This window comes from Euphorbia lathyris, chromosome 7, assembly GCF_963576675.1.
Source record: "Euphorbia lathyris chromosome 7, ddEupLath1.1, whole genome shotgun sequence".
Taxonomy (NCBI): Eukaryota; Viridiplantae; Streptophyta; class Magnoliopsida; order Malpighiales; family Euphorbiaceae; genus Euphorbia; species Euphorbia lathyris.
Genome location: NC_088916.1, coordinates 5036903 through 5108991, shown reverse-complemented (window position 1 = coordinate 5108991; position 72089 = coordinate 5036903). Strand labels below are relative to the sequence as shown.

General features: G+C 36.7%; 2 protein-coding genes across 2 annotated transcripts; one reads left to right on the top strand and one right to left on the bottom strand.

Moving 5' to 3' along the window:
• Window positions 1-38947: 38947 nt before the first annotated feature.
• LOC136201261 (protein PMR5) lies at window positions 38948-46085 on the top strand. Its single transcript, XM_065991885.1, has 5 exons — window positions 38948-39428; window positions 39524-39698; window positions 42944-43122; window positions 43595-43753; window positions 45423-46085. Exons 1-5 carry the CDS (start codon window positions 39064-39066, stop codon window positions 45766-45768), a joined length of 1224 nt encoding a protein of 407 aa, XP_065847957.1. The 5' UTR covers window positions 38948-39063; the 3' UTR covers window positions 45769-46085.
• Window positions 46086-51170: 5085 nt separating this feature from the next.
• LOC136234967 (asparagine synthetase [glutamine-hydrolyzing] 1-like) lies at window positions 51171-60857 on the bottom strand. Its single transcript, XM_066024472.1, has 12 exons — window positions 60559-60857; window positions 59074-59212; window positions 57834-57929; window positions 57590-57731; window positions 55899-56089; window positions 54865-55026; window positions 54229-54309; window positions 53925-54146; window positions 53096-53230; window positions 52857-53024; window positions 52662-52769; window positions 51171-51695 (listed from the first exon to the last, which is right to left on the bottom strand). Exons 1-12 carry the CDS (start codon window positions 60639-60641, stop codon window positions 51444-51446), a joined length of 1779 nt encoding a protein of 592 aa, XP_065880544.1. The 5' UTR covers window positions 60642-60857; the 3' UTR covers window positions 51171-51443.
• Between the last annotated feature and the right edge of the window lie 11232 nt (window positions 60858-72089).

The following is a 72089-nucleotide window of genomic DNA, read 5'->3' as shown; positions in this document are numbered from 1 at the left end:
TTTTATTTAATACAACAGAACCTTATTTTTTCAGTAATTATGTTATAGAAATAGAAATAATGTTAAAAAAGAAACATATTTTATGGAAATAAGAAAGATAATTTTGTTAATAACAAATAACTACAAACAGCAGTTCATGAAAAACTCAAAAAATGAGTTTTACATTATGCCATTTTCCTTTTCATATGACACAAGATACATGACAAATATTTGTTTTCGTGTCATCTGAATTTTTTTCGTGACAGTATTTTTACATTATGTCATCTGAAGGCGTAATTAAAAATGCGCTCGATTCACATGCGGCCTTCCGATGACACAATCCTGTCATTCAAAGAAAACGCGTGTTTTCATTAAATTTCACTTGCTCATCAGATGACACCTGTAATAAATGACTGTCATTATATGCGGAAAACAAAAAAAAAGCTGCAAATGAAATTTCACTTACGCGGTCATATACCAAATTTAGGCGCTCGATCGTTTGACTAAAATTTCAACTCATATATAAACCCCTTTCTCTCATCCCCAAACCCCATTTTAGGTTACGCAATCTTCATCACTCTCTATCTCCATGGTTGCTTTCTACATACAATCACTGGGAGTGAGCTCGAAACACGGTGCTGGTAAGGCATATTTTCTTCATTCATGGATGTATTAGAGTTTCATTATTCCTTACTCTATCTTTTCCTTGTCTGATTTACTTTTGTCTATGTCTATTTCAGCAGATGGAATAAGGATCTATTGATTTTCAGACCTATCGTTGAAAGGGTTAGATCTCTCGCTTAGATACACTGCGGAAAAGCTTGGGTCTTTATCTTTTTTAACCTAGGGCAATACAGTGTATAATGCTAAAGATGTTATGAACTCATCTGATTCCTTTTTATTTGAACATAATATTTGCAGGGATAGTAAGAATGCTTAAGTACATGGGAAGGCCGACTGAAGAGATTGTCAATCAGTTCATGCCTTTAGCATATGAGAAGATTTCTTTAACTTATTGAGTATATATTATTGTTATGTTGGTTTGAACTGATTGGTTGCATGTATGATGTTGTTGTGGGTGGTGCTACTGAGATAGGTTTACAATATATCTTCCACTTGGCTTGTTATCGGATTGAGTATGAGTATGTGTATGTGTATGAAGCATGTTGTCTTGTTTATGCTTGATGTTCTATTTAGGAAGCTAAAACTGATTGAGTATGTGTATGTGTATGAAGCATGTTTATGTTTGATGTTTTGTTTAGGAAACTAGAACTCATTGAGTATATATATTGTTATGTGGGTTTGAACTGAACGATTACATGTATGATGTTGTGGGTGATGTTGAAATAGGTTTACTATATATCTTCCACTTGGCTTGTTATCTGATTGAAACCATTCAGAATGGTGATGAGTTTTCGATGCTATTAGCATAAGTTATGAACTTGTAGTTAGAGCATTGCAAACTTCATCACCGAGCTCACTTTTCAACGAATACAATCCAAGTGGCAAGTATATTGTAAAGGGTTATGTATATGCATTGCTATTAACTGATTGATTGAATACCTTAACCATGCATGAAGTGATTGGTATGAATGTGAGTTATATTGCTATGAAATGATTGGTATGAACTGATTAGTTAGATAGAACTGTTTAGGAAGCTAGAACTCATTGAGTTTGTGTATGAATGATCATTGAGCATGTGGCTGATTAGGCATACTCTTAAGCTTTGAATGTTCATTGTGATTGGCAATACTCTTATACCTATGAGTTATACTGCTAGAACTGATTGAGTACGTGTATGTGTATGAAGCATGTTTATGTTTGATGTTATGTTTAGGAAGCTAGACTGATTGAGTATGTGTATGAATGTTGATTAGGCATGTAGCTGATTAGGCATAGTCTAAAGCTAAAAATGTTATAAACTCACCTGATTGCTTTTAATTTGAACATGAGTTATGCTGCTGAGATAGGTTTACAATATATCTTCCACTTGGCTTGTTATCTGATTGAAACCATTCAGAATGGTGATGGGTTTTCAATGCTATCAGCATAAGTTATGAACTTGTGGTTAGAGCATCGCAAACTTCATCACTGTGCTCACTTTTCAACGAGTACAATCCAAGTGGCAAGTATATTGCAAAGGGTTATGTATGTGCATTGTTATGAATGTTCATTGGGCATGTAGCTGATTAGGCATAGTCTAAAGCTATGAATGTTTATTGTGATATAGGAATACTCTTATACCTACGAGCTATACTGCTAGAACTGATTGAGTATGTGTTTGTGTATGTGTATGAAGCATGTTTATGTTTTATGTTCCGTTTAGGAAGCTAGAACTGATTGAGTTTGTGTATGAATGTTTATTGGGCATGTAGCTGATTAGTTACATGTATGATGTTGTTGTAGGTGATGCTGAGATAAGTTTACAATATATTTTCCACTTGGCTTGTTATCTGATTGAAACCATTCAGAATGGTGATGTGTTTTAGAAGCTATCAGCATAAGTTATGAACTTATGGTTAGAGTATTGCAAACTTCATCACCGTGCTCACTTTTTAACGAGTACAATCCAAGTGGCAAGTATATTGCAAAGGATTATGTATGTGCATTGCTATGAATGTTCATTGGGCATGTAGCTGGTTAGGCATAGTCTAAAGCTATGAATGTTCATTGTGATATAGGAATACTCTTATACCTATAAGCTATATTGCTAGAACTGATTGAGTATGTGTATGTGTATGTGTATGAAGCATGTTTATGTTTTATGTTCTGTTTAGGAAGCTAGAACTGATTGAGTTTGTGTATGAATGTTCATTGGGCATGTAGCTGATTAGTTAGATGTATGATGTTGTTGTGGGTGATGCTGAGATAGGTTACAATATATCTTCCACTTGGCTTGTTATCTGATTGAAACCATTCAGAATGGTGATGGTTTTTCGAAGCTATCTACATAAGTTATAAACTTGTGGTTAGAGCATCGCAACTTCATCACCGTGCTCACTTTTCAATGAGTATAATCCAAGTGGCAAGTATATTGTAAAGGGTTATGTATGTACATTGCTATGAATGTTCATTGGTTGAATACCTTAACCATGCACGAAAGCTAGAACTGATTATGTGCATGTATGAAAATGTTCATTGAGATTTTTCATACTCTTATGATGTTCCTTTTCACTTGGCTTGTTAATGTAAAAAAAAGCATTTAGCATGGTGATAGGTTCATGATGCATTCAGCATAAAGAGAGTCCCTTGTGGTGACAGCATCATAAACCTCATTACCAAGTTCATTGTTCAACGAGTACAATCCAAGTGGGAGGAACATTGTAAAAGGGCCAATTTAGGCTACTTGCATGTTCTGATATGCCTTGCAAATGATAAGATGTCTTTTGATATGACTTGAATATGCATATACATACGAACTGAATAACAAGCTCTACGTTATATTACAAAAAGGGGGTTTAAGTGTTGCCTTTCGATTCTCCTTCAAATTCCAAATTTCCTTTACTATCTCTTAGTCAATATAGTTTAGAAAATTTGGAATTTAAAGGAGAACCACATTTGGAGCCCCTCATATCCACATTGCATACTCCTCAGTCCATCTCTAGGCCAGCCCCTTATAATCTTTCCTATTGCTGAGGTATTGCTCAGCAACTACTTCTTATCCAAGAAATGGCGCCTCAATGTGGGGATGTAGTAGTAGATCATATATGTGCCACAGCAGCTACAAAATGCATAGAATAATTAGATCACAAATATGATTAAGTGTTTATCAAATGAAATAGATAAATGGTGGCATATCTATTCCGTGGGAAAGGGAGGGTGAGTAAGAAGATGGGGAAGATAAATCATCCCCTGAGGATCCACATTAAGATGATAGATCTTATTCTAGAAGCGAAATTGAGAATAAGATGAGACATTGATTAGTGTATGTGTATACAATGTCATGTAGGTTCATATATCTTAACGAGATAAGTTAATATTACTGTTGGAGGTCTGTTTGGGAACTCCGGAGGGTAGCTGATTCTAATTTCAAATACACCCCTTTTATATGGGGTGTATTGGGGGCCTTTTATTCCGACCGTCCATTTGAAGAAGTTATCATCCAGAGGACCTGTTATCATCCAAGATAAGAAGAATCATTACAAATAGACAAAAGAAACCATGAAGAGTTAAAAAAACAAAATATGGATTGACATACCATCGATGGCCAGAAGCCACCTTGGGTTCTCCATGTAAAATTTCTCCATGTCAGTAATTACCTGTTCCTGAACAAGCGCAAGGGGAATCCATTGTACAATGTAAGTTTTCTGGGTTGAATGTATGGACACTGAACGATTGTGATGCTTATTATTTATAGTGGTATGATAGTGGTGGCTAAGTGAAAGGTCGTGAAAGGGGAAAATTCTTTAGTGCGTTTAGGGTTTTGTGTAATGATGCTAGTGTATTAATGACCTGCTTTGGGTTTTGCAGATATCAATACTTTGGGATTATAGGCCTAATAATGACTCCAAGATATGGAGATACATCAAGATCGATTTGTTTCAGAATTTGGATATGTAATGGTTATTTTTTTAGTTTTAATTCAGAAATATATGTGTACAAATGTAAACAGATTATGAGCATTGGTTTCCAATAAAATTAAAATCATTGATATACAAAATTTCATGTTCATATTTGAGTATGTTTCATTATTCAGATAAAAACCAGAAATTCATACGAAGAAGAAGGGAAAAAGTGACATTTTAATTTTAAAAAATATCATCTAAGCAACAATAAAAAGACATTAAAATAAATGAATCTGTCATCTGAAAATAAATCATTTGACATGATTGATTAAGACCTATGTCATCTAAAACAAGCTATAACGGCAAAAAATATTATACGAACTGTCATCGCAAATTCAATATGCCAATTTTCCACACGTCAACTTGACGGTTTTAATTATTAGTATGTCATGTGATGACATTAAAGGTGACGGTAGTAATAAATAAGCTGCATCGTAACAGGAGTAAGATTACAGTACACAAATAGGTTAATGTCATATGTCGTTCCGTCACATGACAGAACCTAACCGTCGTCTGAAGGTGCAACAGACGACAGCGAGCCCCGTGACAGTTTTATATCTCGTGGGACGATGGTTTTTAACCGTCGTCTGAGAGGCTATTTGGCGTAGTGTTACATGAAAAGCTCCAAAACGCAAAAGTTTCCAGAGAAAATGCTAAACATTGCAGTTATATATACCTAACCAAATGCTATATTTTATGCGGTTTGAAGTGAAACACTAAATGTTTCTTCGAAAAGTTAAAACAAACACCCATTTAGATAGTTACATGACGTTAGAAAATGCATGAACATTGTTTTATCTTAAGTTTCAAAATGATAAGTATCTTATTTTCTGGATTTTTTTTGAACTTTTTATCCCAGTCATGGACTATAACTATTACACGACATATTAGCATTTATCGGACCGTACTGGATAATGAGATCTATAATTGGATCATCATGTTTAGTTAAATAACTCGAACGGATACGATAATAAATAAATAATATATATTTGATTTAAAATTATAAACCAGTTACAAATCATTAAGGGTCCGTTTGGCTACTTGCTGGTTGTTGTTCCTGTTTGCTGGTTGCTGTTCCTGTTTGCTATTGCCTTTGGAAAATGCTGCTTTTCATAAAAACAGAGATTCTCTGCTTTTGTAAAAAGTTGTTTTTCAGTGGTAAAAGGCAAACATGAGGAGTCTAACCAAACACCTAAAACGTTGCATTTCAAAATGAAAAGGCAAATAGGAGGTGAAAAGTAGGTAGACAAACACTCTCTTATAATATCTAATAAATTCTATGATTCATCATACCATGTTTTAATATGATTACAACAATTTTTACATCAAACTATTAATATTTCAAAGTTAACTTTTTTATCATTTAAGTATAAAAAAAGTTAGTAAATTATGAAAGTAACGAGAGTTGCGATCCAAAAAATTTCAAAAAATAATGCTTTTTATTTTATTTTAGAGTAAAATCCAAAAAGAAACATCTCTGCTATCACGTTTTGTTAAATAAATACCTGTGAAATTGTTATGTCCAAACGAGTAGTAAGGTTTTCGTTTCGCTGAAAACGACGATTCTTTAGTTTGACACTATAACAATGATCATTAACGATCTCAAAATGGAAAATTCTAAGAATTAAAGTTGTTAAGTACCACATTTACTATGGAACCAAATTTTTTATTTTTCAAAATCATCATTTACAGAGATTTCTCTCTCCTCACCAAACAATACTTAAATAACCTCAAAATTAAAAGTTGAAAAATTAAAGTTTTTAAAAATATCATCAAATCTTTGATCTTTTCAATTTTGAAATCGTCAATGCTCATTTTAATTTTGAGGTCTTTGTTTTTAACAAAGCGAAATACCTCAATCATCTCTTGGTTTCAATCCTTGTTTGGATAAAAAAAAATCTACAAATACCTGTTTGACAAAAACACAAAGCACATAATAATTTTTTAGACTTTACCCTTTATTTTTATATTTTTTAATTAATTTAAAATAAAAAAAAATCAGGGTCATCCAAGCTCCGGTTGAACCGCCGAGTCTCTTATTCTTTTTTTTTTTGGTGAAAAGGAGGGCATAGCCCGAAACAAAAAGAAACTAAACTAAAGCAACAATTCTTTTGGTAAATCGACCCTGCCGATCCGGTAAGAATATCCTGGAGGTCTACAAGAGACACATCACACTCGTGATAACGAGTTTCTTATTCTCTGAGAGTACAACATTGTATATTAGATAAAAACAAGTCAAACCATAGCTAAATATTACACACCACAGGGGTTAAAGAGCTTAAAGCAAACAAAATTAGAAATGCACTGTAATTATGAGAGTATGTACTTGTGAGAGTTTTGAAGTTTTGAGAGCATGGAAGCTAGGTATGTTCATGGGCCGGGTTTAACGGGCTTAATCTAAAAATATTAAGTTCAATTTTAGTCCAGTCCGCTATTAATTCAAGCGGACTTGAACTGGGCTGGATCCGGATTTAAAAAAAATCAAATCCTAAGTCTAAGCTCATATAAGCCTACCTTAATATATATATATATATATATATATATATATATATATATATATATATATATATATATATAAAATAAAAAATAAATTTTAAAATAAAAATAAATATATAAATTTATTAACTATACGGATCGGACTGGACGGACCCGTGCATATAAATCTCAAGTCAATCTAAAAAATAGGTAGGCATTACCAGGCTTAGGCCGGGCTGGATCTAAAAATAATTTTTCATACCCAAGCCCGACCCACGGGTCACGGGCCTGGGCCTTTACTGTATACAATACCTGTCAACAGATTTAGTAGAAGCTAGAAAAAAAAAAAGAGAGAGTTTAATATTTTTGTTATATTGCTGTTATAAAAGAGAAAAAAAAAATTATATTTTTCCTTTTTGAAAAAGGTCATAACTCGTAATTTATTTTTAGGTTAATTACATATAACTACTTTGTACTTTGATCGATTTGTAGACCGATACTTGTGGTATTTTTTTACAAATGTAACTCTGTAGTTTGCAAAATTTTACAAACGCAATTCTGTGGTTTACAAAATTTTACATTTGAGTTCACTTTGTCAGAATTTGCTCGAATAACGACTTCGAAATGAAAATTTTCAAGAGTTAAATGATATTTTAAGCAATTTTAATTTTTCAACTTTTTAGGTTTGAGATAATTTAGGTGTTGTTTTTTATGAGAGAGAAAGATCATCTTTAGAGATTTTGAAAAATTAAAAATATGGTTCCATAGTAAATATGATACTAAACAACTTTAATTCTTGAAAATTTTCATTTTGAAGTCGTAATCGACCAAATCTAGTAAAGTAAAAAAATATGTAAAATTTTGCAACCACATGATTGTGTTTGCAAAAAAAAATATCATAGGTACCGGTCTGCAAATCGGTCAAATCACAGGGTAGTTATTTGTAATTAACCCTTTATTTTTATAGTGAAATTTTTTCTATCGGTGACTTAAAGAGTAAAAAGATTGAAAATATGATGTGGCTTCAATATTGGTACTAGTCAACTTTCACCACTAACCGAAATGATACGTAGCTACTATCTACCTGACCAAAACAAAATGTGGCTTCCACCTAGCTGAGCGAAACAATAAGTGCCTGGAACCTAATTGACACGTGCCGTTTTGGTCAGCTGGTCTCCACACATATCATCTATGTGGTAGTCACGTATCATTTTGATGCGGTGAACATTGATTATTGTTAATGTGGAAGCCACATCAGTTTTCTAATGTTTTTTTTGCTTTTAAAGTTATTGAAATGACTTTATTGAGAGACAATTTAAAATTTAATAATTTTATTAAAACAATTTGAAGTTAAGTAATTATTTTGAAACAATTTTACAAGTTCAATCACCAACAATACATTTAACCACGATTTGAATTCTCACAGCAAAAATACAAGTATGAAAATCAAAATGAAATGTATATAACCTAAACCAAATAATGGGAACTGCTAAAAGTCTAGGCATGGGTATCTCAAAAAAAAAAAAAAAAATCTAGGCATGGGAGTATGAGAAGGGTGTACAAGGAGTTCTCCCGCATATGGCTCCAAATTTAAGAGGGTTCAATTTTTTTTATTATATAAATCTAAATAAATTGTTATGATTAATTATTATGTGAAAAATTAAGTGAATGTTAATGTATCCAGAAAATTAACGCTCTAAGAGTCTTAAGGGGTCCAATTTTTATTATTATTATTATTATTATTATTATTATTATATTATTATTATTATTATACAATATCTAATTTAATTATTTTTATTATATTTAGTATGTTAAAAATCAAGTTAAAAGTATTTTGGTGTTTCATTTTGTAGAAACATTATTATTATATGAAAGTATTAATTTTTTTAATAAATAAGGTCGAATTTTTTTTTTGGCGTAATACATTACCAGTTCCCTGAACTTGTCCAAAATAGTAGATTGGTGTTCTAAATTTTGCAAGTGTCTCACCAGCTCTCTAAACTTGCTTATTTCGTATCACCAGCTCCCTAAATTTGTCCATAAAAGTAGATTAGCTCATTGAACTTTGCAAGTGTCTCACCAACTCCCTAAACTTGCTTATTTTGTAACAACTAAATACAAAAACTTATTATACCTAAATTCTAAAAATATGTCTTCATCTATTCGAGATGTAATTTTTTCGCTTCTCCTACCTCTCAACCTATTATAAGAGTTAGTGTTGCAGGTTTGAGAGATTGAATGAATGAGGATCGAGAGTTAGTATTATGGTTTTTGTATTTAGTTATTACAGAATAAACAAGTTTGGAGAGTTGGGGAGACACTTGCAAAGTTCATGGAGCTAATATACTTTTATGGACAAGTTTAGAGAGCTGATAATACGAAATAAGCAAGTTTAGGGAGCTGGTGAGACATTTGCAAAGTTCAGGGAGCCAATCTATTATTTTGGACAAGTTCAGAGAGCTGTTGATGTATTAGGTCTTTCTTTTTTTTTTTTGGTAGGGAAAAGAAAGTAAAAACAAAACAGAACAACGAGTTAGTCCGGGATTAGCCTAGGAGAGCTCAGTCCCACATTATCTTCAGAAAGTAAAAACATTAGGAAATCAGGGGGAGAAGAGAAAATAGAGACGCCCAAAACCCTCTCATGGCCTTCTGCAGCAAGCCGATCTGCCACCCCGATTTTGCTATCTGTAAATAAGGCAAAAATTGTTATATTATAAAAAAAATCACGCGGTTTCACATTTTTTTTCATATCGATATTTGTGTTTGGTAAAATTTTTACTTTTTTCAAATTGGCCGATAACGAACTAAAAAATCATCATTTTTGAAGTTTTTTCTCTCTAAATATTAACTTTTTTCTCTCATAAAAAAATAAACCATAAATAATCTCAAATCTAAAATATTGAAAAATTAAAGTTGTTTATTTTTTTTTGTTTTGAGATCGTTATCGATTAAATTTAGAAAATGAAATTTTTACGGACCATAGATACTCGTCTAAAAAATATAAAACCTATAAAAAAGAAAAGCCGCAATGTAAAAACCATAAGAAAAGAGAAGGAATATGCTAAAATAAAATAGAGGAGAAAGATGTTCTATAAGAAAAGTAAAGAACATGCTACTTTGGAAGATATTTGTTCATTTGATAGAAAGGCAATTTCTCCTTTTGCAATTCTACTTTTCTCTTTTAATTTTCTTTTTTCTTTGGCCTAATACACAAATAACCCCTCTGAAGTTGTCCAAATATTGTAACTGCTCCCCTCAACTTTCAATTGTAACAACTTACCCCTCAAACTTGTCCAATTATAAAATATAACCCCTTAAACTTGTCCAATTGTAAAACATAACCGCCAATTGGGATTTTTTTTACCTCGTACTTGAAGCAACCGTAAAAATGTTTCCCGGAATTCGTATCACGCTATGAAATCTTCAATGGAGCTATTTCTCCACATAAACACATTTTCACCAACATAATATCCCAAAACTTTGAATCAAGAAATCACTAAACAACAAGTAGCAATAACAAAAAGAAGAAGAAGAAGTTAAAGAATAAGTTGAAGAATTGAGGATTTGGTTACTTAAATATAAATACTGATTTTTTTGGGTCTAAAGATCTGATTATCACATTCCACGAGCGTTTGCAGCTTTTGTATTTCACGTGTTTCTTCAATTGCAGTCTGTGTCAGCAATTTGGGGTTCTGTTTTACAATTGAATAAGTTTGAGGGGTTATGTTTTACAATTGGACAAGTTTGAGGGGTAAGTTGTTACAATTGAAAGTTGGAGGGGGCAGTTGCAACATTTCAACAAGTTCAGGGGGTTATTTGTGTATTAGGCCTTTTTCTTTTTGGATATTACAAAATTTTAAGGGTAAATTACACTCATGGCCACTGAACTTTACACATTTTAACATTATGGCCATTGAACTTCAATTCTTAACAATATGACCACTAAACTATACACTTTTTAACACTGGTGGTCACTCAACTTTAACCAAGTCCTCAAAATGACCGTTAACGACCTCAAAATGAAAATATTCAAGAATTAAAGTTGTTCAGAACGACATTTACCATGAAACCACATTTTTTATTTTCCAAAATCACATTTTTTTGAGCTTTCTATCTCTAAAAATTCACTTTCTCTCTCCTAACCAAACAACACCGAAATGACCTCAAAACGAAAATTTTCATGAATTAAAATTCCTTAGAATATTATTAACTCTTCGAATTTTTTATTTTTAGACCGTCAGTGGTCGTTTTGAGGCGTTGAGTGGCCACCGGTGTTAAAAAGTGTAAAGTTCAGTGGCCATACTATTAAGAATTGAATTTCAGTGGCCATAATATTAATGGGGGAAGTTCAGTGGCCATGGGTGTAATTTACCCAAAATTTTAACTCACACTTTTAATATGTCAAATTGCCAACAAGAGAACATATCACCTCACCCACCTTCTTAATTTGTTTAATATTAAATAATATTTAACAAAATTACTTAAAAAAACACTAAATTTAGACAGTGTGGATGCTTATTTGCTGGTTGAGCTTGAATGTGAGATACAAGATAGCTATAATTAAAATTACATGCTATTTCGATACCACCTTATCTTGAGTTAGGGTCGCTGATCTAATTAGGTTTGGGTCTTGAATTTGACTATAACGGATTGACGCGCGTCTAAGACTAAACTGGTTCGGGAGATGTTTTCGCTCCCCTGATAAGCCCATTGAAGGGCGAAAACTAGTAAGTATCGGAGGCGGAAAAGGTTGATCCTAGGGAGTGGCTGAAGCGCTCTTGCCGTGGTGGCGTTTGAATCCGAGGATATAATCCACTTTAAAAGAGATTGAGACGAGCATAAGTATATAGAAATCTGCAGTGAAAAATTCGTTGAAGTATTATAAATGTTGGAATTGTTTAATAAATATTAAAAATAAACACTTAATTTAAAAATATTAATTAATAATATTCAAATTGAAATATTTTGACTTATAGAAATAAATTATTTTATTATTGAACGGAAATTTTTAAGTAGTACTCTATTCATTCCTTTTTATAGGAAGGGAATTATTTTCCTTAATAATAAGCGTTTAAAGTTTCAAATCTATTTTAAATTATTTTTCCATTAATAATCTTCTCCTTCGAAAAGAATTTAGAGGTGTATTTCAAAAATAATACACCTAATCAATAAATTAATAATAAATATTTTCTTTACACCAATCATCTTTCATGTAGTGATATGTAAAACGATTTATATTAGTAGAGTCTATTACTATTAGGGGACGTTTGATTCACAAAGGGTAAGGGAAAAAAAATCAAGAAAAGGAAACTAAAGGAAAGGAAAGATAACCATTAATTCCCCGATGTGTTTAGATATGTTTAGGAAAGGGAATAAGGGTAAAAGGAATCCAATTTCTTAGAGGGCATGAGGTAATGACTTAACTTAAAGTGGGGTAATGACTTAACCTAAAATGGATAAAGGGAATGAGTTTTTTTTGTAAACAAATAAGAATAAAGGGAATGAAACCCTCTCATTCTCACATTCTCATTCCTAAAGACTTCAAACCAAAACCCCCCTTAGAGTTACGTAGAAATTCTCCTTTTCTTCATTCTTTCATTAATGTCTAACCGTCTTTTATCCATTTATTAATATATTAATTTTAAGCAATAAAATAGGTTATGAAACGACCCTTATCCATTCACAAGGTTCTCGTCTACATATCATTACTATAGTTTTTTTTTTTGTTTTCTTTTATTTTTTCAACTATAACATTTCAATTTCAAGCTCAAAGTATTAGGACAATTTCATAATTTCTACTTTTTTTTCTCTTGAGATTCTCATTAAATTTTGAAAAAAAAAATGTTTTAAAAATACTAATATCAAACTTGTCGAATTAATTTTTTTGGTAGATAAGGAAGGCTCAACGTCCCGAAAGGAAAAGAAAAGAAAAAAGTAAAAGTAGCTATGAAAGAACAATTCTACTAAACATCAATTCTCTACCATCATATGAGAGAATCTCTTTAAGGTCTACAGGAGACATCAAACTCATGATGACCTAAAAGACGAGAACCTACGAAATTCGCCAACTAGTCAGTAGCACAATTTCCTTCTCTATAAGTAATCTGGGAATGCGGAATAGTGATCTGGATCTTCGTCGGGAAGGTCTGGATTCTTCTGGGATCGGCTCTGTGCGGAGAACGATTCCTGCGGACACTCCGAAGATTAAGACAATTAGTGGTTCAAGAGAGTATGGTAATCAAATGTGAGTGAGGTAGGAAATTAGTTACCCGATCACTTCTTCTTCCTTCATTGTCATATTTATAGCGGATTGACTTGGGCCTGTGGGCCTCCTGTTGTCCTGGCCCATCCGCTGGTCGGACATTGTTGGGCCTCTTGGGCCTGAGTGATATTCCACATCAAGTAGTCCCCCCCCGGCGAGGTTAGCCGAGTATTGCATGCGAGGAGACGCGGATTTAATAGGATTATTCCCTTCTTAACGAGTGGTGGACAGCTGGATGAAAGGTGCTCGATTTCCTCGTAGAGACCTTTCAGATTGATGCATGCGCTTGTGGGTTTTAGTGCGCAATTTATTGCCCCTTCATTAAATGCTCCTGCACGCGTCGTAAAAAAGACTTTGAATGTCGCGCTTTGCCGGCGCCTCCACTTCTGGTTAGGTATAAAATGCAGGGGGAGGCTCTATTGCTGTTTTATTTCGTCAAATTCTCCTCCCATTACGATTTGGCCGTTTCGCTTTTCTTTTGGAGCCGCTGTTTTCTATCGACCGTTTCGTCGGTGCTCCGTAGTTTGTTCGCGCTTGCTGAGCACCGGCATACTGATTTGACGGTGTTCTTCTAAAGATTCTCCACGACGCTTGTCGTAACTCTTTTCGAGGTTAGTCGAAATGCTTATCTCTCCTGTTTTTAGTTCTTTTGTCTAGTTTGTTTTCTTTCTGGGGAGGGGGAGTATGTCAGAGGGTTCTTCGTGGGGAACCCTAAAGCGACTGCCGCCAGTGACACCGGGCAACTTTACACTCCGTGACGTTTCCCGAAAATGATCTGTAAAGCGAAAAAGGTGAGTAGGGACGACGGAGGAGGGCGGTGCTGTTGCTGGAAAGAAAAGGAAAACCGTCGTTATACGCGCGTCGCCCAGCGTTGAGCGCCCACCCGGAGGGCCTGCCGCTGGTGTCCTTGAAGTAGTTGTGGTTGTACCAGAGGGAGTGATTACCGAAGAGCGACCTTTGGCTTCTATTTACGAACAAATGCGAGAAAAGGTATGGACAATGTCGGCAGGTGTGACGAGTGTGGACGGTAAACGCTTTGAGGGGAGGCACCGTCCGAAGAGGCCGGAATCCTTTGCGGTGGACGATGCCTATAGTATTATTGTGTCCGCAAACTTGGCCGCTATTTCTATCGTGTATCAACTAGGGCAGCCTTATGAGTTGGTGGCGCTGGAAGAAAATGATCGTGCTCATCACGTGGGCGGGGCAAACGAGCTGGTTATCTATGAGGAGCAGTTGGAGTCGGGGATGCGGCTACCTCTGCTTCCCTTCTTTGTTGAGGTATTAAAAGAGTATGACTTGTGTCCTGGCCAAATTCATCCGAACGAGTGGAGGATGATGGTGGCGTTTTATTCTTTGTGTCGGTCGACCAGATACCGAGCTACTGGGCTGGGGTTTCGCGAGTTCTTTCGGCCGAATAAATGACCCCGCTCTCAACACGTGACCTTCTCTCACCAGAATTTCAAGGTACTCGGTGGCTTGAAGGATAAGATCCCCGAGTTTAGGCATCGGTACTTTCTAGTGCGGAAACTGGATGGCGACTTTCCGTTCCGCGTGACATGGAATGACGATCCTATGGATTCGGGTAGGTGGCTAAAAATGCGACAGATGTTGCCATCGGAGGAGCATCTTATAAAGTACTTAAAGGGGTTGCCGACGGACGAAGAAAGTAAGAAAGATGTCGATGAGCTCGTGGGACATTTTCTGGCCGCTGGATATTATATCTGGAAACAATGGCGAATGGCCCAGCTAGCTGGCTGGTCGCAAGAGGATTTCGAAAAATGGAAACGCGGGTATAATTTCTCGGACGGAGAGCTAGTAGAGTTGGAGGCGATAACCGTAAATGTTGCCATCGTATGTGAGGGGTCCGGGTTGTAAGTTTCATTCCGTAGTTCTAACGTGCTTTTCTACTTTGAAATATGTATTTACCATGATGTTATCAATGCAGGTCCAGGTAATCCTCGCGTTAGCATGGATTTTGATCCGAACGAGTTTGGTGTTGGCCTTGAGACTGCGGAGGAAGCCTTCGCTATTCCATCCGGATACTTGGCCTCGTTCTCTTCGCTTTAAGATGCCAACCAGATGGTGCAGAGTATGGGGGGCGTGCTGGCCATGCATGCTGACACTGATGTTACTGGCGACATACCGTAAGGGATGCCTGTTGAAGGGGGTGAGGTCGAAGAAAATGCGGAGGTGACTGCTGCGGAGAAGGAGCAAAGCGAGCAGCAAATGCAAGGACCCGTTACCCGGAAACGGAAGAAAGATAAAGGTAAGGCTGTTGTTGGGATTGAGAATGAAAAGGTGCGCGCTGGAGAGGATGCCGTTGGAGGACACGAAGGCTCCAAGCGAGCGTGTACTGATGGTGGAAACGAACTGGAGGCGGGGATGATGGATCGGTTGGGTGATCACCCGGAGATGATGAAAAGAATGGATGACAAAATTGCTAAGTTTCGGGAATATGTGATGGGCTTATCGGTGCACTCCAACATGGTGACGTCCGACCTTGCGAGGGTGATGGCTCACGTCGCAAAGGTGCCCGGAGAAGTGATGCGGATGGACGGTGTGTCCAAGATGAACCTTGGTGTGGAGACTCTGTCGGCGCTAGGTGTGGTAAGTTTTTCTGACCTTCTCGCCTAGATTTATTTCTAACAGCTGTGTTCTGAACTGCCCAAATTTTGTGTAGGCCGTTCAAAATGCTAACAAGGTTTTTGACATGTGCGTGAACGATGAAAACCTCTTCCGCGACATGGAGCAAGGTCTGCGTAACGCGGTAAAGGATCTGGAGACGGCGAATGGAAAAGTAGTCACTGCTGGGGAGCTGTTGGCGTGCCGAGAGGGCGAGATTGCTGTGCTGACCGAGAAGCTAAAAGTGGAGATGGGGTGCCGACTGGAGCAGTCGAGAAAGTTGGCACGCACAGTCGAGGAGCTTCGCTTCTACAAAGTTTTGTTTAGGGCGGCCACACTATGGGTTCGCCGAGTGAAGGAGCAGGTGGATGAGAGGGTGAGGCGACCAACTGTGTTATCTGCTAAGAATGAAAATCTTAGGTAGGATATTGAGGCAGCTCGGAAGGAGGCCAGGGAGTTGCGGGCCCTTGCGGGAGATCGCGAGGAGAAATTGATCAAGATAGACCGGATGATGATTATCACTGCTGCCTATGCTGTTGGGCATGAAATTCCTCCGGAGGTCATCTTCTCTCCGAATGTCTATGACAAGGCTGCCCAGGCGAAGGCCGTAGAGTTCTGTGGTCGCTTTAAAAAGAAGTAGTTGGAGATGGAGGCGTCTTCCTCCACATGACACCTTGTTTTTCAAATATGTAATAATGTTATCGTACGGTTTATATCTTGAAGGATCTTTTGGCAGTTTTATTTTGATCATTATCTTGCACTTTTGATTTGATTTGAGTCTTCATGATGTGTTTGTCAAGTCTTTTCCATTCTCACTATAAATAAGAGTCGGGTTTTTGCTTATGCTTCTCGTTCAAAACTTCGTTCTTGCTTTTAGTACTCGTATCCTCCGCTATTTGCTTGCACATGTCTTTGTGATGTCGCTTCGGGATATGGTGGACTCTGCCAAGGTGCTTGAAGTGCAAAAGGCCATCTCGGCGATGCCTCATCCCTACGTGTACTGTCCCCCAATGGATGATCATGAGTTGGATAGGAAAGTGCGGTACGCCTCCCCGGTGTGGATTAATCGGGGTTTCTCGCGGAGAAGCCGAAACGGGGAGAGTGAGAGTTCCGCGCCCTATACTGGATCTGCGACGGACTCTTGTGACGTGGTTATCAGTGCCTTTTCTTCTACTGAGAAGAAAGCATGGTCGCAGGATGGGATTGGGTACCTGAGTCCCGATGAGTCAGTGGTTCCCGTGACGAATCCGCATCCTACCTGGGTAAGGAGACTTCTTGCCGATGAACTAGACAGGGTTATGAACCTTCCTCCTATGCTGGAGAACCGCCGTTCTGGGCGCCATGCTTCACCGAGCCGTCCCCACGGGGTGACGTTTGTCGGTCCGCGGTGTGGATTAATCGGGGTTTCTCATGGAGAAGCCGAAGCGGGGAGAGTGAGAGTTACGAGCCCTATACTGGATCTGCGACGGACTCTTGTGACGTGGTTATCAGTGCCTTTTCTTCTACTGAGAAGAAAGCATGATCGCAGGATGGGATTGGGTACCTGAATCCCGATGAGTCAGTGGTTCCCGTGACGAATCCGCATCCTGCCTGGGTAAGGAGACTTCTTACCGATGAACTAGACAGGGTTATGAACCTTCCTCCTGTGCTGGAGAACCGCCGTTTTAGGCGCCATGCTTCACCGAGCCGTCCCCATGGGGCGATGTTTGTCGATCCGCTGAGACCTCGTAGTGTGGTTTTCCTTGAATTTTCGAGACAAGGGTTTCTGGGGCCTATTCCGACCGATCCGGCACATCGAGTGACGCATGTCGGGAAAGCATGCCTGTACCATAGGCAGAATGGGCATAACACTGACGAATGTATTGATTGGCGAGCAGTGCACCAGGCCCTCATTGATGTGGAGGCTATCCCGAACCCCGACAGTGTCCGTGCTTCTCTTGAGTGATTGTGATGTGTTCTATCTGTAGTGATTTGTGTTTTGGAAGTAATTGTGGCTCTTTTTCTGTAATGAATTTTGGTACGCTTGTTGTTATAATATTTATGCGCTTATACAGCTTTGCTATTTAGCCTTTTTTGCTCTGAATTGCATGAAAAAGTCCTTCTTTAGTGAACGTTTTAAGTGCTCATGTAGTGTTGTTTAGCGGAGAATGAATCGAAGTATTTGCCCATGAACAATTGATGATAATACGAGATTCTTTAGGTGACTATAAAGTCACTGGAGGTGTTCGATTAGCCTCCGGATAGCATTTTGATGCTTTTGTAGCGGAGAACGCATTGTGGTGTCCGCTTGTAAACAATCGATAACAATATGGGATTGCTAGGCGATTACGAAGGCAGTCGAGATGCTCGACAAGCCTTTGGATAGCACATTGATGCTTATGTAGCGGAGAACGCATTTGTGGTACCCGCTTGTAAACAATCGATAACAATATGGGATTGCTAGGCGATTACGAAGGCAGTCGAGATGCTCGATAAGCCTTTGGATAGCACATGGATGCTTTTGTAGCGGAGAACACATTTGTGGTGCCCGCTTGTAAACAATCGATAACAATATGAGATTGCTAGGCGATTACGAAGGCAATCGAGATGCTCGATAAGCCTTTGGATAGCACATGGATGCTTTTGTAGCGGAGAACACATTTGTGGTGCCCGCTTGTAAACAATCGATAACAATATAGGATTGCTAGGCGATTACGAAGGCAGTCGAGATGCTCGATAAGCCTTTGGATAGCACATGGATGCTTTTGTAGCGGAGAACACATTTGTGGTGCCCGCTTGTAAACAATCGATAACAATATGGGATTGCTAGGCGATTACGAAGGCAGTCGAGATGCTCGATAAGCCTTTGGATAACACATGGATGCTTTTGTAGCGGAGAACACATTTGTGGTGCCCGCTTGTAAACAATCGATAACAATATGGGATTGCTAGGCGATTACGAAGGCAGTCGAGATGCTCGATAAGCCTTTGGATAGCACATGGATGCTTTTGTAGCGGAGAACACATTTGTGGTGCCCGCTTGTAAACAATCGATAACAATATGGGATTGCTAGGCGATTACGAAGGCAGTCAAGATGAACGAGAAACCTTGGGGAAAAATGCATGGAGTAATGTACTGTGAGGATAGGATCGGGTAGCTCGCTTCTTGTTTAATCGCCAACAACATGGGATCATTCGATAAAAGAAAAAAGAACGAAACCCTTTATTCATGATTTTCCTTACAAGAAGCTATTGATAATACTTCTTCAATGTGTGGATGTTCCAGCTATTATCATAGACCAAGCCGTCTAAAGAGGCGATTTTGTAAGCTCCATTATGGAGGACAGTGTCGATCTTGTATGGTCCCTCCCATGATTGGCCGAGCTTGCTTTGAGCTAACGGGGACTGTGCAGCTGCGGCGTCTCTGAGCACAAGGTCTCCGACTTGAAAAGTGCGAGGACGAACCCTCCTATCGTGTAATAAAGCATTAAGGCGCTCTTCTTCAAGCCGTTCACTAGCTTCCGCAAGTTCCGCGTTGTTTTCGGTTTCTTCGAAAGTGGTCTGTCGAGGGGAACGAAGGATGACCTCAGATGGTGCCATTGCTTCTGCCCCGTAAGTGAGGAAAAAAGGAGTGCGCCCTGTACCCGAATGAGGGGTGGTGCGGTATGACCATAATATTGTTGCGATGTGGTCAGGCCATGCTCGGCCTTGGTCGGATAGGCGCATTTTAATTCCTCGCAGGAGTGTTCAGTTGCTTACCTCAGTGAGGCCGTTGCTCTGAGGGTGTGCCACCGAGGTGTATCGCCCCTTGATACCCCATTCTGCGCAAAAGTCACGGAATTGACTGCAGTCGAACTGCCTCCCGTTATCAGTGATGAAGGAGTGAGGGACCCCGAATCGGTATATGATTGTTCGCTTGAGGAGACCGATTACGTTATCGGCGGTTATCTTGGCGATTGCCTCAGCCTCGATCCATTTGGTAAAGTGATCGACTGTCACTACTACAAAGCGCTTTTGTGCTAAAGCCATCGGAAAAGGGCCGAGCAAGTCAATGCCCCATACTGCAAATGGCCAAGGTGTGATAATGCCTTTGAACGGAGCCGTCGGGTTGTGATGAGTATTGGCGTGTAGCTGACATGCCTGACAACTGCGAACTAGACGCATCGCATCGGAATCCATGGTCTGCCAGTAAAGCCCCTAGAGCCAGGCTTTCTTTGCAATTGTCCGGGCACCCTAATGCGAGCTGCAGACGCCCTGGTGTATCTCCTTCAGACAGTGATCCCCTTCCTCTTCGGATATACAACGCAACCAGGGATGCATGGCAGACTTCCGATAGAGTAAGCCATTATGCATTGCATAACGCTAGGAACGCCGAATGATAGCGTAAAGCCTAGTGGTAGAGTTTCTAATGACGAAATGTATATATTATGATGAGTGCGGACTCTATGTCTACGGATATGATCTTTATAAATTACTTAACTCTACTAGACGCTATGACTACTTAGGGGCAAGTGTACCCCGTCATATCAAGTAATAATCCGGTTAAGACTGAGTATCGAATCCACGGGATTTATAACTGCAAGTATTAGACGACTCGGTTTTATACGTTATCTAAGCGGTGAATACTTTGAGTTGGTGTGAGACGCAACTACAAACTACTCCTAACCTATTGGTGACACAGATTTATGTAATGGAAAACTCCACGGAGTGATATGGGTGACGATAAGTTATAAATATAATATGCAATAACTCCGAATATATTCGGTTGACGATTTACTCTTGCAAAGACGACTACGTGTAGTTCGACCGACCCGTGAAGTACTTAGACTACGTGGTTCCTAGTCAAGGCGTGTCTAATGCTGGGGATCAGAAACTAGGGCCCGTAAGTTCCGTGGCTTGTCAATTCCTACGGTTTCCGAAGCGTCACTTCCGGTAAGGCAACACCTATATGACTCCCTAAAGATAGCCCGAATGGCGTCAGAAATCGCGTTCCCCTACACAATAGTCAATTACGAGTATCAAAACAAGTAATAAACATCAACACGTATATAGAAACGGAAATTGCAAATCATATATTATAAATGTGGAAAGCATAAATGAGGAATACAACCAAGCCTAGTACATAGGAAGAGTGCAAGCTAATTAGCAAACGAAGAGGGAAGAATCGGCCCTCGGAACTAGCCAACCGGACTCAAGGCCGTCTCTTAGGACTTGGAGGTGGAACTCTCGAGCTTGGTGATGGATGATGGAGCGGAACGTTGATGGGACGCCAGAATAACCGAACAAGCTCTCGAGGTGGGAGAGTTTTATTACATAAACTGAATCTATACTACAAAACTACACAACAACTATCTAAAAGAAGCAAAATGTAGCTATGTACAAGGTGTATATTTTTTTTTTGAAGAAAACACTCAACTATTATTAAGAAGGAATCAACGAATCAATCAAGAAGGAAGGGGGAACAGACTCCCAACTTCCCGGTCCAGACAAAGAACTCATCACCCGTGCAAGAACACGAGCAGACAAGTTCGCTGAACGCCTCACAAATCTAACAGAACAAGACTCTAAAGCTTGTAAAAGAGACTTACAATCATCAATGATAAAACCAAAATAAGAACAAGCATTAATAGAGCTAGACAAAGCCTGTTTAACACCTAAACAATCAACCTCAATTACAACAGACCTCCAACCACGGCGCTGAACCCACCACAATGCCTCCCTACACGCCATTGCTTCCACCTGAAGAGCATCCAAAGGACAATCCAACCAACCATTCGCACCAGCAATAAAACTCCCCTCCGCATTCCGCGCCAACATACCAAAACTGACCTGCTGTGTCGCAACAAACAATGCTGCATCGACATTGATCTTTATCAGACCAGCAGCATGCGGAACCCAAATTAAGGAGGCGGCAGACACATCAAACACAAAATCATCCCTAATCCGAGCTTGTCGCCATCGGGATAGGAAGGCCGTCGCCCCACTAAACACCATTCCAGACAGAATACAACGCTGGTTCGAGACAAAATCATTCCTCGCATTCTTATTTATACACCAAGCTAGGGGTAGAATTGTAACTTCACAAGGTACAAGTATGGAGCAACATTATTTGGTGCAGAAATCCCATGATACGCCCCGCGTAAGGTGATATACGCCCCGCGTAAGTGCCCATTCCATCAGAAATCTCCTGCATGTGGACCAATTCTATGTCTAATTGTCTCAAATACGCCCTGCGTAGCTGAAGTACGCCCCGCGTAAATGAGTCTCTGATCTTTTTACGTTGAAGAACTACCTTTTACGCCCCGCGTAAATGGTGATACGCCCCGCGTATGGAGAGTTGACTCTGGGAGACAATACAGTCTGACTTTCAGGATTAGGCCAATCATTTTCGACATGTGTCATACGCCCCCGCGTAAGGTGTCATACGCCCCGCGTATGCTGAGTCATTTCCACATGGTGCCTGCGGATAAGGAAATTATTTCTGACACCATGTTTTACGCCCCGCGTAAATGACGATACGCCCCGCGTAATGATACGTCCCGCGTATTTGAGTAGATTTTCACTCCTTCCTCGTACCTGAAATACAAATCTTTGAGAGCCGAGTTAGCTTGACGTTTTATTTTCTAATATTAATCAAAAATAAGAAAAATTAACCGAAAGTAAGGAATTTATTTTTATTTTGTTATTTTATTAAAACACTCTATTTTTGTCATTAAACTTATTTATTTTATCCAAAATCAACCCGTAAATCACGCTAAAAGATAGGGGTAAAATACCCCTATCAAACCTCCTCGGACTTTAAAGTTTTACTTGTCCTCAAGTAAAAGAAATCGAAAGACAAGGGATTGAGAAAATTAAGAAACAAACCGAAGGTTGGTTTTGCCAAGTGCGTGATTTCAAAGTTATGGTTTTGTGCAAAGGTTCCGGTAAGTATCTACGCAACCAATTGAGTACGAAACTTATCTGAAACCTCCATGATCAAGATTTAATAGGCAATATTAACGGGGGCCGATTATCTTTTGAGAACTCGGTAGTACCTCACCAAGGAATTTCACTCTCACGCTCAATTTTTGGTGGGTCGGTGTTTTAGCACTCTTCCTTGCACTTACTCGAGATCATGTTGAATTTGCATTTTCATCCAGGTTTTTCCTCCTAAAATATGGTTAGGCAACATTAAAAAATGAACCCGGAGGGGGATTGTAATATGGGTGGCTTCTTTAGTGGTTAGTTTAAAGAAACTCGAGTTCAAAAATACCGTTTTGTGATTGCACCGTGTTTTTGTTTTGGCCTTGGCGAATTTTACAAAATATACTTCAAAATTGCTCGGGTAGAGCTTGAGAATGCCTTTTCTCTTTTATTGTATCCTTTGTTTCGATAAAGGCACAAAAACGACTTTTGAAAGCTTATAGTGCTCAATTGTTAAGGCCGTGGCTTACTTTGGGTAATTCGGGTGCAAATTAATTTTGTCGGTATTTGGACAAGAGGAAAAAGGGTTAAATGTTATAAGGGTGTTAGCAAAGAAGTTGGTTAATAAGCTCGAAGGGGTTTCCTAGTGGAAAATGAAAACGACAAAAATAAATTAAGAAAAATTAGCCTAAGTGGGTTCAGTTTATCATCTATTGCCTTTTTACCAAAAATAAGTGTACTTAACCCGGTATTAGATGTAAATTCTATGAGTCGAGTGAAGTCAAAGCTCTCGAAAAATTGTGAAAGAATTAAAGTTCTCGTACGAACTCTTTTAGGCTCAAAAATACCTCACAAAGATTCGGGTTTAAATTGTGTACTATCAAGTCTTCGCTAAATTCTCAACTATCTCGTTTTTATTGCCTTTTTAAAGTTCATTATGGAGATGACATGTGAGTTAGGACTCAATGCTTTTGTTTAGTACTAGCCTAAGCTTTTCATAAATTCCCTAACTTCAAAACCAAGACTAAAATTTCTCAATTAAACCATCCTTTGTGTTCTGATGTTTTTATTTTTAACAACAAATAACAGAACTTTAATTAATTTCCGAGGGAGGTGTAGCGTGTCGGAAGAATTCAAGAGTCAATAAATTTGTTTAATTATTTTGATAATTATTTGATTTTTATTTTTGTTTTTGTTAGTGCAAACCAAACTAAAAGTGCGGGGTTGCACGTCCCTCCGCGTTATTAAAATGACGCCTATTCCAAGGGCGTCGCAAAAAGAAAACAAAACAAAAACAAAAATAAAGAATGAGCTGAAAAAGGGACCCTTAAGGTCAGATCCTACGCGAGGCGTATCCCTGGGGGCACCCCCGCGTAGAAGAGGCTTTTTAAGTGCACCGGGGCCAGAGACTCAGATACGCGGGGCGCACGTAGAGGGACGCCCCGCGTGTTCCGAGCTCTTAGCCATCTTATTATGGAAAAGGTGGAGCACGCGGGGCGTAATAGGGATACGCCCCATGTGAATGTTATTAACTCACGCAAAAACAGAAATAACAAGCACGGTGCGCGAGGTGTATAGGTGTGTACCCCCCGCGTGGCTTATTCTCCTTTGGATAAAGTGGGATTTTTTTTTTAAAGAAATGACATGCGGAAAATAAAAGTTGGGAAAGAAAAACTCCCTTATTCGAGCTTGGGTTGCCTCCCAAGAAGCGCTACGTTATAGTCGGTGAGCTCGACTTAGCGTTTCCTCCTAGGTGTATGCTTCCTCTCGTGTTAGAAATGCAAATTCCTGAATGAACAATCCGTACCTACAAAACGGATTGTTAGATTCAAAGAAATTTAATGAAAACCAAAAACTATATTTAAAGAAATTATTGAAGAGTTTAGTTTGCTCCCTCTTTGACTCCTTTGGTAGTTCAAAAAGAGTGAAATATTCCGAGGTAGAAGGAAACTCAAACTCTTCTAGCTTTAGATTTATTTCCATGGGCCCGCACACCACTTGCTTATCGATTAGGATTTCCGGCTCCTCGCAGTTGAGACATCCTACATGACTTGGGGACTCCTCTTGAGAGGGCTCAATTAACTCGACCCCTACAATTTGACCACCCGGATTGGCGTCTCGAATTGATTCGTCCGCGGTTGAATCAATACGAGATGTCAATCTAGTGATTTGATTTCCCAAATCCCTGCAATATGCCTCATTGTTAGATAATCTCACTTGAATATCTTTAAGGATAGAGATTACCACATCAAATTGCGAGGGAGATTGTTGGTGCGAACATTCGTCATCCATGAGATCGTCCCACAGATGACAACTATGATACCATGGAGAAGATTATTAGTATGAAACAAAATAAATTATTCACAAAAAGAAAGTAATATGTACAAATGCTTAGACTAATAATAAAACGCTTTTGTCTAATATTGTAAGAAATTATAAATCCCCGGCAACGGCGCCAAAAACTTGATAGCGTAAAGCCTAGTGGTAGAGTTTCTAATGACGAAATGTATATATTATGATGAGTGCGGACTCTATGTCTACGGATATGATCTTTATAAATTACTTAACTCTACTAGACGCTACAACTACTTAGGGGCAAGTGTACCCCGTCGTATCAAGTAATAATCCGGTTAAGACCGGGTATCGAATCCACGGGATTTATAACTGCAAGTATTAGACGACTCGGTTTTATACGTTATCTAAGCGGTGAATAATTTGAGTTGGTGTGAGACGCAACTACAAACTACTCCTAACCTATTGGTGACACAGATTTATGTAATGGAAAACTCCACGGAGTGATATGGGTGACGATAAGTTATAAATATAATATGCAATAACTCCGAATATATTCGGTTGACGATTTACTCTTGCAAAGACGACTACGTGTAGTTCGACCGACCCGTGAAGTACTTAGACTACGTGGTTCCTAGTCAAGGCGTGTCTAATGCTGGGGATCAGAAACTAGGGCCCGTAAGTTCCGTGGCTTGTCAATTCCTACGGTTTCCGGAGCGTCACTTCCGGTAAGGCAACACCTATATGACTCCTTAAAGATAGCCCGAATGGCATCGGAAATTGCGTTCCCCTACACAATAGTCAATTACGAGTATCAAAACAAGTAATAAACATCAACACGTATATAGAAACGGAAATTGCAAATCATATATTATAAATGTGGAAAGCATAAATGAGGAATACAACCAAGCCTAGTACATAGGAAGAGTGCAAGCTAATTAGCAAACGAAGAGGGAAGAATCGGCCCTCGGAACTAGCCAACCGGACTCAAGGCCGTCTCTTAGGACTTGGAGGTGGAACTCTCGAGCTTGGTGATGGATGATGGAGCGGAACGTTGATGGGACGCCGGAATAACCGAATAAGCTCTCGAGGTGGGAGAGTTTTATTACATAAACTGAATCTATACTACAAAACTACACAACAACTATCTAAAAGAAGCAAAATGTAGCTATGTACAAGGTGTATATAGTAGAGGGTAGAAGGTGATGTGTAAATGAGTGCTAGTCACTCTTATTTATACATCAAGCTAGGGGTAGAATTGTAACTTCACAAGATACAAGTATGGAGCAACATTATTTGGTGCAGAAATCCCATGATACGCCCCGCGTAAGGTGATATACGCCCCGCGTAAGTGCCCATTCCGTCAGAAATCTCCTGCATGTGGACCAATTCTATGTCTAATTGTCTCAAATACGCCCTGCATAGTTGAAGTACGCCCCGCGTAAATGAGTCTCTGATCTTTTTACGTTGAAGAACTGCTGTTAAGCCCAAAATATACCTAATATATCATCAATAATTACATCAATATTGCTACAAATTTATACTATTTATAACTGTTTAGAAAGTTTTTACTCTCGAATATGTTTCTTTCATGCAAGGTACATAAATATTTGGTAAAATCCAAATAGGAGTAAAAAGAGCTCAAAAATAGAAGAAAAATCCTACAAAAGGAGTTAAAGACGACGAAAATTAATAACGCCAAGTCGAGGACATGAACGAGAGCAGAAATTCAGAAAAAGCTCCGTGCCGCGACCGCGGCCCCCCTCTTTCACGGTCGCGACACGCGTCCTTCAGCCACTTCTTCCCTTCGTCCGAAGCTCAACTTGATGCTCCCCCATTCACGGTAGTGAATTTGGATTCTCGGTAAGACCAGGAACCTTTGCAGCACAACAAACACATGTTTAAATTCCAAGAAACGCGTTTGTTCGGGTGGATAAGAACATCCCTTCACAACGGACACGATCCTTCACAGCGGACATGACTCTTCACAACGGACACGACACTTCAATCAAGACCCTTCAACATCTATAAATAAAGTGTTGATTTGAGAGTTGAGAGATATAATGTGATATGTGTAGAAGAAAGAGATTAGTGCAAGAGTTATGCAGAAACTCTGACTCAGAAATGAGTCAGAGATTAGATTTCATTTTTGTTCAAAAGCAATATGATGTACACACATTGTTTACAAATTAATAACAAAATTTAGTAACGTTTAGACATTGTTCCAGTTTAGTTTTCATTTTGGTAGAGGCCGACCGTATCCCTATTAAAAAGTTACAGCGAGAAGATTGAGGAGAGGATTCGCCCCTGAGCCTGACAAACTCTAACGAAACCCAAGGAAAGGATTGATCAACCCGTTCACTTGCACGCCGTCGAAGAATTCAATGCTCCATGTTCTCTGTAAACTTGTATCAATTTATATTTCATCTAATAAAGTCCGTTCTATTCGATAGATCGTTATGCAGCACTTATGGTAACCAATCCACTAAAGTGACTGCTGGTGTTTTCATTAAAACGTATTTAATTCAAATCTTTACAAGGAAACTTTGTTGAACACTTAAGCAAATTACTATCTCGGTAGAGTTTTAATTTGGTTAAGGGCAATTTATCCCGGTTAAGGGTTTGTCGCGTTCAAAGCCAATTAATTAGAGGTTCTGTCATTTATTTCATCTTTATAATTCGTACAAAGTTTAAAGTTGTTTCTTTGCTTAATGCAAACGAATACATTAGTTTACTTTTCTAAAAAGTACTAAACGCTCCTGTTTTGCAAATTCATTCTTAAATCAGAATATTTTCTAACGTTTTCATACTCTAATCTAATTCTCATTCTAGCAATTTCATAACCAAAATCCAATTAAACGATTTTTCCATATTATAAACCTTTAAAAGTAAAATTCAACCGATTATAAATAAGTTTTGTTAAAAAACGTTCCTTGTGGGATCGATATCTTTTATTACTACAAGCGTATACCGTGCACTTGCGGAAATCGCTCAACAACTACCTTTTACGCCCCGCGTAAATGGTGATACGCCCCGCGTATGGAGAGTTGACTCCGGGAGACAATGCAGTCTGACTTTCAGGATTAGGCCAATCATTTCCGACATGTGTCATACGCCCCGCGTAAGGTGTCATACGCCCCGCGTATGCGGAGTCATTTCCACATGGTGCCTGCAGATAAGGCAATTATTTCTGACACCATGTTTTACGCCCCGCGTAAATGACGATACGCCCCGCGTAAATAATGATACGCCCCGCGTATTTGAGTAGATTTTCACTCCTTCCTCGTACCTGAAATACAAATCTTTGAGAGCCGAGTTAGCTTGACGTTTTATTTTCTAATATTAATCAAAAATAAGGAAAATTAACCGAAAGTAAGGAATTTATTTTTATTTTGTTATTTTATTAAAACACTCCATTTTTGTAATTAAACTTATTTATTTTATCCAAAATCAACCCGTAAATCACGCTAAAAGATAGAGGTAAAATACCCCTATCACTGAACCACGAGGGATGCCTGCGTCCGACTTTGGGCAGTGTTCCATCCTGAAACTATCTGATTATCGGACTTCTCCACCTGCCAGTCGCAGCGTCCGCCGAGTCGATCTATAGCGAGCTCTCTACGTGAATGGCCGGGGCCACAGCGAACTCGATTAGGGTATGCGGGTCACTGGATTGTTCGCCTATTGCGAGAGCGGCAATAGCGTCCGCCTCCTCGTTCTCCTCACGTGGCACCAGTATGAGGTCAAGTGTTATTCCTTTTGCTTTGAGGTCATTGAGCAAGGAGGTGGCGAGGGCCAGATATTGGCACATCGTCGGATCTTTTGCCTTGTAGGTACCGCTGGCGTGGCTAACGACGAGCTTTGAGTCCGAGTATATCATCAAATGTCCGTTCACTATTGTTTTCGATAATCGAAGAGCTGCGATCAAGGCCTCATACTCTGCCTGATTATTTGTGGTCGGGAAATCGAGCCGGACGGCATACCGTATGCGGAGATTATCGGGTCCCTGAATGGCTACGCCTACACATGCCCGCCCTGGAGCGCAAGACCCATCAATACTCATGTGTTGCGAGCTTTTGTTGTCGTGGGGTTGGCAGTAGACAATCCGATGAATTCTATGATGAAGTCGGACAGTACCTGAGCCTTGATCATCGTGCGGGGCTCAAATCGTACGTCAAACTGGGACAGTCGAACGGACTAGTTGGTGATTCGACCGGAGACCTCTGGTTTCTGAACGGCCTTTTTCAGAGGGTAATTGGTCCTGACCACAACCGTATATGCTTGGAAGTACGGTCTTAGACGCTCGGATGCTTGAGTTATGGCGAACAGAGCCTTCTCAACCTCGGAGTATCGGATTTCGGCTCCCTTCAGAACTTTGCTCAGAAAGCAGATTGGGTAAAGCTCCGTCCCCTCTTCTTGAGTTAAAATGACTCCTACCGTTTCATCGGCGATGGTGAAGTACAAGTGAATGTCCCGTCCTGGTCTTGGCACTGACAGCAGTGGGGGTGTGGCGAGGAAGATTTTTATGGCATTGACGCGGCCTGGCAGTCCGTAGACCACTTAAAGGGATGCTCCTTCTTGATTGCTTTGTAAAAAGGCAAACCCCGCTGTGCCGAGCAAGAAATGAAATGTCCCAAGGCGATGAACCTTCCGTTGAGCCTTTGAACCCCCTGCAAGTCGCGTGGTGGCTCCATTGCCAATATTTCCTCGATCTTCGCGGGGTTGGGCTCGATGCCTTTCTCTGATACCACGCATCCCAGGAATTTGCCACTGCGAATTCCGAAGAAACATTTCTCTGGATTCAGCTTAAGGTTGTAGGTTCTGAAAATCTTAAACAACTCCGCCAAGTCTCGCGGGTGGTCACCCTCTTCAGCGCTTAGGACCACCATATCATCGATGTACACCTGTACTGTCTTGCCAATGATATGGGCGAACATCTTATCTACTAATCGCTGGTATGTGGCCCCCACATTCTTTAATCCGAAAGGCATGATATTGTAGCAGTAAGTGCCTTCATGCGTAATGAAAGAGGTTTTCTCAGCGTCGGCTGGGTCCAGAGGGATTTGCTGAAACCCAGCGATGGCATCAAACTGAGACAGGATTTTGCGACCAGCAGTTTGGTCGAGGAGCTGATCTATATTAGGCAGCGGGTAAGAATCCTTGGGGCAAGCTTTATTAACATTTGTAAAATCTACACACATGCGGTACTTTCCGCTGGCTTTCTTTACAAGTACAACGTTAGAAAGCCAGTGCGGATAGTGGACCTCGCGAATAAATTTTACATCTAGGAGCTTGTCAACCTCTGCCTTCATTGCGGCTTGCTTGTCCTTCGCATGTACTCGAATCTTCTGCTTCAAGGGTTCCATGGAGGGGTCGATGCTCAATTTGTGCACTGCTTGATCAGGTGAGACCCCCGTGATGTCTTCGGTGCACCAAGCGAACACATCCGAATGCTCTGATAGGACAACCTTGATTTCGTCGGCCAAAGGGGACGCGAGCCTGGTCCCAATTTTCACTGTCTTGGTGTCCCCAAGAACACAGTCGCTGATCGGCTCGATTGGTATGGGATTGTAACCCCTCATATCCATCAGGCCATCCTCTAGGTAAAGCGATGTCCGAGGCTGAGTCGCCTCCCATTGCAATCTTTTGGTCAGCATGCGATCTCCTTTGATGGTGATCCTTCCGTGTTGAAGCGGCAAGGTCAAGCATAATCCGGAGATATCAACTGTGGCCTTCAAGGTAGCCAGCAAAGGCCTTCCAATGATGGCATTGTAGGCCAGGGGAATATCGACCACCACCCATTCTGCGGTATCCTTGATCTCCTCGACACCTTCGGCGAAGATAGTCGATAGTGCGATGACTCCCTTCACTAGGACTTCAATTTCCGACAGGCCAACCAGGGGGAAAGTCCCGGCTCGGAGGGCAGTGTGAGTATTCTTCATTGCACGGAGTGCCGCCCAGGTGAGCAAGTTCACCGAACTTCATGTGTCTACCAGCACTCGATGCGTTTTAAAGCCGGCGATGTTGATGGTGACAACAAAAGCCTTCGAATGGCTGGTCCGGAGCGGTGGTTGCACCGTCAGGGTCTGTCCGATTGCCTTCCTTTTACGGGAGCTCTCCGGAGGCGCGCAGAGTGCTGGTGCCCCCTCCCTTATGACGTGGATTTCCCCGTGGTACCTTGGCCGTTTTGGCTCATCTGCTCGGCCTACTTCCCGCTGCTTCGGGCTCTGCTCCCTCTGCCTGATCGCCTTTGGTGGCACACCCTGCTCCGTGATCCGCTCAATTTCCTTCTGCAGCTGATAGCAGTTCTCCGTGGAGTGTCCGAAGGATTTGTGATATTTGCAGTATTCTTTCTCGGCACGGGTCTTGCTCTTATCGACAGATGGGATTTGATGCGTGAATCGGTGAGGCTGGCTCTGAGTAGCGTAATGCAATTCCTTCCCGCGGGATCGATCTCCCATACGCTCCAGGTTTGCTCGCTCGGCCCGAGCCGGAAAAGGCATTGGGCCCTCCTTGCAGGCTCGGCCCTCCTCACGTGCTTCTGCGATCGGTCTGCCTTTTTCCTGCTTGTGCGTATCTCCTCTGGCCTTGTCCCTGTCTGACTCCTCGTATCCTACGGGCCGGTCACAATCGTCGTATCTGACGAAGGTTTGTGCCATGGTCATGAGCTCCTCGAAAGATCTTGGCATCTTTCGGAAACATTTTCGCTTTAGAGGCTCGCATGAGGTTCCTTTTGCCAGAGCGTCATGAGCCACCTCTAGGTTGAGGCCTTTAACCTGTGAGGCCATATGGTGAAACCTAGAAAGAAAGTTGTGCATCAGTTCAGTTGCTCGCTGCTTGAGCCCGTTGAGGTCCGAGCTGATCTTCCTTACTTTTGCTGCTGCGGCAAAACGGGAGAGGAAAAGATCCTTTAGGAGATCAAAATGAGTCGATTGACTCAGGAGCGAATCCTCGATACCACTCTTGCGCACTAGACGAGAGTGTGATTGGAAAAACCTTGCACATGATGTCCTCGTCTTTCGAGTATAAGTTGATGGTGCTCATGAACGATGCCACATCGTCGTTTGGGTCCTCGGTCCCTAAATACTGGGATAGTCGAGGAGCTTTCCAGTCCCATGGGAAACTCATCTCGATGATCCTTTGTACTAGTGGCGTTTTGCTGGAGGTGATGCTTCCTCCCATGATGCCCCCGAGGGCCCTCTTGTCAAGAAAACGCTGGATCTTCAGTTCTAACAAGTCTTCGCTATTTGCGGCCGCTGCCTCCTCGCGCCGCGCACTGCCCTCACCGGCCGAGGCGGCCCCGGACCCTCTTCATGCGAGGACCTCGAGTCCCGCGGGCTCTCCTGGCAATGCCCCCTCCCTTTGCGTTTCTGCTGCTTCTTTAAGGTATTGCCAGATTTTGGCGTTCTCCTCCTGCAGGCTCCTTTGTTGGTCTATGATCTTCATCTGAGCCGCCGTATGAATAGCCTGGGTTGTTTGAAAACCTTGTATTGCACTAAGGAGTTGTGTGGTATTGTAAGTCTCTTCTTCTTCAGGGCTCACCTCCTCCATCAGTGGCCCCAGGTTTCTGGGGGAGATTGGAATGTTCAGAGTGGAACGCTCGATGTTAGTCATGGAGCTAGTTGCTCCTACTTCCGGTACTATCATTGGGACAGAGTCAGTCGGGGTCTGCATTTCGCTTGAAGCTCCGAGGTTACTTATATTCCACCTTCACCGCACCAAATAATCTGGGAATGCGGAATAGTAATCTGGATCTTTGTTGGGAAGGTCTGGATTCTTCTAGGATCGGCTCTGTGCGGGGAACGGTCCCTGCGGACACTCCGAAGATTAAGACAATTAGTGGTTCAAGAGAGTATGGTAATCAAATGTGAGTGAGGTAGGAAATTAGTTACCGGATCACTTCTTCTTCCTTCATTGTCATATTTATAGCGGATTGACTTGGGCCTATGGGCCTCCTGTTGTCCTGGCCCATCCGCTGGTCGGACATTGTTGGGCCTCTTGGGCCTAAGTGATATTCCGAATCAATAAGTATGCACAAAAGTGATGGTCCATTCTCTATCACGGCTCTCCCTACAACAAATAATTAACCATGCATAAGGATGATGGAGGTTCGTCACAGTTGTCAGAAGCTGCAGCGCCGTCTTAGAATCTAGCTCCATTGTAACCTTGTGGAACCCCTTATCCCAGACTAGGCAAAGTCTGAAGTAGAGACCCAAAATTTAAACACCAGTGTAATAGTACAATAACCGATATTAGCTCCAAATTCGCCTAGCCAAACACCCATCACGTCACGAGTTAATCCTCTTGAAGAAGCAAGATTCGGGTTCCCCTTGCAGGCGCCATCCATGTTAATCTTTATCCAGTCCGCTCCCGAGGGCTGCCAACTTACCCAAATACATCTAGGGACTGCGATGTGGTTGGCATTACAGAATGCGGGTGCCTACTGAAACTCCTCACATAGTTGTGTAACAAATTTGGAACCATTACTACGCCGAACAGTCCCTTTAAAAATGTATGCATTTCTCCATCGCCATGACCACCAAATCCCGAAAGCAAAAAATGTTGACCACTTAGTGTTCCGGATAGTACTAGTAAAACTAAGGTTATTTCACAGCCAATCGGGAAAGCTTCCTACAAAAAACAACGAATGATGATGCAATAGGATTATATGGTACCAAAATGATTTAATCACAAAACAGTCCCGTAATAGGTGAAGTTTTGTCTCCTCATTCGAGCAGCAAGCATATATCAAATTACTCGTCAAATTCTGCCGAACACGATAAAAATTACAGAATAACATGCCATTCAATATAAGCCAGATAAAGCCTTTTATTTTCTCTAGAGCTTCAATCTGCCAAAGATGTTCCCAAATTCTCGTGGAGGTCATTGGCAGAATCTGCGCTATCAACAGTTCATACCCAGTCCATATCGATAGGCAGACGATGAAGGCCGCAAGCTGCTTCAATTTCGTGGGATTTAAGAATGCACTCAACACCTCCCATTTCCAGCATTGTCGTTCATCGTCCTAATAGATGCTAATAGATCCTTCAATGTCAGTAGCACCAGCATTCAAACCTTCATCCTCGAGCAACGTAGCATCCCCACACCATCGATCTTTCTAAAGCTCGTGTCGCCGCCATTGTATAACAATTATGCAACATCGCTAGCCATAACTGACCCCCCAGCCACTATACCGCGCCATATGCCATAATGAGTTCACTTTTTAATATTTCCAAATCGTTGTGTTTTCCCCCATACTTAGCTTTCATAATATGCACCTAAAGTGAATATGTATCAGTCAGCATAACCCAACTTAGCCGAGCTTGCATTGCTAAGTTAAAACTACACATCAGCTGAATACCAAGTCCTCCCGCATTCTTGTTCTTGCAAACAATACTCCAATTTATCAGGTGAATTTTCCGTTCAGTTCTATAGGAACCCTAAAGAAACCCCCGATTATACCTATCTAGACGATCATAGATGCTTCGAGGGAGAAGCAGTGTTTGCATTGCATAATTGGGAATAGTAGACATGACAGACTCAACAAGTATTAATCTACTTGCAAAATTAAGGCACTTTGCTTTCCACTCAGCAAGTTTAGGATGAACCCTATCAATCAGCACTAGAGCTCTAGGGTATAGTCGAAAGTACTTATAGTCAAAAGTACTCTCTACTCTAAAGTTTAAGATGAAAAAGAGACAATCTCATCTTTTCCTAGTGTGAGACTTACATCGTGAAACTATAGTTTCTCAACATCACTTATCCTTAGGACCTGATGAGTCGATGAGTAATGATGCACTCGAGGTGATTCCTACTCCAACATCAACTGAAAGTAAGTGTATCTCGTCGTTATCAAGTAATAAATCTGGTTAAGTACAAGTATTGAATCCACATGATTTATACCCACAAGTATTAAACTACTCGGTTCTATACATTATCTAGGCGGTGAATACTTTAGGTTGGTTTGGTGACAATTATAAACTACTCCTAAACTATAAGTGAGACAGTTTTTATGTGTTTCAAAACCTTATGGGATGATACCTATGACGTTAAGTTACAACATGTGATAAACAATATTCCAGAATATATACGAGTAACAATTTACTCTTGCAAAGATGAAACCGACCAACTTCGTGAAGTACTTAGGTTGTGGTTCCCTCTTAAGGCAACTCTAATTCGTAGGTTTAAAAAATAGGACCCGTAAGTTCCGTGGCTCGTCAATTCCTATGGTTTCCGGGTTGTCAATTCCGTTAAGGCAATACCTAGGTGAATCCTATGGATTTCAGAGTTTGTAATCAACATACACAATAATCAATCATGAGAATCAAAGCAAGGAATAAACATTAACAAGTATAGTGAAACTAAAAATCGTAATCATATATATTACTAGAAAAAGCGTAAATGTGGAATACAACCGAATCTAGTACATAGAAAGAGTATAAACTAGTTAACAAGGAAAAAGGAAAGAATAATCAACCCTTAGAACTAGCTAATCGGACTCAAGACCGTCGCTTCATATTCAGAGGTGGAACTCTAGAGCATGGGGAATGCGGATGGAACGTAACTTCGCTAGAGTAACTGAATAATTATAACAATCTCTCAAGGTGTAAGGATTTTATTACACAAAAACTGAATGTCTAATTAAATGCCAAGCACTCCTATTTATACAGTAGTGTCATTTTCTCATTTCCCAGATATTTGATAAGTGAATCACCCATCATCCTTGAAGACGCTGTGTTGTTTCTATTGAAATAGACTAGTCAAACTCCGATGTGGATTATCAGGTTCATATTCCCTGCACTAATGATAACCTAGTGGGAAAATTTTCTTGTTAGAAGATCTGATAGTCTTCCATGGGAGATCCGAATATGATCCTAAGGATGTAGATGTCGTTTGATCTGGTTGATCCGGCTATAAGATATATCTCCAATGAACTTGCAAAGACAAGGTTTGCCCGACCCTGACGAGGGATATCCCGACGCTCAAGTCAGTTATGATCTAAAGAGTAACGAGTATAAACAATAATAGAGTAACGCTAAGATCAATGGAATTACTTTTATGCTGGGAGTTAGGCTCTATTCTTTATCACTTAATTTCAGTAACAATCAGTTCAGTTCAGTTCAGTTCAGTTCAGCATTCAGTTTCAACATTCAGTTTCAGCATCTAGTTTCAGCATTAAGTTTCAGTATTCAGTAATTTATCATTATTTATTATATTATCATTATTTATATATAATTTATTATAATAATTATTATTATTTATCTATAATTTATCATTATTTATTATTATTATTATTTATAGTTTATCGTTATCTATAAATTAGATTTTATAAAAGTCAAGAAATGATAGTTTATTAAAGTATATATGGTTTAATAAAAATAAATAAAACTAAAGTATGCATCCATATTTAAAAATTAGGAATTGCATCCATATTATGAATTATTTCTCAAATTTATCCAATTTATCAATGTTAGGGATAAAATTCCACCATTTTAGACATTTTTTTTTAAAAAAAAAATTGCGCAATGCGCTTACATTAAAGAAGAAAGAAAAATCCCCACCAGACCCGGATGTGATTCGAACCCATGACCTCCCAAGACATAGGTAAGCTCTCAGTTCAGTTCAGTTCAGTTTTTTTCAGCGATAAAGAACAGAGCCCCCTTTATATAGGAGTGAATACCCATAATCCAATTAGCAGTAAAGTGATCCTGAATCTTGATAAGAAAATGACTCTTGAGAAAGTCGAGATTCCTTATCAGGGTGCACTTTTGCATGCGCAAAGAGGGTTCCCGGACAATATGAAATGCGATTCTTTCACTAAAGAAAGATGAAGCTTTCTGAAATCTCTGATCGTACATTCGAAGAGAGGGAAAGAAGATCCGATATAGTCTGACATCGCATCTCCATATATTCTCATATGTTACGAGTTTCACTCTAGATCGATTTTACCCTACGTAACAAATAATTTGTACAAACTGGTTTACCATTACCTGACCTATTATTTAACTGTCACACCGAACTTTCAATCAGTAATTATGTCTACAATATTTATTTTTTTACAAGCACAATTACAAATAATCTTATCAAATTGTCAACGACTAAGTCCGTAACATATAAGTTTATTTCAATACACTGTCAAAAATATTTACTATATTATTAACATATTTATAAAACAACTAAAATTATTTTAATTTATCGACAAACTTATTTAAAAGTTTGATGTTCGTTGAGTAAATATTATCTTTATTGAAATATTAATTCTTTTTAGGCATAATGCTTCCCCAACCCTCCTAACTTGTCCAAATTGGTCATTTTACCCCATCAACGCATCGAATGTCCTATTTACCCCCTTAATTCCATAAAAGTGGTATTTTTCACCACCTCAACTGGTCCATTTATCCATCCAACTCATAGAATGTTCTATTCATCCCCTTAACTCCATAAAAGTGGTATTTTTCACCCCTTACATTCCGTTATCGAAGCCTAAATTGATGACTTTTTTTAAACGTTAAACCTATATTTATGCTATTTTATAAGTGGAACCTAAATTGATACTTCCCCAGAAATCATAAGCCTATTTTGGTACATTATTCCTACATATAATGTATTTAACTTGTTTATATTAATGTTCTTGTTATTTGTATTTTTTATTCGTTCTTTCTCTTTTCAACTTTTTTTACTACTATAAAGGGATAAGAAATACCATTTTCATGGAGTTAAGAGGGTAAATAAGATCATAAGTGGTGAGAAATACCACTTTTATGAAGTTAATGGGGTAAATAGGATATTCGATGAGTTGAGAATGGGTAAAATGACAAATTTGGACAAGTTAAGTGGGTGAGAAATACCATTTTTATGAAGTTAATGAGATAAATAGAACATTCGATGAGTTAGAGGGATAAAATGACCAATTTAAACAAGTTAAGGGACAGGACGAGAAGCATTAAGCCTTCTTTTTAATTTCATGTTAGAGAGGTGTCTCTCAACTTCCCAACGGTTTTTCTTACTTTTAAAGCCTATTTTAACTTTAACTTGATTAACAAATTTTCTATAAGTTTTTTTCATTGGCCAATGGTTTCTATCTACCCTCTTATCTTCATGGTCAAAGATTTTGAATTATCAACACAAATCCCCAGATTTCACACTGTAAAGAAATAATTTAACTATTCATAGAGACAAAACAACCTCGTAATGTCTTTTTGTTTTTTAATATAATAAAATGTTGTTTTTTGAAGAAATATAATAAAAGGTTAAATTACACATAGGCACCGAACATTAATGATTTTCACCGTATGACCACAAAACTTTAAAATATAACATAAAAACCACTGAATTTTACATTTGATTACACTTATAATAATTCAACATCTCCAAATAACCGTTAACGACGTCAAAATAAAAATATTCAAGAATTAAAGTTGTTTATAACAATATTTACTATGAAATCATATTTTTTATTTTTCAAAATCATATTTTTTATTTTTCAAAATCATATTTTTGGGCCTTTTTATCTCTCTAAAAATCCACTATTTCTTCTAACCAAACAACTCATAAATGACCTCAAAACGAATTTTTTTCAGAATTAAAGTTGCTTAGAATATCATTAACTCTTCTAATTTTTTATTTTGAAACCGTCAACCATCATTTCGAGGCAGTAAATTGCTACGGGTGTAACAAAAGGTAAAGTTCAATGACTTTTAACATTTTGAAGTTCAGTGGTCATAACACGAAACTAGTAAGTTTCAGTGGCCATGGGTGTAATTTACCCAAACATAAAAACACAATCCCATCCCCTCCTTCTCTCCCTAGAAATTTTTAGTATTTAACTCTTCTGCCCTATCACATGTCCCCAAATCAAAAGGGCAAAAATAAATTAAAAATCATATCTTTTTTTTCCCTCTTTCTCCTTTATTCAAAGCTTCAACCTTTATCACTTTTTCTCACTTTTTCTTCCATTTTCCCCTCTTTCCGCTACCCCTAAACATGTGTTTTCTCAATGGGTTTAAGCACCCATTCTCTCTAAATCCAGAAAAATGGCATCTTTTGGGTCTGATTTTGGGAAGTTTAGTTTTGTTACTAGAAACCCAAATTTCATCCTCAGCTTTGATACTGAGTATGAGAAATCACCACAACAACAAACATCAAAACACAAGACCAATGATTCAATCAGGAAATCAAACTAGTTGTTCATTGTTTATAGGATCTTGGGTTAAAGATGATTCATACCCTCTTTATCAATCTTCTAATTGCCCCATTATTGAACCTCAATTTGATTGTCTCAAGTATGGCCGTCCAGATTCTGAGTATCTCAAGTATAGATGGAAGCCTTTCAACTGTGAACTCCCCAGGTAAAAATTGCAGAGTTTGATTTGATTTGATTTGGTTGTCTATTTCTGATTCTGATTCTTACCCTTTTGAGATTTGGGGGTTTTTTATTTTGTAGATTTAATGGGGCTGAATTTGTGAGTAAAATGGAAGGGAAGACTATAATGTTTGTGGGGGATTCACTTGGGAAAAATCAATGGCAGTCTTTGATTTGTTTGATTTTAGCTGATTTGCCTTCTTCAGCTAATACCCAGATGAGCAGAGGATTGCCTCTTTCCATTTTCAAGTTCTTGGTATTTATTTCTTCTCTTTTTTCTTAGTAAAAGTTAATAAATGTCATAATTAGTAGCTGGAATGCATACAGAAGTTAGGGTTTTCATATGGGTTGTGATAAAGATTGAATCTTTTTCACATCCAAAATCAGTTAAGGGTCCCTAATTTTGGATGCCATCTAATTTTTTGGCGCACAAGAAGAAAGAAACATAATGCTGAGGATTCAAACCAATGTGGGTTTGTTAATCTTGTATATGTTAGTTTTTGTGGTATTGATGATTAAATTGTTCTTGGTTAAATAATTGAAAGTGCTTGATATAGAAACTTAAAGCTAATTGGTTGGATTCATAAAAAAAAAAGGAAGCTAATTGGTTGGTTGGATACATTTTTGTTCTTTGAGTAAATGAAGAGATAAGGGGCAAATTAGGAAAAAGAAAGTAAATTTTATTGGGAATCTAAAAACAATTTAAAAATGGAATTTATATGTTTCTAAAGAACGACAGTTATAGTAGAATGGAGTATTGGGTTTCATATATTAAGAGCGATTCAGGTTCAAAAACACTGCCTCCATTCACTTACAAATTAAGAAATGATTAATATAGAGTGAAATTAATAAATTTAGGATAAATTTTAAATAAAACCCTTATAGTTTCATTAATTTTCAGATAAAAGACTGTGGTTTGTTTTTTGTCAAAACGAGGATTGATGTTTTCAACTTTAGCAAAATAAGAACTTTTTCGATTGATAATATTAAAATCACTCTTGACGACTTCAAAAATGACATATTTTAAGAACTACTAATATTCTAAGCAACTTTAATTCTTCAACTTTTTTATTTTGAGATTATTTAGATGATGTTTGGTAAAGAGAGAGAAAATTAATATTTAGAGAGAGAAAGTTCCAAAAAAAATGATTTTCGAAAATCGAAAATGTAGTTCCATAGAAAATATGACATTGAACAATTTTAATTCTTGAAAATTTTCATTTTCAGGTCGTTAAAGATGATTTTAATAGCATTAATTCAAGTGCGAAACCTCAATCATCGTTTTGACAAAAAATAAACCGCAGTCCTTTATCTGAAAATTAGTGAAACCATAAGGGTTTTATTTGAAATTTACCCATAAATTTATATTGGTCAACTAAAAAAATTATTTCTCATTTTAAAAACATATGGACCAAGACAAAATTTAATGTTTGGATCGGAAAACTATACTAAAAGTCATTGAAAAACTAGAAAGACTTGTATTTTTAAAAAAACCCAATTACTAGAATGACTTATAAAAAGGAATAGAGGGAATAATTATTTGCTGAACTTATCACTTTAAACTTGTTTAATTGACATGATTGATGCGTTTAGGGTTAAAAGGTGATTTTAAATAATTTCAGGTGGTTAATAAGTCACTTTATGCAAGTTTATGAGTTAATACTATAGGTAAGTTTAGAGGGTCAATAGGCGACTGATATGTCACTTCATGTAAGTTCAAAGGACAATAACTCATTGTAAGCATTTTAGGAGGCAAATAGATCACTTTAAACAAATTCGGGTGACTAATAGGTCACTTTAATCAAGTTTATGAGACTAACGAGACACTTTTTAAGTTCAGGAGGCCAATTGACTTTTTAGGCTAAATTCAGAGAGCCAATCTTCTTTTTAGACCAAGTGGAATGGGCCCTTTTCTTGATATATTAAGCCTATCTATTATTTGTTGTTTACTGTTTGTTATCGTTGATAGCGGTTAAAGCTTAGATGATTTTCTTTCTAAAATAGCTATCCACAACTATTTCTTAATTCTAACAAAATACTTCTATTCTACTTATTGCAAAAAGAAAAACCAAATGGATACGAAGTTTTAAACTATTAACTAATTAAGGTCCGTTTCGATGGTTTAAATTAGGCTTAATACATAGGAGGAGCCCCTTCAACTTGGTCTACAAAGAATATTGGCTCGCTAAACTTACAAAGTGTTTCATTAACCGCTGAAATTGCTTATAATGACCAATTGGTCACTTGAATTTGTCTAAAATAACTTATTGTTTCGAGTGATATATACGTTCTGTGAACTTGCATAAAATGGTATACTTTCCAATTTGTCAAAATTCACTCTTATTTTGCCATGTAGATATAAGGAGTTCATCGTGCTATTTTAAGCAAGTTCAAGGGACTAGGGACTAATAGAACCATGTAACTTATTTTTGTGATTACATATCTAACGATTAATACATAATGAGCTGCTTCAACTTATCCAAAAAGAAGATTCGCTCCCTAAACTTAGTGTCTCGTTAGACGATGAATTTACTTTAAATGACCTATTGGCCACCTAAATTTGTTTAAAACGACCTATTGGCCTATTAAAGTGTCTTAGAGTGATATATTCACCCTGTGAACTTGCGTAAAGTGGTATAATTTTCAATTTGTCAAAATCACTGTTGTTTTCGGTATGTGGACATAAGGAGTTCATCATGCCACTTTAAGCAAGTTCGGAGGGCTAATGAGATAAGTTTAGGGGTCAATCTGCTTTGGAATAGGGTTGTCATCGAGCCGAGCTTTGGCCTGCTCATACTTGGCTCAGCAGAAAATAGATGAGTTTGAGCTCAACGTCTTGTTCGTGAGCTGCTCGTTTATTTGTTCATGACTCGAGCAACTTGTTAATTCTATTCATGAACTTTGTTCGCGAACAATTCATTAATTATGTCCATTTTAAATATTTTTAACACAAAATATGTAGTTTTAGAACCTACTAAATTAAAGTTTCACACAAAACTATGTAGTCTTACATTTTTCCCCCTTCTATTAAAAAAAAAAGGGCGGCCCGGTCGCATTACGCGTCCCCGCTGAGCGAGGGTCCGGGGAGGGGTCCCACCACAAGGGTGTATTGGGGGCAAGCCTTCCCTTGCCAATTTAATTGGCAAGAGGCCGCTCCTAAGACTCGAACCCGTGACCTCTGGTCACACGGCAACAACATTTTTCCCCCTTCTATTATTGAAAAAAAAAAAAAAATCAAACCAAGTTTACTTACAAGACTGTTCATGAACATTATAATCGAGCTTGTTTATGAACCTATAACCGAGTCTGCTCGTAAGTTTTCCACTCAAGTTTCCCCGTGCTCAATTTTGGCTTGTTTACGAATTGAGCCGAACACGAGCTTTTATCGAACCGAACACCAAACCGCTCTTCAGTAGCTCCTAGTGTTTTAAGCCCGCATCTAATTTCCTATTTCGCATATCAAATTTGTTATAATCAACACCAATCTAATCCCCAATGCAGGACTATGGATTATCAATAGAATTCTACAAAGCACCATACTTGGTGGACATAGATGTAGTAGAAGGCAAGAGAGTACTAAAGCTACAAGACATATCTGGGAATGGAAATGCTTGGAGGAATGCAGATGTTTTAGTGTTTAATACTGGACATTGGTGGAGTCATTTAGGCTCTCTTCAAGGGTTAGTATTACTATTAGTGTTTAATTAGGATTTTTAATTAATAATTAGGCATTACACCCATTTGGCTCTCTAAACTAAAGCTTCAAAATCAATTAGGACCGTAAACTATCAAAATCATCAATTATGACTCTGAACTGAGCAAAAATCATTAATTGAGTCCCTATTCTATCCTAAAATCAGAAACTGTCACTATTTGATATAAAATGTAATAATCTTTGTGTTGGTTCAAAATAGGTTTGGGAAAGAAGGTATGAAACTGTTCAACCGAATGATTTTCAACTGAAGATTTTTGTTTAGAATGAGGACTAAATTGATGATTTTTAGCTAGTTCAGGGACCTGATTGATGATTTTGATAGTTTAAGATCCTAATTGACTTTGAAACCTTAGTTTAGGGACTCAAATAGGTGTTATGCCTAGTAATTAATTAAGTTATGGTTAATAATGTTTGATTTTGAAATTGAATTAATGCAGATGGGATTATATGGAATCAGGAGGTACATATTACCAAGACATGGATAGATTAGATGCATTGGAAAAAGCAGTGAGAACATGGGCTAATTGGGTTGATAACAATGTTGATCATACTAGAACTAGAGTCTTTTTTCAGTCTATTTCTCCTACACATTACAAGTATGTCTCTTTCTCTCTCTAAACTTTTAGCAGTTTTAATATACTTTTCTCTGCATTGCTCCAAAAAAAAAAAAAGCACAATGCTTTCACGCTTTGTCAACCAGGTATATGTGGAATTTTTGTCTAAATTGAGTGAGGATTTTTGCTTTGCTAAAAACAAGGACTTCAAAACTTAAATGACTATTGACGATTTCAAAATTTAAAAATTTAAAAACTTTATGATATTTTAAGCAACTTTAATTCTCAACTTTTTAATTGAGGTAATTTAGATGTTGTTTGGTGAGGAGAGAGAAAGATAACTTTTAGCGGGAGAAAGTTTTGAAAATCATGATTTTGGAAAATAAAAAATTTGTTTTCATAGTAAATGTTGTACTAAACAACTTAAATTTTTGGAATTTTTCCTTGCCGTTAACGGTCATTTTTATAGTATTGAACTAAAAGATGTTTGTTTTTAACGAAAGGAAACCTCAATCATCGTTTGGACAAAAAGACTTCCATAAGTACCTGTGTGACAAAACGTGAAAATGGACTTTACCCTTTTCTTTATTGGGTTTCTAACTTTTAGTTGTTGGAATAATTTTATTGAAATAAAGGATAAAGTAATAAAATGGTGTTAATGTTTTAGGGGAAGCACTAATTTAGTTTCAACATATAAAATAACACTATTTTAATTTTAATGTTTGTGAAACGATACCAATTTAGTACTGTGTTACGGAACTTGAGGCTAAATTGGTACCATTTTACAAACATTGAGGCGTCAAATTCCATTATGTGGGACTAAGTTGTTACGATTTCATAAAGATTTGAGGCTAAAACATTGTTGTTTTGTATGTTGAGGTTAATTGGCACTTTTTCAAAAACTTTGAAGCTATTTTGGTACCTTATGCCTTAAATTAAAAAGCAAAGTTTAATGATTTTATTAAAATAAAATGAAGTTTATGGAACTTTTTGAAAATTACTGCATATTTTAGTGTCTTTTGGTGCAATTTAGCGAATTTCAAGTCTTATTAACGAAAATGACATTAAGAAAAGATGAGCAATTTAAAACTTTATTGGATGCTCAAAATGTTGAATGTTGATCTGGATATAAAATTGCATATGAAAAAGGCCTATTTTTCGCATGTTGATGAGATTTGAAATTGCAACGTGCAGTAAACGTTAGGTTTAAAATTGCAGACTAAATCTGCTCCCCTAGTAAATATAGAGTTAAATTTATAAATTATCCTATAATTTTAGAAAGAATAACTTATCTACCCAATTTTTTTTGTTTTATTCTATAAACTATCAAAATTGCGGTTGACGACCTTAAATTGGAAATATTCAAAAATTAAAGTTGTTTAAAACCATATTTACCATGGAATTACTTTTTTTTTTCTAAAACCACAATTTTCGGAATTTGCTCTCCTAACCAAGTAACACCTGAATCACCTTGGAACGAAAAAGTTTAAAAATTAAAGTTGCTCAGAATATATAATCAATTCTTAGAATTTTTTATTTTGAGATCATCAGTCATTTTGAGGTGCTAATTAAAGTTCAATAGTTTATATTACGTTTTGAAGTTTAATGACCATAATATTAATTGAAGTAACGTTCACCAAATCATCAAGTTCTAACATAAACACATATGAAACACCTCCAAATGAATGCTTATCTGAATGACATTTGACAGTCCAAGTGAATGGGGATCAATGGCAACACCAACCGGAAACTGTTACGGCGAGACATCCCCGACTCTAACCCCGACACCGACAACCGGAGCAATGTACACAGGATCAGACCCAGATCAAATGAGAGTTGAAGATGAAATAATCAATCAAATGCACACACCAGTTTATCTACTTGACATTTCAATGTTATCTGAATTAAGAAAAGATTGTCATCCATCAATATACAGTGGTGATCTGACTCCACAACAAAGGGCTAAACCTTATCAATCTGCAGATTGTAGCCATTGGTGTCTTCCTGGTCTCCCTGATACTTGGAATCAATTGTTTTATACATCTCTTTTCTTTTAATTAACTTAATTGATCTTAATTGCTTATTGATTGATGAAGACTTTTTAGGGGTTTTATAGGTGATTATTGTTTAGTTTAGTGTTAGTTAAGGATGGATCCAGAGGGGGGCTTGGGGGATTTGGGCACCCATTGGTGGAAATTGTGTACGGATTTTTAACTTTTTGTGTAAAACATCAAAAGTGTCAAAGTAGCACCCATAGATTGCGAGAGAGCGTGAATTCTGGATCCGTTACTGATATTAGTGTTATTCTAATTAGTAGATAATTCTTCTGTAAATGACATTATTTGCAACTAAATATTAGTTATTAGATTATTTATTTGTTGATGAGGAATATGAGATGGAGGCCAAATCTATACAATACAAGGTCCATTGTGATTAAGAACGGAGGTGTTAACGAGCTGAACCAAGACTGAGCTTAGGTAGATTTGGATTGGCTCGAGTTTGAGCTCGAGAGAACCAAATACAAAACACAAACTCGGCTCGAAAACGGTTCGAGAATGATCTTGAGCTCAAATTTATATTTAATGTACCTATTGAGCTTGAAAATTTGGATTCAGCTTGAGAACTACTTTCGTTTTTTTTTTATTATTATATGACGTTTTAGTTTTTTTTAATTTGTTTTTTGAGTTAAGGTGTAAAAATGTTTCTAACGTTTTGGATCAGGAGCAATTTTACTCCTAACGTTTAAAATGATGCAATTTTACTCCTAACATTGATAAATTGGATCAATTTGAGAAATAATTCATCAAACTGTCTTCTCGGTTATGAATATTGTCATCTACATTTCACACATGCGTCATTTTATCAGTAACAAATCACAATTATATGTGAGATATGAAAAAAAAAAAAAAAAATATTGTCTTTTGTACGAATTAGACAAAAAAATTCAAAAAATTCACTGAATTTATAAATATTAATCTCCAATTCTATTATTAAATTTAAAAAAACATGAAATCCTTTTTTTAGGACGAATTGATATGCAATTGGTGTAAAATAAAGAACAGAAATATCAATGTTTTTATAATAGTGCCTGAAATTGACCCAAATTATCAACGATAGGGTAATTGTTCTTGGCTACAAACGTTAGGGGTAAAATTGTACTATTTTAGACGTTAGGGTTAAAATTGCTCATAATCCAAAACGTTAGGGGTATTTTTGCACTTTAACCCTTGTTTTTTTTATATGTTGTTTTATATTATCAATGCACTTTTAGAAATATTTTTTCAATTTTACCTTTATGTAGAAAAAATTAAATAAAATATTGAAATAAAAAATAAAGTAAAAAGATTTTCGAAATTTGAAAGAAAAGATTAAAAAAAAAAATTCAAGTCATTATTGGATGAAACCCCAATTCTTTTGCTTTATATGAAGTCATCCAAGGCCCAAAAGGCAATTACCCAAACCCCAATTTCGATTTTTCATTTTATTTCGTTCCTAACAAAATGTAATAATTTTATGAAACAAAGGATATTAACGAATAATTTCATTTTTAAAAAATTAAAGAAGTTTTGTTAATTGGTTATATATTAAATTTTCATATATTTAATTGGTTATTTATTCGATTTTCATATATCATTCACGTTATTTTTTTTTTGATAGAAACGCTTATATCTTTAATAGATGAACAAACGAGTACAACAAGAAAAATACAAGGAATGAAACCTTACAAGAACCATAAAAATACTAAAACGACTACAAAGAGCAAAAATAACCATAAAAGGCATTAAAAACATAAAAGAACAAATATATACTTCTCGTAATTCCAAATCCATAAAAAAACATCTGCAAACCATTCATCATCATTTAAGCCGATTTGAACATTCGGATGTGAATCCTTTCTTTTGTTGCAAGCACGTAGATCCATTAATCTACGAACAAGATAAACCGTTTCCGCTCGTGCTAGATTCGAAAAAGGTATAAACGAAAGAATAATGGAGGGCCGATACAATTCAGACGAATAAAGAGATCAGATGAAGTATATAAACACGGACAAAAAAAAAACAAAAACAAAAAAAAACACAGTAAATCTAACCGGTCGAAGAAGGAAGATAAACTTCCCTTTTCCTCTTTAAAGTAGATTCACAAAATAAGGAAAGTTGTGTATTTGATAGATGATGAGGCTTTGAGAAAAGATGAGACATATCGAATCAAATTGATTTATTAGATACCTCTTCTTTTTGGGTGTATACTGTCCAACGATAATACTATAAAACTGTTAATTATATTAACATTTCACAAATTATATATATATAAAATTCTAATCTTTATTCTTAATCACTCAAGGGTTTTTTTTTTTTTGTGACGGTAGCCAATAGTAATATAAATCCAAAATCGACAATTATTGAGGCATGGAAAGATGATTAAATATTCATTTAAAGAAAAAGATAATTAAATACTTCACCCCTCACTTGTACTAGGCATCGAATGGAAAAACAAAACCATATAATAATTTAAGACACAAAAAAAGTCAATTATTTCTACCTGCCTCCTAAATTAAGACTTTGTGTTTTTTATCCACTTGTGTAACAATGATTAAAAAAACTACATTTGTTAGAGAAATAAGCAAGCTCTCGATAAAATTGTCTGGAAATCATGATCGAATTATCTGGCAAGCATAGGCAAATGGTATTTACTCAGTAAAAAATGCGTACAGAGTGGCGACAAAAATGGAAGATGAGGGTCAGTACTACTAGGTGGAAGGTAATTGGAAACGACTATGGAATGCTGTAGGTTACTTTAACTGGCAGCTAGCGCGAAATTGCTTACCTGTCAAAGTGAATTTACAAAGGAGAGGCATTCAATTACAGACCAACTGTATCTTGTGTAATGGGAGCTAGGAAGATGAATGGCATTGTTTTACTGAGTGCGCAGTGGCTGCCCGGATTTGGCACAAAATTGGTTTCTTTTCTATGGTGCAGGAACAGGCTAGAAGAGCTGACGAAATCGGGGACTGGTTCCATAAAGTTTTGGCGGAACTGAACGAAGACAGAGTATGATTAACTGGAGCTTATGGCGTGCTCGGAATGACTGCCTGTGGAACTCGAAACCGATAATGCCAGACACTATTTTATACTGATCAGAAGAAGTTTGGGGGGACTGGCATCGGGCGAGAATATTGAAGAAGGAGGCGCTGAGCCAAGACGGCAGTAGGCGAGTCGATAACCACAACAACCACTTAATGACTGGCAATAAAACCGATGGACGCCGCTCTCTCCTGTTGTACAGACGCCGCATTCGCGGAAGGGGACCGGACGACGGGAATAGGAGCAATCCTCCGCAACTTCGCCGGGACATTCTTACAAGGCAGAGTGGAGGTTATCCCAAATACAGTAACATCGAAAGACTGTGAAGCCGAGGCGCTCCTCCGCGCTATGAATTGGATCCGATTGAACAACATAGGTAACGTAATTTTTGAATCGGACGCAAAAACAGTGATTGATGCTATACAGTCCACAACAGTAGATATATCAAAATTTGGGGATACAATTGATAGATGCAAGGAAATTCTGAGAAATAATGACTCTTACTCAGTCAAAAGGATCCGCAGACAAGCTAATGGCACAGCCCATACTCTAGCAAAGGCAGCTCGATTACATCCTTGTCCATTATTCTTTAATTCATTACCGAGTTTTATTATTCACTGTATGTTACATTTTTGCCCAGTTCGGGTTCATTAATTAAATTCATTGATTGTTTTTATCAAAAAAAAAAGCTACTACATTTGGCTAATTTTAATAAAAAAAAGGTTAAATTGAATGATTTATTACAGGTGAGGAATTTTAAAACCGAATATAAAAAGTTTTAAACTTTAATTTTTATTAATATCAAATACTTTTTAATCACTTTAAATATTGGTAATAAAATGATATTCTAAGCAATTTAATTTTTTTTTATTTTTTTATTTGAAATTTTCTTAATATTATTTAATTAGGAAAAAAAATCAAATATGTAGAGGGAATTTATTTTGGAAGTTTTTATTTAAAAATCGAAATTGTTAAACTTTCAATTGCATTGATAATTTTGAAGTGGTTGATTTTCATAAACAACCTTTTATGAATAAAAAATAAAAGGATTAATTTTAAATAAAAATTATGTGGTTTTTTTTTTTTTTTTTTTTACAGAACAATACCTATAATTGATATAAATTTGATCAATAACAACTTCAAAAATGATTTTTTTTAAATTAAATAATATTTTAAACAATTTTAATTCTTTATCCTTTTAGGTTATTTAAGCGGTGTTTTTTTATAAGAGAGAAAATTAATGTTTAGATAAATAAAACTCTAAATATGATGATTTTGAAAAATAAAAAATATGATTCCATAGTAAATATGATACTAAACCACTTTAATTCTTGAAATTTTTTATTTTGAAATAGTTATCGATCAAATTTAGAAAATAAAAATTTTGCCAATGACAGTAAAGGAAATGAATTTATTTGAAATTAACCCAAAATAAAATTCTGAGCTTTTATTTAATCTTTGAAATTCAAGAACCATAAATAATGGATATTGCTATTTACCGTCCTTAAATTCTTTACTACCGCCATCTTTTGACAATTTTACCCTTTGCATAATTTTTGATTCAAAATTTGAAAAAAAAAATTTGAGAGAAAAATTTAAAATTTGACCTAAACGGATGCAGCATCCGTTCGGCCCATGGTGGGGGCGGACGCGGCACTCCGACCGACCCATGGCAAGAACGGATGGAGCATCCGCCCCCACCATGGGCCGGGCGGATGCGCCATCCGTTCTCACCATTGGTGGGGCGGAGTGTCATGTCCGCCCCCACTATGGGCCGAACGGATGCCGCATCCGTTTAGGCCAAATTTTGAATGTGCAAAATCGTAAAATTTTTAGTGACGAAAAATACTAAATCGTTCAATTTTTTATGACGAAAAATGCAAAATTCCCCAATTTTTTGTGACAAAAAATACAAAATCGTCATGAAAAATATGTATTATTTTCATGAGTTCTTTGATAAAAAAACATAAATTTTAATGTTTCCGACTCGTAATCGTCCATTTTCGTGGTTCAGGTTGTTACACATCAATTATTTTCATAATTTCAATTATTGTTTTTCGGGTTTATGATTTTGGAGAGAGAATTTTTAGTTTTTGATCAAAATTATGAGAAGGATAAAAAAGTCCAAATGAAGGCGGTGATAGTAATTTGAGTGCGGTATTTAGCTGCTCACTAAATAAAATAAGAAAAAATATCAAAGGGTGAGAATATAATTTATAAATTAAAAACACAGAAAGTTAAGAGATCATTTTCTCCTTGGCAAATTTGATTGGAGTATCAAATTCTTACACAATAACACAATTTACAAAAACAACCTATTTAACACCATCCATCTTACAAGATTATCAATCACGTAGAATATACATAACACAATAACGTCAAGATTATTATTTTAACATCATTTATATAATATATAATCACGTAGAATTACATGTAACATCAAAATTACATGTAACATCAACAACTTAAATCTAATAAACTTAGATCTAACAGTGACTCAGGTAAAAACCACTGCGAGCCACGGATCACACATCAACCTTATTACATGGATCTACATTTCTTTTTTACTACAAGGACTGCCACTAAATTACTAAAAAGTCCTCAAACTTATTCTCACTTCAAACTATATGAAAGTGCCAGAAAACCAAGTCCTAGGAAGCAATTGCAACCCCTGGAGTAGCAGCTCCAACATCTACCATTCTAGGTACATTATCAATCATTTTTGGTGCTAAAATTCCTCCTCCAGCTACTACCACCTGTTTCTCATAAGCTGAATCATGAACCCCTAATGCCGCTCTCCCGGACGGGTCTAGATTGTTCGACCACGCTGCATCCCATTCCACTGCTTTCGCCGTGCTGCACGCGATACTTGCGCCTCCCGGAACAGTCAGCCTCGCCGAGTTCTGTACATTCGGAGTACAAATTAGTATAAATAAGTTGTAAATTCAGATACCCTTTTCGCGGAATGGCCTGAAAAGGCGGATTTGGATTACATTTAGAAGTACACACGACACGAAATCGATACATAATTTTAATGTTTGGGTTTAATTTAATAAGTAATTTGTCATTTTTTGGTTGACACGAAACTGACACGCAAATTCAGACACCCTTTTCGCGGGATGACCCGAAAAGGCGGATTCGAATTACATTTAGAAGTATACACGACACGAAATCGACACATAATTTTAGTGTTTGTGTTTAGTAGGTAATGTGTCATTTTTTGGTTGACACGAAACTGACACAAATTTAGATATCCGCGAACTGACACACAAATTTAGATATCCTTTTCGCGGAATGGCCCGAAAAGGCAGATTCAGATTACATTTAGAAGCGCACACAACATGAAATCGACGCATAATTGTAGTGTTCGGGTTTAGTTTAGTAGATAATGTGTCATTTTTGGGTTGACACGAAACTGACACGCAAATTTCTGGATTGGGTCAGAGTTGTTATGCAAACCCAAAAATGACACGAATATTCAAAATTATTGTTATATTCTTTCGTGTGTTTATATATCATTTTATTAATAAAGATAATAAAATTATAATTATTATTTGCAAATATGATCCGAACCTCCTAAATTTCTATAAACAAATTATACAACCCCTTAACCCTTAACATGATATTAGCGGACTTTTCGATGGTTAGTATTAACATACTAATCTAAAAATGACAAAACATTTAAAAATAGTAATGTATCTTCTTTTACTTTTAATGTAACCTGAAAACACGACACAAAATCGATACTAACCTGGACAGGTTAACACAATTGTGATAGAAAGTTTTTGGGTTGGTTTGAGTTTACTTTTTTTTTAACACGAACCGGAAAATGGAACGATACGAACAAGATAATTGCCGGATCTAATTACCTGAGGGAAGAACCGCTCGAAAATCATTCTGTAATAGTAAGCTTCTTTTGTAGTAGGAGTGTTGTGAGGGTAAATGTGTCCAGCATTTCGCATCATCCTATCCGTAACCTGAAACATTTTACGACACGAAAAGTGATTACGACAACACGAAAAAACCGGATACGAAATCGAAAAATAAGCGCGATTTTGACGTACATTTTGTGCAGCATGAGCTTTAAGACCATCAATCCAGCTATAGCCTACACCATCACTAAATTGCTCTTTCTGCCTGTATAGAATATGCTTTGGGAGATATGGATGTTCTTCATCATCAAAAGCTCGTCGGATAACCCATTTCTCGATACGCCCTTCGTCTCGGTTAATCTGAAATCGGGTTAACAACATTCAGCATTCATTTATAGAGACATATATTAGTTAAAGAATCATTTTCGTACCATTTTCCACTCCGGATCAATTGCCATAGCGACATCGATAAATTCCTTGTCCAAAAACGGGACTCGAGCTTCCAAACCCCAAGCCGACGTAGATTTGTTGGCTCTTAGGCAGTCATACATATGAAGGGCTTTGATCTACATATGTTCGAAGTCGTGTTAATATATCTAGTAGAAAATGAAAAACTTAGATTGAGAGAATGATTCGTTGTTATGAGAATAACCGCGTGGCATGAGTTTGGGGAAATTATTAGAAACACCCGGTTTTCCATGTCAAATGGAGGACCTTCTATAAATATTTTGCCACATGTAACATGGAACCACAAATATTATAAAAGGCTCCATTATTTTAATTATTAACTGGGACCACAATACACGTGTCTAAATGTGAATTGGAGGTCCTCCGAGTGACATGGAAGACTGAGTGTAATAAAGATTGATTTCCCGTCTATTTCGCCTATTCTATCATTCAACTGAAAACACGTGAAAGTAGATGAAACTATAACTAAAAACTTTCTTTAACAATATAACTCAAGTGTAACGAAGATCACTCGAGTTTGCCACGTCAGGTAACAAACTTAAAAGTATTTCCCGTCTATTTCACCTATTCTATCATTCAACTGAAAACATGTGAAAGTATATGAAACTATAACTAAAAATTTGCTTTAACAATATAACTCGAGTGTAATAAACATTGATTCCCCGTCTATTTCGCCTATTCTATCATTCAACTGAAAACATGTGAAATTAGATGAAACTCGAACTAAAAACTTGCTTTAAAAATATAACTCGAGTTTGCCACATCAGCTAACAACGCGGAAAAGACTGTTACCTTGTGACATGTTTCCTGGTGGAATGCTTCCTTATTAGGAGCCTTGTGGAAATATAAATATCCACCGAAAATCTCGTCGGAGCCTTCGCCGGAAAGGACCATCTTGACCCCAAGTGCCTTAATCTTCCTTGACATAAGGAACATAGGTGTACTTGCTCTAATTGTTGTAACATCATATGTTTCAACATGGTATATCACATCTTCAATAGCATCAATTCCGTCCTATAACAATTTCCGAATCAAACGATTATCGATGATTGTTCGTCGGTTAAACGGAAAAAACGGACAATTCTCGGATGAATACCTGAACAGTGAAGTGAAATTCATGGTGAACAGTTCCCAAATAATCTGCAACTTCTTTAGCAGCCTTCAGATCTGGTGAATTCTGTTTGGCAAGTGAGAAAATGATTAGAAAGCATGGAAACGGAAACGGGAAATGAAAAGGAAATGGAAATGGATACTTATTTCTAAGAAAAATTAGCTAGGAAACGGTAATGGAAACGGATATGAAACTCGGAAACACTAACCAAGAAGAGTTTCCGTGCAACATATTATGTTTGCTTCACATACGTAAATGCTTATGCTTATCCGGGATCAAATTAGTCTTGGACCATTCAGATGGTGATACGTCACAACTATTGACGTGTCACTATCTGAGTGTTCCAAGACCCCTATCCGAGATCAAATTGGTCATCCCGGACCACAGTAGAATTTCTCCTGACAGCAAAGTCTATCTCTAAGACAAAATTCGAATTATGTTTGCTTCGCATACATATGCTTATGCGGCTTTATAACTAGTCGATATGGAATATCTTAACAGAACTGATGTAACAAAATTTCTAGAATAGTCCGGGATCAAACCGATCCTCAACCATTCAGATGGTGATATATCACCGCAACTATTAACGTGTCACTATTTGAGTGTTTCGAGATTAGTTACCTCTAAGCCAACACAGAAGGTATGAAGCTGTGCTCCCCATTGCTTGGCGGCTTTAGTACCCGCCAGGTGTCTAGCGGTGATTGAAGCGACCAAGGACGAATCCAACCCACCGGAGAGAAGAACTCCGAAAGGAACATCAGTCATTAGCCTCTTAATCACAGCCTGCAAAAATGTTACCAAACATAGTACAGCATCAAACACAAAGATCTTCTCAAATATATATATACATATATATACAGGGACGGATCTGGAGAAGCTAGGGAGGCTTGAGCATCCACTGGTAGCCGAAAAACGTCGAAAAGTTCATGAAAACTGTATATGAGACTTTTGTAAAAACACTTAAAAATATCAATTTAACACTCATAAACCACGAGAGACCACCAGAAGCACCTACTGGTAACCGGAAAACATCGAAAATTTCATGAAAACTGTATATGGGACTTTTGTAAAAACACTTCAATCAATTTAGCACTAATAAACCACGAGACTACCAGAAGCATCCACTGGTAGCTGGAAAACGTCGAAAATTTATGAAAACTGTATATGGGACTTTTGTAAAACACTTAAAAATACCAATTTAGCACTCATAAACCACGAGAGACCACCAGGAGCAAGCACGAGAGACCACCAGAAGCATCCACTGGTAGCCGGAAAATGTCTAAAATTTCAGGACTTCTGTAAAAACACTTAAAAATATCAATTTAGCACTCATAAACCACGAGAGACCACCAGAAACACCCACTAGTGGCCAGAAAACGTCGAAACTTTATGAAAATTGTATATGGGACTTTTGTAAAAACACTCAAAAATATCAATTTAGCACTCATAAACCACGAGAGACCACCAGAAACACCCACTGGTGGCCGGAAAATGTCGAAAATTTCATGAAAAATGCAGGACTACTGTAAAAACACTTAAAAATATCATTTTAGTACTCATTAACTACGAGAGACCACTAGAAACACTCATGTCAGTAAATACAGGATCCGTCGGTGTATATATATAAATAAATGTGATTAGATATGATTTCTTACATTCTCAAAAGCTCTTCTCAGAGCAAGAGGATCATAAGGAGTTGAAGGAACAGTCTCCAAGAACCATGGAGGATTATACCATCTCCTTAATCCTCCTGATTTGCTGGAGAACAAATGGCCAGGTGGAAAACTCTCAAAATGTTCACAATCATCATTCAGCCCTTTCAATTCAGATGAAATCCAAACAGACCCTGAAACACAAATTTTACCAATTCAATCAAAATTTCCCAATATCATCAATCGATCAATAAGTGACGGAACGGATTAAGGGGCTTGAGCACCCACTGATCGCCGGATAACTCCATGGAAGTTTTATATGGCTACGTTGCACAAAAATTCCTCTTAAGCAGTGTTTCCCGGTTTCGTATCCATTTCTGTTTCTTAGTTATATATATTTAGAAATAACGTTTTCCGGTGTCTGTTTCACTATATTGCATGAAAACTGAGACCGACAGAAAACGTTATTTCTGTGAAAAAAAATATAGCTAGGAAATGGAAATGGAAACGAAAAAGAAACAGAAATGGACATAAAAAGTGGAAACAGTACTGAAGCAGAGTTTTCGTGCAACATGGTGAGCATCCATTATAACACCCGAAAATCTCCATCGAAGTGGTATATGCCTCTATGTTGCACGGAAACTTCTCTTCAGTAGTGTTTTCGTGTTTCGTGTTCGTTTTCATTTCTTAGCTATATATATTTAGAAATAACATTTCCCGGTGTCTTTTTGAGTTTCTGTTTCACTATATTGCACGGAAACTGAAATCGACACCGGAAACATTCTTTCTGTAAGAAAATACAGCTAAGAAAGGGAACTGGAAACAAAAAAGAAACCGAAACACAGAAACGCTACTGAAAAATAGTTTCCATGCAACATAATGAGCATCCACTAGGTACCCGAAAACGCTGTAAAACTCTATGGAAGCTTATACAGATATTTACTTATATTTACAAGAACATCCAAAACAAATCCAGTAGCATTTCTGCATTTCATACCGTTTCCATTTCTTAGCTATATATATTTAGAAATAACGTTTCCATGTGTCTATTTGAGTTTCTGTTTCACTATATTGCACTGAAACCAACACCGGAAAACATTATTTTTGTAAAATAATTTACTTTTACAAGAACATCAAAAACAAATCCTGTAGCATTTCCGCATTTCATATCCTTTTCCATTTCTTAGCTGCATATATTTAGAAATAACATTTCTGAGAGTTTCTGTTTCACTATAGTGCACTGAAACCGACACCAGAAAACATTATTTCTGTAAAATAATATAGCTAGGAAAAGAAAACTGAAACACAGAAAGGCTACTAAAAAGAGTTTTGTGCAACATATACATAGGTCTGTTTGACTACTTGCTGTTTGCTGTTCCTATTCGTTTTGTGGTTTGACTCTAAAAAATGCTGCTTTTTGAAAAAACAGTGATTTCCTGCTTTTGTAAAAAGCTAAACTGTAAAAGGCAAACAAGATGTATCTAACCAAACACCCAAAACTCTGCCTTTTAAAGTGAAAAAGCAAACACGAGGTGAAAAGTAGATAACTAAACACCCTCTTAATAAACATTCACTAGTTACTGAAAAACGCCATAAAGCTCTAGAAAACATCAATTAACACTGTCCAAACATCCTTATCAGTGAATCCGAATCCGTCACTATTTACAAAAAAAAACAAACATATGTAAAATTACCATCAAGCCCCCAGCCCATATAGAGAGAGGTAATTCCAATAGCATCTCTAGCAACAATGAAACTGTTATCACGTGTATCCAGAAGCACAAAAGAGAACATCCCATCCAACATGTTCACAAAATTTTCACCATGTTCTTCATACTATTTTCAAACAAACACATAAACATAATTAATTAATAATTAAAAACAGTAATTTTCCACTTAATTACAGTAATTAAGGGGTTAGTTAGATTAATCAAATACCAGATGAGCAATAACTTCACAATCACTGTCTGTTCTGAACTTGTGATTTGGCATACTTGCCCTTAGCTGTTCATGATTGTAAATCTCTCCATTCACCTGTGTGTGTTTTTCAATAGTGGGTGCTTAGAAAAATTTAATAATAATTAGGAAAAATAAAAAAAATACAAAAATAAACTCTGTGGTTTCAGCCGTAGTGCTTACCTGTACCGTTAGATTTAAACTTATTAAATCTAAACCTTAGAGTGCTTTAAATCTCCACCCTAGATTTAAGTCTAGGTCTAACAGTAAATAACCAAATTCATTTGGTCATTCATGGTCCAGGTGAGCACTACCGGTGATTTCAATCATTTTCAAACAGAGTATCGTGTTTTAAAATTTGACAAATAAGTATGTTGACATTCATTCTATTAGCAAACAACTCCTAAAAACACTAAGGGTGTTGAAAAAACTGACGTGACAGTCAAAGTCAAATGATCATATGTGTATTTTTCTCTTTCTATTTATTTAATTTTCTTGTTTCTATATTCTAACCAATCCGAGAGTATCATTCTTTCCTTGGAGTATAAGAAAAATAAAAATAAATGAAATGACACAGATACCCTTTTATCTATTTGACTTTGACCGTCACGTTAAATTTTTTTTTAACACAATCAGTGTTTTTAGACATGTTTGCTAAGGGAATAAAGCTCGAGATACATGTTTGTAAATGAAAAGGCAAAAAATACTTCTTTAATTATTTGACTTTGATGGTCACGTTATTTTTTTTAACACAATTGTTTTTAGGCCATATTTGTTAACGGAGTGAACCTCAAAGTAAATGAAATGACAAAAATACACCTTTAACTATTTGACTGTCACGCCAAATTTTTTTAAAAACAATAAGTTTTTCAACCATGTTTACTAATAGAATGAATCTCAAAGTAAATGAAATGATAAAAATACCTTTTTAACTATTTGACTTTGACTGTCAAGTCAAATTTTTTTTTTAACACAATCAATGTTTTTGGAGACTGTTTGCTAATGAACATCAAGGTACACCTTTAACTATTTCACTTGTCACATCATTTTTCCAACAACCAGTGTTTTTGAACTATGTTTGTCAAGGAATCTCAATATACCTATTTATCAAGTTTTAAAACACGAGATTGTATTTAAAAATGACCCGAAACCATAATATATTATGTACTTTCTCTAATAATAATTGTATAAAAAAAAAAAAAGAACTTGGGAATAGACTTACAGTGACAACAATAGCTTTGTCTTCATTGAAAAGGGGTTGATCACCTGAAGCAGGATCTATAATAGCAAGACGTTGATGAGCTAAATAACAGTCTCCATGCTGATAAAGTCCACTCCAATCTGGCCCTCTATGCTTCAACCTGATTAATTAATTAATATTAATTAAATATTAATCAAAATGTTTAATTTTGGTCCCACATCGGATGCTGATAGTCACCAAATTTCAACCATATAAACGTACTAAATTAACATCTTTTCTTAAATAAGAAACATTACAGATCATCATCCCCAATTAATTCGGATCCTTTTACTATTTTTTTTTTCTCCCTATAATTTCAATATTTTTAATAGAATAATTACCAAAATATCCTCGGGATTTTCGGGAAGTAATAATTTTGCTCCACGTATAAAATAACACAATTTTAACCTTAAATTTTATAAAATAATACAATTATAGTCTGGATGACGTGGAAAAAAAATTCCATTTTATATTATAGGCCAGAATATGATGTCCCTGATTTCTAATGTCCTTTTCTTTCGTATAAAATGGTCTCCATTTAATTAAAATAATATAATCCGAAAGAGGAATGGAAAAAAAATATGATGTCCCTGATTTCTAATGTCCTCTTTTTTCGTATAAAATGGTCTCCGTTTAATTAAAATAATATAATCCGAAAGAGGAAGAGTGATATGTGAAAAATGAAGCTTTTTTTATAAGGAAAAAGAAAGGAATTCTTCTCACAACAAATTTTCTTCCGAATAATAGTAAATATATTAATTTATCTTTAAATTCTATTACCTAGCAGATTTTCTTCTAGGTAATAGAAATTTTCATCATTTAGTAGATTTTCCAGATAATAGAAATTTTCATTATTTAGCAGATTTTCTTTCGAATAACGAAACATAATATTTAAACAAATTTTCTTTCAAATAATAGAAATTTTTATTATTTAGTAAATTTTCTTCTGAATAACGGAAGAAGACGTCCAAACAAAATTTCTTCCGGATAATGAAATTTCTATTATTTAACAGATTTTCTTCTGAATAATAGAACTTCACGTCTGAAAATAGTATTAATTTACTGCAAGTTCCATTCACCAGAACTATAATTACACAATTTATAAAAATTATGATATTTTGTAAATTGTTACTTTTTTTTTAATATTTTATTCTAAATAAAATTAAAAAATAAACTATAAATTTAATTCAACGAAATAGTGCAATTTCAAACTTTATCAACGAAAAATAAGTTTTTAACTGCAATTTTAACTTCTAGCACCTAATAAACTTTAAAATTGCAACATTTTATTAATAAAAAAAACTCATTTTCCATTAACGAGCTTAAAAACCACACAATAATCATACGGTTAAATTTCAAGACAAAAACTCATTTTCCATTAACGAACTTAAAAACCGCACAATAACCATAAAGCTAAATTTATACGTGATTCCGAAAATTAAATGTAAAAAAGAGAGAGATTGAGACCTGCGAGAGAGCTCAAGAACACGAACTCTTTTGGCCTGAGAATCAGGTTCAGAGCAGCCAAGAACAGCAAGAATTCCACACATTTTTCTAATTAATTAATTAACCGAAATCAAAGGATTAAGGAAAGATTAAGGAACTGCTAATTGAAAAAATTAGCCAAAACCGCAAAAAGAGGTAAGCCCGGGATGATATATCAAGAAACTACCGGAAAAAATGAAGAATTAACCGGAGAAAACAACACGTTTCAGAATCAGAACACGAAACGTTTCATAAAACGAAGAAGATGAAGTTGTAGGATTTTCCTTCACATTAAGCCACGTATTTATAATGGACCCCTGGTGTTTAAGCGGCGTCGATTTTTCATTTTTTTTTTTTTGCTTTATTGGCTAATTACATCAGTAGCCCTCCAAGTATTATGAATAAACATTAATATTGTAAAATTTAATTTCAAAATATAAAAATTGGGTAAATTACACTCATGACCACTGCATTTTACTCTTTTTAACATTAGAAGCACTGAACTTCAATTCTTAACGGTATGACTATTGAACTTTATAATTTTTAATACTGGTGGCCACTCAATGTCTCAAAACGATCGTTGACGGTCTCAAAATAAATTTTTTGAAGAGTTCATGATATTTTAAGAAACTTTAATTCTCGAACATTTTTGTTTTGAGGTCATTTAAATGATGTTTAATTAGGAGAGAGAAAGTGAATTTTTAGAGAGAGAAAGCTCCAAAAACTATGATTTTTAAAAATAAAAAATTTGATTTCATGGTAAATGTCGTTCTGAACAATTTTAATTCTTGAATATTTTCATTTCGAGGTCATTAACAGTCATTTTGAGGAGTTAGTTAAAGTTAAATAGCCGTCCGTGTTAAAAAACGTAAAGTTCAAGCCATACTGTTAAGAATTGAAGTTTAGTAGCTATAATGTTAAAATAGATAAAATTCAGTGCCCTAGATATAATTTACCCTAAGAATCCGTTAATATCACAAAATTTAATTTTTTAATATAATATTATTATTATTTTTTTTTTTTTGTAAATAACAGTGTTTGAACTTTCCTCCAATTAAATAAAGCCTAATACATCACCAGCTACGAACTTATCCATAAAAATATATTAGTTTCCTAAATTTTACAAGTTTCTTACTAGTTCATTAAACTTGAAATTTGAACTTATCCATAAAAGTAGATTAACTCCTTTAACTTTATAAGTGTCTCATCACCTCCCTAAACTTACTTATTCCTCAACAATTAAATACAAAATCATATTAAACCTAAACTCTAAAAATACATTTTCATCTATTCGAGAGGTTTTTTTTTTCTTCTCATACATTTCAACCTATTATAAGAGTTAGTATTGTAAGTTCGTGAGATCGAATGGATGATGATTGAGAGTTAGTATTATGGTTCTTGAATTTAGTTGTTGAGGAATAAGCAAATTTAGAAAGATGGCGAGATACTTATTATAAAGTTCAGGAAGCTAATATACTTTTATAGATAAGTTCTTGAAATTGGTGATACGAAATAATAAAATTCAATATTATTTAAGTGTTATATAGTTAGAAAAGAAAAAGTAAATATTTAGATATAGAAATTTAGAAAATTGTAATTTTTGAAAATAATAAATATGATTTTATGGTAAATATGGTTTTAAATAACTTTTAATTGTTGAGGTTTTTATTTTGATGTCATTAATTATCATTTTAAAATATTAATTTAAATCTAATAGTGATAATGTTAAAAACCGTAAAATTGAATAACTTTAATTATCATAGGATGAAAATAATTTTTTGTATACATTCTTTTTCGATGACTGTTATTGCAAGAATGAAAAATCAAATAAAAATGGGAAGATTTTAGTGTTAAAAGATTAAATTTTATATTAGTTACTATCATAATATTTGGAGGAGTAAGATTGTAATTAACCATTTTTTCTTGTTCTTGGAAGTTATTACCGGCTAATCCTTGAAACTAGGAGGGTGACACATATGTCTACGCTTTTAGGTACACGTGTCATGTTTATACTATTCCCATTTTTTGAGGTGTCAGGCTTATCCATTTCTGTCAAATTTCATTCGTCGGCTGACTCAGCATTTTAATATTTTTATTATTTTTCACGTTTTTAGTTATTTATCCCAATAAGTCAAATTTTTCCGCTCGTTTTTCAACTGACACGTGTATGTTGCTAGGATGATGGAGACTCTAAATATCTCTCGCTTGAAAAGTTAAAGATAAAAATATAAGTTTATCCAGAAATATGAAATAGAAATAACCATGAAATATTAATTATTAATTTATTAGTCTTTATATTTTAACAAAAATATTGTTTAGTCCTTATATTTTTAAAAAAACACGGTAAAATCTTTAATTTTTTTCTCGATGAACTGTTTAGTCACTGCCGTTAGACTAAGATTCTGTTAGTTTGCAAATCTATTTTTCTTTTCTTTTTTTTCCCAAACAAAATATAGTTTAAGTTAAAATAATTAATTTAAAATGATATATCTGAAATTGTTTAAAAAAAATACTAATGTTATTTTCTTTTTTAATCAAAAAATACTAATGTTATTAGTGAAGCCATTTTATTCGTAATATGATAAATAATACTTTCATCCTTTTTATCAAATACACTAGTCCTATTATTTTGAAGTAAGGTCTTTATCTTTGTTAATATTAATCATTTAGTCATTTTGTTTATTTTTTTTTAGATTTTTACAGATAGAAAATAACAGATTAACATTACTATTTTGTATTGTACTATGGTTGTCTTGAAAGCTAAGATATATTCGGTTAAAAATCTAAAAAAATAAGTAAAATGACTAAATGGTTAATATTGACAAAAAATAATAACATTGTAATGTGTTTTTCAAAATAGGAGAACTAAACAGTGTGTTACGTAAAAAGGTGGACACTAATAAATGTAACTCTCTTTTTAGTGATGAATTTTGTTTTTTTTTGGTTGCACATTTTCAACATGTTATCATAATTAATATTGTGCAATACATGTAGTCTTTTAGAACCTCGGTGGATGACCTGAAATAGGAGTAACAACTGGTCAGAGAAGAGCAGGCGTTACCCACTCCAATGCTTAAGTTAGCAAAGGTTGAAGAGAGGTTGAAGACAATACAAATATTGATAACTGTGATGTTTAAATACCTCTTGTAGATTAATCATCTTATCTATAAACTATATATAGTGGTTGTTAGGTAACTGTCGTAATCCTAAGAATGTGCCATAATGACTCATTGGACACATATCAGTCTTTGTTTAGCTCTGCAACCTTCAGACTGCAATGAAGTCATCTAGTGCATCCTACCATATAACAATCATGCTGCCATGTTTCATCGCTTTATGGAGGGGACGCCCAAAACAACTCATGTACAAAAAAGACGTGTTTTCTGTGCAGGAATTTGAGTTTCGAGTAGCTTCAGAGAAGTTACGAGAATCAAGGTGAAGCAATCCAGTGGGCCGTTGTGAAAACGTCGAAGCTAACTAGGAACAAGGCATGGGTTAACGAAACAGGATCCACATAACAGAAAAGAGGGTTGAAAGGGTGGCAAGTCTTGAGTCAGATGAGAGCAGCGAACAAACAAAAATGGTGGTTAACAAGTTGGTGACCATGGATTTTGGCAAACTATGGGCATGTCCAACCAAATTGCAGCGTTCCACTCGTAAGCCGAAGTTGGCAACAACAAAAAGTCCAAGCCAGAACACATGAAGGCTTGATCATCGATGGAAAATCCCGAGATTTTAAAGCAGGATTTTAATATGGAGTCTCACCCCCAGCTTTAAACTCATTTCGAGGGAGAAGAAATAAGCAACCTAACATTGAGAATTGAAGCAAAAGTCGAAGGCAAATGAGGCAGGAAAGGAAGCAAGGTCAACATTCGGTGGAAATATAACAAGTTTATTATGAGGTTATTCCTTAACGTTTGCGGAAGAAAGTTGAAGAGATCCAGTACGATAGAGAGGACAAGGACAATGAATTGTGACAGGCAACAACAAGATGTTGATCAAACAGCTGGTGAATTTCATCAACGTTGGAATTTTGGTAAACCAAAATATCACCTGTGTAAGTGTTTTCACCTTTGTCGTATGAATAATGGGCATTATATTATTTTCTTGATGATTTTTCTTTTATTATGAATGTTGGTATATGTACATTAAATTTATTTGGATACCAACATTCACAATTTTTTTTACAAACACTGCAGTATTCTTTTATGTATTTTGCTAGGTGAAAATTTGGAAAGAGACGATGTGTTCGAGCAACACTAAAAATGGTCGAAACATTAAGAATGCAAGTAAGCGGAGACTGGAGCAAGTATCAAACAGTATGTGTTTGGGAATCATGTAGCGTGTCTAGGAATCAATAATGGCTAGTCGACACCTGGGTTCGCCATCGGTGTGCTAAACCCTTTAACCCCTATCACCGAGGACGACGATACCTGAAGTTGGGGAGGTGAATTAGACCCATATTAACCTCATATAGTATATTATGGTATATAAAGAGCGAGCTAGATTAAGGATGAATTCTAGAAAAAGAATAAGATGTAAGACCCTTGATGGAGAAAGGAAGACTCACATGAAGAACCGTAATAATACGAAAGAATTTTTCAAATTCCAAAAACTTTGATTTTTTTTCTTTTGCTATTATTAAGGAAGAATGAACTTACTAGTGCAACGTGAGAAAAGTTATTCTTCGGTCGAAGTCATTCAAGTCAAAGATTGACGAGTAGTGGATCAGTGGTATAAGTCAAATCCATTGTTCAGAGATAATGATCAGAGTTTTAGAGTGAGTGGAGATGAGTTTAGGAAACAAGTGAGGGGGAAACTTGTGCGGAACCTCGATAGCGTTCGAGTGGAAAGCGAAGCTATTTTCATAGAAGGCAAGCTCGATCAATAAAGACGTTTATCATCTAGGTGGGGGAGAATGTAAGGGGGGAGTTTAGCCATATGGAAACTCAGCCCCAAGCATTGATAAGGCTATGAGGAGTCATCAGCAATGAGTGGTGAACGAGACATATCAATATACATTAACCGTGGAGGCTGAGTCGGTACAGAAACACTATATGGGACAAATACTACCTCTTGCATCAGATCTCCACCACCCCCTCGGCTAGTTGTTGATACTAGTTTAAACGATCCACTTTAGTCCACTAGGGATTAGAAGAGTCGGGCATTCGACATTCATGAAAGGGAGATGGATGTCTCCATAGGATGGAATCATATAGACACTTTGGGCTCCATAGTTAGCCCATAGTGCATGTCCCTCTTAGGGCAAAGTTTGATCGTATGGAGACCCTCCGGAATGGAATACCGAAAGATGAATTGATGGGATGCTTAAAAGGGAATAGACCCCTTCGATAGGAGTTGGCTGGCCGATGATTCGGGGAGTTCTTAGTGCCACACTGGGTTTTGGCCTGGCTCAGACCTGGTCGTGTGACATTTGGAAGTAACAACTATATGTAATAAACTAAAGTTAGATGTTTTGGTATATCTGAACCTATGCTTCTGTATGATGTTAAGATAAGAGACATGCTGCTCTTTCCAAGAAAGGCTTGAATACCATAACACATGTTTCATACCATGTGTGTTTTACCGACCACTAGAAGGAAAATGGATGATCTTGCCTTTTCCTAAAGTGAGACTTACATCATGAAATCATGATTTATTAATATTCATTATCCTTAAAGACTATTAACTTATTCTAGAAGGTTCATCTTTAGGTTGATGTGCTAATTCCAACAAAAACAAAATTGACTGGATAAGCGAGTTAGACTATGATGAAAATAATAAAGTAAGAGGGAAAGATATCCATTAAGTTCACATCTTAAAAAGTTTATGTATTTTACCGCCTAGACACTTATTCACATGTGCATATTTGTGAAAAACAGAAGAACTATAGAGATCAATGTTATTAAAGTGGATGTGATGTGGAATCTAAGATAAAGCATATACCAGGGATGATCCATGTTCAAACATAAAAATTATATATCTCTAACGAGTATATAATCCCAAGTTTGATACATGCACATCGAGCATCTATATGTTCCAACGAGTATATAACATTAGAGCTCTCGACAATATGTCGATCGTATGAACTATTTGCAATAGTTGGATGATATTGAGATGAGGATTGTATATGTTCCATTTACGTGCGAGTGGGAGATATTATGATATATTCGGGTTATAAGCCAGATAAATAATACGACCGAAATGGAATCAGGCCAAAACCATCCAAAAAGGTGGAGAATTAGGATTAGAGTTTTATAAGCTAAATCAAGACTATAAATAGTACACCTAACCCTAATCAAGACAGTCAATCACACAAGAGACAGTACACAATTCGTGTGCCTTCTCCCTCCTCATGTGCATCCCACTCTCTCCGATTCTAATGTCCGATTTAGTTCGTGGATCCACTATTTTCACTCTCGTGACTAATATAAATGTGGGTGATTCATGACCGATGATACGAGATCGTGGTTGATTCTTTTCTTCTGTTGTTAATCTTTCCATCGAGTTCTGCTCTACAAGTGGTAAACCTGAAACTCATATATGTATTAGGATTATTTAGGACAATCTTTTCAATATCTCTAAAAGCTTATTAGTCATCTCCCTAAAAATAATATGGGTAAATAATTTATTAGTCCTTATATTTTTACTTAACACATTGTTTACTCACCGTCTTTTAAATAATACACTATCTAATCTCTTAATTTTTTATTTTATTCAACAATTTAGCCCCTTGTACTAAACTGTTGAATAGAACAAAACTTAGGAACTAAATAATATATTATTAAAATACAAAGATTAAAACAATGTGTTAGATAAAAATATATGGACTAATAAAAATATATGGACTAATAAATTATTTACCTATATAATATAAACAATTTGCTTTAGCCACCTAAGACATTAAAATAATCGCATTCCCAATAATATTTCTCATATTCACTCCTATTTATTTTATTACTAAAATTATTATCCATTGTTATATTTACCAATAGAGAGAGAAAAGAGACTCATTAATAAAAAATAAAAAAATAAAATAAGGAGGAAAGAGAGACTCTTCGATAATTGGTTGAATTCATTACTCATTAACGATGAATTGGTTTCAGATCCTACCGCAATTGCAAATCACGCAATCAATTACTACTCTGATTTATGCAATTGTACAAGGACTAATGTCAACTTAGATCCAGTTGCCTCTATTATTCCGCTCTCTGTAACTCCGGATAATAATGAGGATCTGACAAGATGCCCCAGTGACTCTCAGATCAGAAGCACTGTTTTCGACATGGATAAAGACAGCGCTCCGGGTCCCGATGGGTTTGGAGGATGTTTTTATCAGGCGTTCTGGGATGTGGTTGGTTCCGACGTTTGCCGAGCCGTGAAGTTCTTCTTTTTAACTGGTAATATTCTCCCGGGTCTGAACTCTAATTTAATGGATTTACTTCCTAAGGTACAGGGTGCAAACCGTATTGAAAATTTTCATCCAATTGTAATGAGCAACTTCTGCTACAAAATCATCACCAAAATTCTGGCTGATAGGCTCGCTCCAATTGCTTCTGCTATTGTATCTTACAACCAGTTTGGGTTCTTGAAGGGCCGAAACATTCACCACTGCATTGCGGTTGCGTCTGAGGGTGTTAACCAGCTTGGTAAGAAATGCTTCGGAGGTAACATGGCGCTTAAAATTGATATAAAGAAGGCCTTCGACACACTGGATTGGAACTTCCTTTTCGCAGTTCTCGAATCTTTCGGCTTCTCCCTGCAATTCAGAGATTGGATCCTCAATATCTTATCTTCAGCGCGCATTTCAATCATTATTGACGGCTCCTCAAAGGGTTATTTTGGCTGTTCACAGGGCGTACGTCAAGGGGACCCCCTATCCCCGATCCTCTTTGGCATTGCCGAGGATTTTTTCAGGAGATGGCTTGGGAAATTAGAATCAGATGGATTGTTTATGCCTATGACTTACACCAATGGCACGACATTCCCCTCGCATCTCCTGTATGCGGATGACATGATTCTGTTCGGAAGGGCAACACAGAATAACATGCGCACCATCAGGGGCCTTTTTCAATTCTACCAGCAGGTATCGGGTCAGCAGGTTAGTTGGGAGAAATCTACAGCCTATTTCAGTCCCAGAATTGTAGACTCACGAGTGGATAGGTTGGCTTCACTACTGGGGATCCGCAAAGGAAGCCTTCCTTTTGAGTACATGGGAATCCCACTCTTTCAGGGTGCTCCTAAGGTCAGGCATCTAGCGGCTCTTGCGGACCGGTTTATGTCCAAATTCGCTAAATGGAAAGGTTCTGTCCTATCATTTGCTGGGAGATTAATGTTAGTTAAATCGGCCATTACAGGAGCTTTGGTTCACTCTTTCATGATCTACAGATGGCCAGCCTCTCTCCTTAAGCGTATATCACGCAATGTGCGTAACTTCCTCTGGAGCGACTGTAGAAATTCAAGGAAATTGGTAACTGTTCCTTGGGCACAGTGTTGTAAGAGTGTGAAATCTGGCGGGTTAGGTATCAAAAACTATGGGTCCTTTAACGACGCCATGTTAGGGAAGTTTAGCTGGGATCTGCTACAGGAGGATTCCCCCATCCCGAATCTGCTTCGAACTCGTTTCTTGGACATTTCGGGCCTCCCCAAGCCCTATGTCTATATGTCGTCGATTTGGTTGTCCTGCAAATCCATATTTGGCAAACTTCGAACTGATTGTAGATGGTGGATCGGAACTGACTCAAAACTGAACTTCTGGACGGATCTTTGGATAAAGCCGTTGGTCGCTGATCAGCTTGGAATGTCGTAGGTAGAACAGCGGAAGGCTTACAGATGTGTGGAGGAACATCTGAATGGCGATACCTGGTGCAACTTGGATGCTATTCCGGATCCTCTGAAACTCTTAATCTCATGAATTCCAAGATCCCTCGAACCGAAGGACTCTTGTATTTGGGAGGCTTCAGATTCTGGGCAGGTAACTGTCAAAAACATGTATGCTGCATTGTGTCCGCACGATTCTATTTCTCAATGGCATCAATTCATTTGGGCTCCACTTATTCACCCATCTCGGTCTGTTGTCTGTTGGAAGCTTCTCAATTCTGGGCTTGCTACTCATGATATGCTTGCACGTCGGGGCCTCAGCTTGGTTTCTCGATGTGAGTTGTGTAAAAAGCATATGGAAGACGCAGATCATCTTTTCATACATTGCAAGTTTGCCACTGCCTTATGGCACCACCTTGGATGGATTTTCGGTACAACAATTGTTACGGCAGGTACAATTGCATCCTTCTTTCATAGCCTAACCTATTTTAGTGCAGGTGCGCAAGTTGTTCTTCTTTGGAAATCTGCCATCGTCAACTGCGTGTGGTTAATCTGGAGAAGCCGGAACTTGGCGGTCTTTGAATCAAAGCAACCTTCAATCCAAATCTCGGTGTCCCGCCTTCGTTGCCTGATCCGCAAGACGAACCGCATTTCAAAGGGTTTTTGCAGAACCGACAATGACTCGCGGACGTTGCAGCACCTTTCTCTGCAGGCTCGTCCACCTTCGTCTCCAAACATCATTCTAGTCCGTTGGTTGCCACCTCCTTCAAGCTGGTTAAAAGTGAATACTGATGGCTCGTCTATGGGAAGTCCAGGGGCGGCAGGCGCGGGGGGCATCTTTAGAAACAGCAGGGGTTTTGTTAAGGGATGTTTTGCATTCCCCGTGGGTTCAGCTACGGCGCACATTGCAGAATTAGAGGCGGTAATGTTTGCAATTGACGTTGCGTGGGAGAAAGGGTGGAATGCCCTTTGGGTGGAATCAAACTCGCTTTACGTCGTGAACTTGCTGGCCCGTCGCTCACGGGACGTCCCTTGGCGCCAAAAGCAACGTTGGCTAAAATGCTTAATGCAATGTTCAACTATGCAGATTTTGGTAACACACATTTACCGAGAGGGGAATAGGGCAGCAGACGCGTTGGCTAGGTTTGGGGTCGCAGAGACAAGCATACACTGGTGGAACACTTGCCCGCGGTTTTGTAGTGGCTTCATTTTTGATGATTTATGTAATTTAGCCCACATTAGGCTCAAGCGGTTTTGATTCTCTGTTTTTAGCTTCGTTTTCTTCGTTTTCTTTTCCCCCCCTCTGAATTGAACTCATTTTTTATTATATTTATTCTTTTTGGGTTTTGCGAGGTTATCCTGTAGGGGTGCCGACCTAGTCGGGATGTCTACGGCCTAACCTTTCTCCGTCCCAACTTTCATCAAAAAAAAAAAAAAAGACTCTTCGATAATAAGAAAAATTGAGACTCTTAATGATTTTAATAGTTAGTTTTTATAATAAACTCTTCAAAATTTAACTTAAGATCATAACAGAAGAGTCAGTTCAAAATGTTGTAAATTACTTAACTCTCTCACCATTCTAAAGGCCAAATTCAATTAATTTACAAAATATAATTATCTTGAGATGGCCTCTCAAAAATTAAATATTGTATTTTGATGGTTTTCTATTATTATTATTAATTTATTATTAGCAAGATACATATTATTGAAGAAGATAATATGGTAATTGTTTGTATTATTATATTGTATTTAAGGGTTAAATATGGTAACTACTGAAATTTTTAAACCATTGATTTATACTGCAATTAATGAAAATTAATCACTAATTTTAACTATGTATTTTTTTAGAATTAACTAATGTATTTAATGTAAACATTTTGATTGTACAATTTTACACCTACTAATTTTAATTAATTACTTTTTTAGGCAAAAAAAAAAAAAATCATTAGCCTCTGATCTTTCATTTTTTGATTCATTAAGTTCTTAATTTTTTATTTAGATACGATCTTTTATTTTTGGTCTCAATCAGCCCTTGATGACCAAATTAGTAAGTTGTGAATCTGTAATTCTGTTAAAAAAACGTTATTAACTTCATATGTATTTGAAATAATTAAAAAATATATTTTTTACAGTTTGAATTAAGGTTTTTATAGTTTTCTTACAGCCACATTACACATCCAAAACTATTTTCAAATAGTGAAAAAATACAAATTTCGAATGCAGGTGCAATGAATAATAGTCTGTTAACTGAATTTTATGTTCAAAATTACGTTTTTTGGTCATCAAAAGCTTAATGAGACAAAAAAAAAAAAAGACTAGAGATTTAATATATTAAAATAAAAGATCTGAATTTAATGAACTAAAAAATGAAAGAGCCCGAGCTTAATAAATGTCTAATTTTTTTTATGTCTCAATTCAAAAAACCTTGCACTGTTTTATACGACTTTTCTTTTATGCTTCTTCTCTCTTTTAAATTTGTTTGTTTAAATTTGGAAATTTATGCTAATTATGTTATTAATACTTAATTATACTTTTCTTTTTCTATCTAAATATGTAAATTACTTAGCTCTTTCACTAACCTAAAGGGCAAATTCTTTACAAAATAAAATTATAATAAGATGGCATCTCAATGGTTAAGTACCATATTCCATATTTACTTATGTTAATTATTGTTTTGATAAAATTAAAATACT

What these genes read in the sequence shown, in the direction of transcription:
- LOC136201261 (XM_065991885.1), top strand. Translation starts at nt 39,064, where the DNA reads ATGTGTTTTCTCAATGGGTTTAAGCACCCATTCTCTCTAAATCCAGAA. An exon ending in TTCAACTGTGAACTCCCCAG is followed by an intron (nt 39,429 to 39,523) that starts GTAAAAATTGCA and finishes TTTATTTTGTAG; the next exon opens with ATTTAATGGGGCTGAATTTG. An exon ending in CATTTAGGCTCTCTTCAAGG is followed by an intron (nt 43,123 to 43,594) that starts GTTAGTATTACT and finishes GAATTAATGCAG; the next exon opens with ATGGGATTATATGGAATCAG.
- LOC136234967 (XM_066024472.1), bottom strand. Translation starts at nt 60,641, where the DNA reads ATGTGTGGAATTCTTGCTGTTCTTGGCTGCTCTGAACCTGATTCTCAG. An exon ending in GTGAAGTTATTGCTCATCTG is followed by an intron (nt 57,732 to 57,833) that starts GTATTTGATTAA and finishes GTTTGAAAATAG; the next exon opens with TATGAAGAACATGGTGAAAA. An exon ending in TATGGGCTGGGGGCTTGATG is followed by an intron (nt 56,090 to 57,589) that starts GTAATTTTACAT and finishes TTTGTGTTTCAG; the next exon opens with GGTCTGTTTGGATTTCATCT.